Genomic DNA, 70465 nt, shown 5'->3' with positions numbered 1-70465 from the left:
TGCCAGGCAGGCGCTTTTGCCGCTGAGCTAAATCCCCAGCCCCTGTTGCAGGTATTAATGGTGGGACAGGAGGCCATAGGGGCAGGCTGGATACAGACACCATTTAGAGCCTGTTCCAAGAATCCAGGGCAAAGAGACAAGGAGAATCTGGCAGATTTGAATGACACCGAGGAAGTGGAAGCCAGTATTCAGTGACTGATTGAAGAGAGAAGGTGAGACTGTGCCAAAGTCTGTGTCTGTGTTTACTTAGCACCTTCATGTTGCGAACCTCTAGGGAGTGGCTCCCAGGCCCGGGCATAGTGCCCCTCTGGTGCTGGCTTGGGAGACATTCTGGCTCCAGCCAGAGAGATGAACCCCTGAGGAGTGAAACTTGGCTCTGGTGCCCCTTCTCCTAGCACAAACACGCGCTCCAAATGAGTTTTCTGCTTGGAACTTTAATATGTTAAAAATGACTGTGGAGCCAGACTCTGCCCCCAGCACCCAATTCTTCAGGAGCTGAAGCCTCCACAGGGTGCAGGGTAGAGATGATGAAGGGGACCGAACTTGACACTGACAGCATCCCCAGGGTTAGACTGTTCTGTTCTGGAGAGTCCTGGGATATAGAGTGGCACAGCAAGGACAGTTAACTGTGGTCTCATCCAACCTCCTTCCCATGACGAGGAAAGAGACTCTATAGGAAAGAAGTGAACTGCTCAAGGTCACAAAGAAGGATAGACGGAGACTCCTAGATTCTTGATAGTCATCTTATCCTAGTCTGATGCTATGGCCTGTGACCCCTGGGGTCCACTTACCCAGAGGAATTATTTGTTTGAGACAGGGTCTCTCTGTGTAGTCCAAGCTGTCCTTGAACTTGCTATATCACCCAAGCTGGCCTCAAACTTGAGATTCTCCACAGCCACAGCCTTCTGGGTGATGGCAGTACAGGTGTGTACCATCATGCTTGGCTAACCAGTGGATATGAGAAGCACACAGTGCAAGGTCACAGGATACCTCATGATGCTTTCAAATTTAAGGAACAGGAACTTGTCCCAAAAGAGTTAAGTTAGAAAAGAGTCATCAGAAAGTGCGTGTTTGCTGAAGCGAGCTTGGCTGTGTGCCTTTCTGCAGGAAGGCTGGCTACCTCCTGGGAAAGCAGTGTATAGAGATAACTACTGATACACAAATGACTGGTCTCTCCCAGACCTTAGCTAAGTCTGGGAATGGTCCCTTACAGTTACTCAGGCCTGTTGGCACCAAGCCACTTTTACCTGAACACAGTACTTAAGGAATTTAGAAACTGGGTGTGATGTGGCATTTTTTTTCTTGCCTGTTGAAGGCTCTGTCTCATGCAAGATCCTTCCCCCAAGGAGCCCCCTTCATCTTTGGTGCTGTCCCTTGCCTCATTATGTGGTAATGTATTATCTGATTATGCTCATATCTGCTGTACTTTTATTTCTTGGAGGCAGGATCTTTCTTTGCAGTTCAGATGGGCCTTGAACACCTGGCAATCTTCCTATCTTAGCTTATCAAGTGCTGGGATTACAAGCATGTGCCACCATGCCCGGATCTGTTGTACTTTTATAATAAACTTACTTTCATCTTTTTAGAAATCATTTTGTGGCTCTTCTCTGTTCATGCGGATCCAAGCTCAAATTTCTGTAGCCACTTATATGTGAATTCTTGCTGTCACAGCACCCTAACCCAAAATGCTTCAGACCCAGGAGTTCTCAGAGTGTGGTCCCCAGACTGGCCAGCAACAGCATCATGTGGGAACTTGGTAGAAATGCAAATTCTTGGCTTTGGTTATTCAATAAAAATCTGTGTCTGTGGAGCCTGGCCATTTGTGTTTAAACAGGTGATACTAATTCCCTCTCCTGTTAGATATCTCCTGCTTTATGCAGTAAAGATGCTTATGATCTCACTTAGCTAGAAGCCTAGGGTTGGCTCACTGGCTTTGCCTGCACGTGGACCTCTGTCTTCCAGCTCAGCCCCGACCAGTCACTGGGTGATTGCTCTGGGAATTCATTGTGACTTCTGGAAGTAAACCATATTTTCCTCATTGTGACTTCTGGAAGTAAACCATATTTTCCTCTAGATATACCTTTTGATCAATGAGAAAACCTTTCTCAGAAGTTCCCCAGTAGACATCCATCCCATCTCATTAGCTAGTGTTGAGTTGTATGCCCATCTCAAACCAGTCACTGGACAGGAAGGCTTAGGATCAGTTAGGAGTAATCTCCAGCTCCAGGGAGGAAACAGAGCCTAGTAATGAAAACCTCAGATTTTGTGTCCCTCCACCGTTAAATCCTGGCGCTGGCATTTGCTAGCAGCCTAACCTTAGTGGAGTTAATTAACCTATGTGCCTCAGTTTCTTCATCTATAAAGTGAATGAGGAATAATAATGCCTATTTCATATTGTTAGGAAGAGTCAGTGAATTCACATTTGTGAAGCACCCAAGACAGTACTTGGCTATGTAAGTGTTTATTAAATAAATATCATATATACTTCTTTAACTCATTTTTTAAAAACTTAAAATATAAAGCTTGGAGATCATCCAAAAGCTTCACAGGCAGCACTTTCTCATCCTTCTTTTTCATACTTGCTATTGTTGTTGTGGAATATTCTATTTTATGGGTGTACATAATTTATTTAACAATTAAGTTGTTTTAATTTCTTCACAATTATAAACAGTGCTGCAATGTACAAACTTATGACTATGTTGTTTTATGAGTGTGTGAATGAATATATCTGTGACTGTACCTGTAGCAATTTATAAATAAATAAATTGCTGGGCTGAAAGACTGTATAGTTTTAATTTTGATAGAAACTGCCACATTGCCTCCACAGAAATTATTCTAACTCAAACACCCACAAACAGAGTAGGGGGATTTCCACACTCCACAACCCCACTGCCAGGGAGGTCACCATGTCTCAGGGCCTGCCACCTTTGTGACAATCTGTGTGTATTGGTGAACTCATCCGGAAAGATATGGACCCAGGGAAGTGAGACGCCTGCCTGAGAGGGACCCACGTTCCAGGAAGTACTCAGATGAGGGCCTCCTTCTAGGCTCTTACCCTGCTAAATGCACTTGTCCAAGAGCTGAACCCAGTAGGGACTGAGCTGGATGGAAGTGTATATCTCTAAGGGTGACTTGCTCCCTGTAAGCACTGACTCTTACAGAACTACTCCAGCTCCTTCATCTCCCTTAAGTGAGACAACTTTAAGGTGAGACATACATTATCTGCCTCTGTTGATGCAAAGTAGGACTTGGAGATAACACGCCCTTGCTTAGCTTCCCTCACTTTCCAGGTCCACTTTCCTATCCTTCACCAGCTTCCCCTGGGAACGCTTCACAGTTCGGCACTTTTACAGGGATTCTAGCTCCAGGTCAGCTCCTGGGGAGCCCAACTCCATGGTCTCCATCCTTTCCTGTCACTGGGCCCATTGTGTAGACAGAAAACAGAATCAGAGAAGTGACCAGTTAAAATTTGTGCAGCTATCAAGTGGCCCAGGAGGGGATTGGTACCAGGAACACCTAACTCTTTTCTGTGTACCTTCAAAAGAAGGACTGAAATGTCAGTCTTTGCTGAGCATGAAATGCATCCTCATTTCAATGCCCAAATGCAGTGAATCTCTCGCAAACGCCTGCCTGTGTGCTCATCTCCCCATACGGTGTGTCAAGGTCCCTGCACCTCTGCTTCGTCTTGTCTCCAAGGTAATTATGCTGTCTGATACTAAAATCCGTTCAGTATTTCATGTTGGTCACATCCAAAATGCTTAGTTTGACTATAATTGCAGCAGGCAGACCATAATACATTTATTTAACATACCTTCAGTTAGGACCTCTTGCATATATTTGCATGCTATTTGCATTTATTTGATTGGGCCTGGGAAAATATCAACAGATGCAGCCTCTGAGCTGGTTGAATTGTCCTCTCATTATGAGGAAATGAGACTGAGGCCAATCAAGCTGGCCCCTGCCCTAGGATCCTACCTAAATCAGTGGCTGAGCTGACTCCCACCTCTGCTGTGCCTGCAGGGCTTATCTATTAGGATCTGTGTGTCTTTGGTGAGCCTTCTGTTACCCAAAGACTAACCTTGCCTAGGCCTGGGGTGATTCTCTCTCTGCCTCCCTCTCCTTTGGACTGTGAGCTCCATGAAGGTCAACAGCACCTCCATCTGGTTGCTGCTCCATTCCCAGAGCCAGGCAAAAGATGTTTAAGACATTATTTGAATGAATGAATGAATGAATGAATGAATGAATGAATGAATGTGCATGGTGTAGTTAATCTTTCCAAAGCTCAGTTCTGATCTTTCGGCTTCCCATGAACTAAGAAGAAAACCCAGGGCTTTGTTTTGTCATTCAAGGCCCTTATGAAAGGATATGAGCTTGTCCCAAACCTATGAGTGCACAATTACTGCACACAGACTGTGCCAGGCTTGTGACACTGATCCTGAACTGAGGTTCAGACAGGTAAAATGACCTTACCTGATAAGTCACAGAGTTTCCCACTTCTTCCCTTTTTCCTTTTCCATGTCTGATTAGAATATCTCGAGGTCTAGGCTGTAGACCAAATGCCAGCACAGAGAGAGAAAGCTCAGAAATGGTAAGGAGACGCTGCCTGGGAGAGTACCCCAGGCAGGAATCGCCTTGTATCTGCAAAGGCGAGCAGCGTTCACTGAGGCTCGCCACAGAGCCGCTTCCAGGCAAGATCCTGACTGCACTTGCCCAATCTTTCCAGAAGGGGGAGGCAGCGTACCTGGTTACAGTTACGGGAGCCTCTCCTTGGAGCTCGGCGGTGTATCTAAGCGTCTGAGAGCGCACACCAGGCCAGGCTGAATGTGTATCTGCCTGTGTGCAAGTCTGGAGGTGGGTGCTGAGCGTGTGATCGAGCGCTCGTGGGTGAGAGTGCTCAGATTTAGGAAGTGTCTATAGTATATTCACTACACTCTCTCAGTACGTTGTCTGCTGTGTGTCAACCTGGGGGAGATGGCGGGGGACACAGCTGTGCGCTGCACAAATGTGATTTCTTGCTCTCACAAGTCCCAGGCTGGTTAGAGGAGAGACAAAGAAAAAAGGCAAGAAAATAGAGAAATGAAACATCACGAAGTGGTGAAGAACTAAGGTAGGGGTAAGGCCAGAGCTTCTCTCCAAGGAGACAAGGGTGATCGTGAGATCAGGACAAAAAGGAACCAGCCAAGCAAAGGTGTGAGAGATTGTCCAGGCAGAGGGGGCACGGAGGGCAAAGGAGAGAGGCACTGATACAGGAGTTTGCATTTGAATTTAATTCTAAGGACAGAAAGCCCACAGACATTTTTAAACAGCCAAGATGTGTGTTTGATGTATGCGTTCAGAGCGCCTCTGGCTGAGGAGTGAGGAAGGTCTGGGCCCTGGGCGGGGACAGTGGGAGGGTGCTGCAGTGGTCCAGGCAAGAGCTGAAGTGGCCGGCCTAGGGTGTGACTCAAGCCGAGCAAGGGCCTGGACTCAGCCCCTTGGGCGGTGGCACTATGGGCTAGAGCGCTGGAAGCAGAGGAACTCCTGGTTCTCGGCGTGGAGAAGGCAGATCTCCAAGGCGACATCTGTGTCAGGAGCAGGTTGCCATTTTTAAGACTTGTTTCTGCCTGGCTTGGCTTCCTGGTCTGTCTGACCAGCTCACACCTCTGAGGGGCTCTTCTATGGGGAAAGGCTCTGGAAGAAGCTGCCTCCTCCCTGCCTCCCGGCTTACCCTGGGGCCTGTGCGGCTCCAGAGCAGAGCATTGCACTGGCTCCTCTCCGGAGGCTTCTATCCCAGGAAGCTCCCTGCTGGGTGCTTTACTCTTCCCTCAGCCTTGCTTCAGGGGAGGAACACGGGCCCTGGAGGCTGACTCTCAGGATTCTTGCTCTTGGAAGCCGGGTGCCATATTATGAGGGACCCAGACCCTATGGGGAGTCAGCTGAATTCTCAGCTGATGCCCAACATGTGGGTGGATGAAGCTTTGGAAGATTCCAGGCCCGACTCATGGCGCGGAAGCAGAAATGAGCCAGCTCTGCTGTACCCTGACACGCCGTGCTCCCGAGCACGTGGTAGGCACGTCTGTGCATAGCCACTGTGAGGTGGGCTGATTTGCTGTGAGCAGTAGGTAACTGGAATGAGTGATCTCGAATCTCAGCCCTACCTTTCTTAGCAGTGTGAGCTCAGGTAGGTTCATTAACCTCTCTAAGGACAGTGATAAAATTCCCCCTCATAACATCCAGCAAGGGGGTCTTATTTGTGAAGGTCTCTCAGATGACAAGCAAAGATGTGGACTCTTGGGCCTGAGCTGTGTGCAGTGCCCAGTCAAGGGCTCCGAGACTCGGAAGGCTTCCCTTGGGTCTGAGCTGAGTTGGCCAAGGAAGGGATGAGTGGGTATGGTGTGGACTGGTCTGGAAAAATGGGTCCAAATCCTGAGTCTTGGTGCTTCCTTGTGCATGATCCCGAGAGAGCCACTAAGGGGCTGCCCTGGAGCTATGCCCAGTCCTACCCCAGCTGCCCAGCACTTTGATGACTTCATATCTGGGGATGGTCACCCCTGGTGCAGTGGATCACTGGACTGGACATCCCCAAGACTGTGGTGTCAGGCCTCAAACCTCTTCTCAGCTTCCTCCTCTCCAACCAAACCCCTTGTGACACCCACTTAGGACTTACGGACCCCTACCCTCTGCCAGTCCATCAAGGGGCTGCACTGCAGATCCTGGGCATGAGACCTCTCCGGGATGGGTCTTAGCTTCTTCTCCTGTGTAGGGGGATGAGGTGGGCTATCTACAGAGCTCTGGTTGGGATTAGGATGCTGCTTACACAGCAGTGGGCCCTTCTGGTAGGTATCAGAAAGCTGGAAGTAGGAGGACCATATACAAATGCCCCTGATGACAGAAGCTTTGCTTTTAGGCCTCAAGGTTATCCTAGTAGCCTCTAACCCAGACAGGTATGGGCTGGGCTGGCTGTGTGGCCTCCAAGGGAGCCCTTGACCACCCCACAGTGTGTGATGGTGGCTGCCAGACAACAGGCCTCAGCTGAGGCCTGGGCTCCAAGGTCAGCTGCCCACCAACTGACCTATTTCTGTTTGTGGGAATTCCAGTTCCTCCTGGATTCCTCACCTTAATTAAGCATAGTGGGAGGACGAGGCAAGTTATGATTTGGGGACTCCACAAGTTGCTGTGTCCCAGATCAGCCCCAGCAGAGGCTGGCATGAGGAATCAGAATTGTCACTAGGTTTGGGACCCAGAAAAAGGGAAGAATCTTCTAAGATACAGAGCAAGTCAATGGTGGAGCATGGGTTAGAACCCAGATTTATCTCCTATGTCCCAACTCCATGTAGAGATGATACAGACAATTCAGAGAGGTCAAGTGACCAACCCAAGATCACATGGCAAGCAAAGCTAGGATTCTACCTACATCTGTTTATTCTAAGACAACCATAGCATCCTTATGGTTAGCAGGTGGAACCCCTTGGAGACTTGAATATCTGCAGAAGTGTCTCAGAGGCCTCAGAGCAGAGGTGAAAGAGTTGCTGAGCTCACAAGTGGGGTTCTGCTACTTCTCCACTTTCAGCCACTGTATTTGGGTCTCATCAAGGAACAAAAAAGGCTAAAATGCCTTTGGAGAGTTACTGATACATCCAGTGCCTTACATTGCACCAGGGCAAAGTTACAGAGGGAAGCCCAAGGCACACAGTGAGCACTGGAAGCTGGGACTCCTGCCCATTGCCCCACTGGGTCCCCAGTGTTCATGATCTGGGGGGGAGGGAAGGGTAATGTGCATGGAGCTCCTACCTGTTGCCAGTTCCTGAACAGTCTTTGCAATAGCTCGTAAAAGCTAGCTGCCTCCCTACAATAGCACCACCCAGCATTTACTGAGCTCTGAGTGTGAGGTGCCATTCCAAGTGCTGCACACACATCACTTTGTGTGGTCTGCATGTAAATCCAGAACACAGGTGCAGCTGCAGCCTAGTCACGGAGGGCTAGCATCAGGCTCAGAGAAAGAGGAATTTGCTAGCAAGCAGCAGACAAGCACTAGAACAGAGACAGGCTCTAGAGGCTCCGTGCTTTGTCACTGCCATGTGTGTGTCACTTCCTCGGGCCCTGCTCTGTCACTCATTGACCAAGTCTTCAACTCCAGGGTTCCCAGTAATCTCTCAAATTCTGTTTTTACCCAAGTACCTGAAAAACTAATCGGGACAAGAATGAGAGGTGATGTGTCAGGTAGCTACTGCTGTGTAATAAAACACCCTTAAATCTTAATGGGTTAAAACATCACACAGTTATTTCCAACAGTTCTAGGGTCCTGCTGGGAAGTTCTGGTCTGGACATGTTTTCCTGGGACTGGCTGGTCCAGGAGGGCCTCCTGTCTTTCTGGTCCACTGGGGAGGGCTGAATTCTGGCTCCTGTGACCTCTCACTGGCCCACAGGCAGTTATGGCTCTGTGTAAAAGTGCAGCCAAAGACTTCCAAGCCGCTGTTTGCACTATGTTCATTATTGTCACCACTGGTCAAAGCAAGGCTCAGGGGCATGACCAGAGTCAGGGAAGACACCATCACGGGCAATGATAGAGAAGAACACTGTGTGCTCTTTGGTACCATTCACCAGCAGCAGGGACTGTGAGAGGTGGGTGTTGTGATGATCATTATTGGTCAGGTGGGGAAACTAAAGCATGGAGAAGGATAGTGCCTCTCTGCACAGCACCTTGGAAGACAGAGGCAGAACAGGGAGTTTCCAAGACCTGTGGTATCTCTAACCTTAGTCCACTGTTTAGGGCAGGCCTTGGTTTTTCTTTCCTCTGATGTACAACAAGCGGATCCAATAATCTCTCTTGCAATAAGGAAAATGTAACAGTGAGACATTTGTTGTGCAGAATTAGTGAGTCCCATTTCCTGCACGGAGTGCTGACCTGGGATAATTGCCTTTATGCACAGAAAAATAAGAGAGGGACCTGAAAGCGCTTTCCTGAGCCCAGAAAGGTTGCCTTCTTTAAAAAATCAATTACCTATTCCCACTTCAGAGAAAACACTTCACAGATGCATTTTACATTCTAAGTAGAATCCAGCGCTCCCAGCTGAAATCTACCTGAAAATTCCTTTCAGGGACCAAGAGGCCAGACAGAAGCCCTCAATTACCCAGCTATCGACGTATCAGGTGGTGGACGAAGTGGCTGTCTGGATAATGAACTGCTTTGTGCATCCAGATGTAGATGGAAGTGTAAAATAAGCCTCAGATTTGGTTTCTCCTCCCTCTGCCTGGTCTGCTTTCGACCTGGATGTCCTGACCTCCCCGTGTCCAAAATACACACTTGTGGCTGCAGAGAAGAGGCACCAAAGACGCTCTCTTCCTCCAGGTCTGCCGCCCCTGCGCTCTGGCATCAGAAACCCAAGCCCGATCTTTGTTCTGCCACTTTCTCCTTGTGTGGGACTGGCTAATGATTCAGCTGCCCCGGCCTTGGCTTTCCATCTGTAGCATAAGAACAGGAACAACACATCACAGAGCTGGATGCTTGCGACAGTGTTGTGATACACGGTTCCAAGAACCAGGGAATTGTCTGGTACTTTCTCTGCCAAGTGGAGGGGCACCCCCACTCCACCACTCGCCGGCTGGTGGACTTCATGTCTTCCCACCCTGGTTTTCTCACCTGTACAGTGGGGTTGCTTTTCCCCACAATGCCCCCCTCAGCAGAGTCAGTGGCAGGAGTGATAAGTTAGTGGCTGCCAAGTGCACGGGGAGACACAGGGTCTTTGCCAGGGAGGAATAGGCAGGAGGGTGAGGCCAATAGGACGGTAGCTACACTCTCACCCTGCTGGGTCTGGAGTGGTCCAGGATGAGTGAGTGGAGAGATGGGCGTCCATGGGTGGGAAGTAAGGCACAGTTGGGTGAAAGCCCCAGAGGTGGCGTTGGCACTGGGGCGGGATGGAGAAGTGTTGGGCAGCCCTTGAGCTATGCCCCCAAGGGGGAAGAGCCAAGATGCTGCTGGGGGTGGAGGGGAACCTTGGTCTGGGCCACAATGTCCCCAGGAAGCAGGTCTCCCCCTGCCCCTGTAGAGATGGTCTCGACAGAGCTAGCTTCCCTGGTCCGCATCATCCTCCATCATTGAGCGTCAGTTCCTCTGTGTCTGGAACGAGGAAATGACATGCCTTCAGGGGCGCTGTACGGGTGTGAGGTGCTTAAGGAGGTGTGGCCCTGACCTAGAGGAGCTGAGAGTCAGTAAACCACTGCCCTCCGCCACAGCCCATCCCCCAGCCTGTCTGCTGACTCCTTCGGACTCCAGCCTCTGGCCACTTCTCTCACTGTGGCCCCTACCGGCTGGTCCAACAGCCACCACCTCTTCCAAGATTACACTGCTGGCCCCCCCAGCCCACCTCCCCACTTCTCCAATGGTCTTCACCTCAAATCTATTTCTACCCCAGAAGCTGAGGGACCCTTGGAAAATAGAAGCCAGACCTTATCACTCTGCTGAAAATCTTCCAGAGCCTACCCCAGGCACTTGGAGGAAGAGACAAAGATGTCACAGGGGCTTATAGCCCCCATGACCTGCTGTCTCCAATGTCATCTCCCCCCTTGCTTCCCCAGGCCCACCCAGACCTTCTTCTCAGGGCCTCAGACTTGCTGCTCCATTCCTCAGCCACCGCCGGGTTCACACCCGCTTTCCCTGGTCCCTGCTCAAAGGGCCCCTCTGCACAGAAGCCACCCTGACTTCAGACCACTTTTCCCTATAATCCTGACTTCTCCATCCTTAAAGTTCTCACTGCCTGATGTATACTTTTGTTTATTCATGTTTTTCTCCCTGCCCTGAATTTTAGGTGCCAATAGAATAGAAACCGAAGGGACAGCGACCCCAGGTCCTCAGCAATTGGCATGGGCATAGGCATGGGCGTGAGCGTGGCTCAGAGTGCACCCCCAGTGGCTGTGACTGTAGCAGCTGCTGAGCTTGCTGAAGGAGCTGGGCTCCTGCTGTGCACAGCTCCCTGATAACCCTGGGGCTGGTTACTGGCATGACTGCCCTGAGTCACCCTGTGTGCGAGGGAGCCTGAGATGGCCATGGTGTGAGTCTCAAGCAGGAAAGGCCAGAGGGCAGACAGGCAGTGCCCAAGGCAGCACCTGGGGCCACAGCGTGTGCAGACAGGTGGACAGGTCCCCAGTGCCTGGGTGGGGCTGAGGCCTTGGGGTCACAGTGTCAGAGACACACCAGGGACTGGCTCCTCCCAGGCCCCAAATGCCACCCATGCTTGCTCTTTCAGAGCCAGTGGGCCGGCTGAATGGGTAGTGGGCCCTGTCAGGGCAATCAGGAAGCACAAAGCTGAAGGGCTGGCAGCTGGGATGTGGCCTGGGCAAGTTTCTCAGGGCAAATGCAGAACGAAGGCCTGCTGGCCCCTCTCACCCACAGCGGCAAGTTATGTAACGTGTTGATGCTGTGAGTGGCATCCACCCAGCACTCTGCTTCTCCCCAGGAAATGAGTCTCAGGAGGATGACCCAGATGGCTGGATGCTTCTCAGCCTGCCCAGCATGTGAGCGGGCACACACACACACACACACATGCACACACACACCAGCACTGACACGCATGCATTCATACACGCCACTGTCCACAGGAAAGCAGAAATCTGGCCTTGGAGCCACTCACTCAAGAACTCTCTATTGAGCACCTACTATGTGGCTGGGAATGGCAGAAGAGGGCAACAGAAATGATCATTCTTGGGGCACTGGGAGCTCATGGGAGAGACAAGTGGTATAGGTGGTATATTAGATGGTGCTGTGTGCTCTGGAGGAAAGTAAAAACCAAGCAGTCAGGACAGAGAGCATGTGGGCTGGCAGACAGCAGGGCAAGGGCGGGGAAGCATTTTGGGAGCATGAACAGGTGCAAAGGCCGGAGGTGGGGTGTGTGGCCTCAGAATAACACAAAGCTGGCGGGGCTGGGATGGTGTGTGAGACCGGACCGCAGATGAGTAGGAAGGGGCAGTGGATGAGGCCTTTGTCTTCATGGTCATGACTTCCGTTTCACCCTCAATGCAAGGGATGCAAGGCAAGGTGTCAGCACAGATGGAAAGGCAAGTGTGGCCGGTCCATATACAGTGCATGGCTGTGTCCTTATGACACAGAGCTGGAGCCACAGCAGGGAGTTAGCTCATCTGCACCCTGCGGGCCGATGACTGCCCTGCTGTGCTCCTGCTCCCCACACCTCGCCTGTGTCTCCCTGCTGAGACTCACCAAAGTCAGCTCTAGGAGCAAGAGGCAGGAGGACAGCAGGCAGGAGATGCTCTGTGCCCTCAGTGGCCCAGGCCACACGGCCAGGCAGCCTGTGAGCAGGCAACTGCCTGGCAGGCAAAGGCCCTGGCCCCTCCAACTATTCATTGAAGCATTTGTTTTCGTTTTTGTTGTTATTGTTGTTTTGAGACAGGGTCTCCCTCTGTAGCCCAGGCTGGGCACGAACTCAAGGCAATTCTTCTACTTCAGCCTCCTGAGTGCTGGGATTAGTGGTGCACGCCATTACAATTGGCTTTATTTGAATATTTTCATATTGGCCAAGAAGTTAAAAAAAATCATACAATGAAGATCCACATGACTGCCACTGAGGCTCTCCAGTTGTTAGCATTTTGCCCCATTTGTGTTTCTTTCTCTTGCTCTCTAGAGAGACAGATGACAGACAGATGACAGACAGACAAGATGACAGACATCTGTCATCTGTAAGAGGTACAGGTGTATATGACACTTCACTCCAAAATACAACTGTGTACATCCAAGCAAGGACATTCTCCTATACAACAAAAATACTGAAAACATCAAATCATTGCGACAACACTATCATCAAGACTCTAAGTTCCCCCAAATGTCTCGATAATGCCTGGTATGGTTTTATTTTTACTGTATTCAGGCAAGGACTGATTGTTACCAAGGATGAGACTCCTTGATTGGCTCGCTCCTTCAGTATCTGATCCAGCATGGCGAGGTGCAGCCGCACCATCCTCCTGCCTATTTTTCTTCCATGACATTGACATTTTAAAGCGAGACAGCCCAGTTGTATTGTAAAATGCCGCCTCAATTTGGGCATACCTAATTGTTTCCTCATGATTAGTTTCTGGCTGACCATTCTGGGCAATAACCTCAAAGAGGTGACATTGCCCCCTCCTGACTGCCATTATGTAAGGAGGGCACCATGCCAATTCATCCTATCACCAGAGATGCTACATGTGATCATCTGATTAAAGTGAATCCATTATAACGTGGATGCCTTTTGTAAATAATAACTCATCTGTGTGATGTATTATGATAGTTGAGACACGAATATCTTGCTCCCTTGTAAGTTTTCACAGAGTGATTTTAGCAGCTGTTGATACCTTGTCTGAATCAATTATTGCACTGGTGGCTACAAAAGATATTTTCCTAATTTTATTGTTCTTCCTACACAATTCTGTAAAGTTTTTCCTTCTCTCCTTGCTCCCTCCCACCCCCCACTTTTTAGACTACCACCACATACTTATAGACTTTTAAATTATTATTACTCAGTGTGTAACAAACCCATTTGTCACTGTTCTTTTTGGATGTTCAAATTATTCCACACTGGCTTGGAGGAGTCCTTTCAAGCTGACTTATATGTCCCTCTTCCCTTAAATTTTTTTTGTATTGAGGCACAGCTGACATAAAACAAAGTGCCTGTATTTGAAATGTATAACTTAATAAAGTTTGACATATTACACACCCATGAAGGCACCACTGTATTTGAGAGGCATATCCATTACAACCAAGGTCTCCACCTGTGTCCTGGTAATCCTCCCTTCAGCCCTTCACTGCCCTCAAGTAAACACTGATCTTCCTTCAGTTCCCATAGATTAGTATGCATTCTCTAGTTTTACAGGAGTGGAATCATACAGTTAGCGCTTTTTGAATCTGGTCCTTTCACTCAGCACAACTGTTTCGATGTTACTCTGCTACTGTGTGTATCCTTTCTGCTGCTGAGTCGCAGCCCTCCATTGTATGGATATACCGCAGTGTGTTTATTCATGTTGATTGCTGAATGACATTTGGGTTGTTGTTAATTTGGGGCTATCACAAATAAAGCTGTTACGAACACTTATATAAATATTTGTAGGGACACAGGCTTCCTTCTCTCTTGGGTGAATACCTAGAGGTGGGATGTCTGGATTGAGTTTTAAGAAACTGACAATGTATTTCCAAAGTGGTAACACCATTTTCTTCCCTACCAGCAAGGTGTAAGTTCCAGTTCCTGCATATATTTTCCAGTAGTGGCATGGTTGGTCTTTTATATTTTAACCACTGTATTTGATGTGTTGCAGTATCTTACTGGGGCTTTAATTTTCAAATTTAAATTTTAAAAATGTTTAAATATAATTTTTCTTAAAGGCAAACAAATGGTGCAGGCATCTTTTTATGTGCTTTTTCATGTGTTTGTGTTCCTTGATAATATGCCTATTCAAATCTCTTGCCAGTTTGGGGGAGGGAGTGCTTATTGTTCAATATTTAGAGTTCTTTGTAGTCTGGATACAAATGTTCATTATCTACATTCTTTGCAAGAAATGTTTTCTGTCTATGTTTTATCTCTTCACTCCTGTAGCATCCCTTAAGGTACAGAAACTTAAGTTTTGATATGATTTAATATATCCATTTGTTCTTTTTATAAATTGTGCTTTTGATATCATATCTAAGAGATATTTGCTTAGTCTCATGCCATAAAAATTCCACCCCCCCCCCCGCATGTTTTCTCCTAGTTTTATCATTTGGGGCTTTACATTTGGGTCTACAATCTATTATTGATTTAACTTTTGCATATAGAGATAAATTTAAGTTTTTAAAAATATTATTATCTGGTTGTACTAGCACTGTTTGTTAAAAGGCTGTGCTTTTACCCTGCACTGGTTTTCTACCTTTGTTAAAATTCAGTCATCCATATATGTGTGGGTCTATTTTTGGATACTGTCTTCTGTTCTATTGATCTAGATACATATCTTTATGCCAGTACCATACTATTCTGGTTAATGCTGCTTCCCAGTACTTCTTGAAATCAGGTAGTGTTAGTCCTTTAAATCTGGTCTTTTCCAGAGTTGTTTTGGCCATTTTAAGTGGAGAGACTTGCCATACTAAAATACTGAATTTTCTCATTATTCATGGGAGTCATGTTTTATAGCTTCTCCGTGAACAATGAATTAGCAAATATTGAATCATTGCTCCTAAGAGAAATAGAGTGTTAGGTTCCTACAAGCCTCTGGGGACCACAGTCTCATGAACTGATCGACGTTACTTTGTTTTATATGTGCTTCTGTTTGAAGGACTTTATGTAATATCTATTGTGATTCACTCACATTGAATTCACAAGCAACAGCACTGTAACTCATGCGTGAACGAAGCTTATCTAACATGGGTATTTTCTCTGTAAGGTTTCCTGCAGCTGACTTGCAAATAGAAGCAGTAGGCAGCACTTCAGCACCATGCTTGGGGACTTGTTTATTTATTTAGCATCTAGACATAGCTCTGCTATGTAGTCCAGGCTGACCTTGAGCTCATTTTGTAGCCTAGGCTGGCCTTGAACTTGCAACAATCCTCGTACCTCAACCTTCCTAGTGCTGGGATTACAGGCATGTCACCAAGCGCAGCTTGGAGACCAGTTTAAAGCCACTGATAAAAAGCATAAATGTAAAAACTGTGGTTCTAAAGACTAAAAAGGACATTTACTTACGGTATGAGAGATAAAACAAAAAGGATAAGAGCTGCCTTGTTGGATATTAGCTGACAATGTGTGTATTAGGCCACTCAAATTTGTCTTCTGCCCTGCACATGTCCATGAATGACTGAAACAGTGCCAGTTGTTGACTTTGGGATTACAAGTAAATTTTCTTTCAGAAGTGTTTTCTCTAGTTCTGTAAGGTATGTGAGTGGTATTTTGATTGGGACTGCATTAAATCTGTTTTGGGAGTATGGCCATTTTCACTGCATTGGTTCATCCTATCCAAGAGCAAGGAATATCTTTCCATTTTTGATATCTTCTTTGATCTCCTTTTTTAGAGTACTGTAATTTTCATTGTACAGAAAATTTTCATACTTTCTTAGACTGATTCCTAAGTATTTCATTTTTTTAGATGCTATTTTGAAGGGTGTGTGTTCCCTAATTTAACTTTCTGTGAGTTTATTGCTTGTGTATGGAATGTTATTGATTTTTGGGGGGTGGTGGTTTATTATTAATTTTTTTGGTACTGGGAATCAAACTCAGGACCTTGTGCTTGCCAGGCAGGTGCTGTGCCACTGAGCTATATTCCCAGCCCTGCTATTTATTTTTGAGTGTTGACTTGTATCCCACTACAGTACTGAATTTGGATATTAAATCTACAAGTTTTTTGGTGGAGTTTTTGGGGTCTTCTATGTAGAGTATCATGTCATCTGCAAGTAATGATAATACTTTAACTTCTTCCTTTCCTATCTTTATTTCTTTTATTTTTTCTCTTGTCTAATTGCTCTGGGTAATATTTCCAGAACTATATTGAACAGGAGTGGTGATAATGGACATCCTTGTCTTGTTCCTGATTTTAGAGTGAAAGCTTTCAGTTTTTGACCGTTTAATATGATGTTAGCTGTTGGTTTGTTATAGATGTCTTTTATAAGATTGAGGTAAATACCATCTATTCCAATTTTTTGTACGGTTTTTATCATGAATGAGTGTTGGATTTTGTCAAGATTCCTTTAAAAACTAGGATTAGAGGTCCCGTTCAACCCTGCTATTCCCTTTCTGGTTATCTTCTCAGAAGAATTAAAAACACATCACACCACAGCAATATATGTGCACCCATGTTTATAGCAGCACAATTTATAATAGCTAAATCTTGGAAACAACCCAAATGTCCGTCAACTAAATGAATAAAAACGATGTGGGTTTTTAATATAATGGAGTACTGCTCAGCCATAAAAAGGACAAATGGGAGACTTTTATAGGTAAATGGATGCAACTCGAGACTATACTCATAAGTGAAATAAATCAGACCCATATGTGTAAATATTATATTATCTCACTAGTGTGAGAAACTGAACAAATAAATAAGATCCAAAATGTACAATAGATATTGTGAATTGGGAAGAAACTGTTCAAAAGAAAAGACAAACTGTGATAGGGGATGGAGAGAGGAAGGTAGAGAAAAAGAAAAAATATATTTATACACAAGATAGTTAAGATGGTTATAAAGCTAGTTCCTCTTTTATTTTAAAGAGAAAAAATAAAAATAGCAATATTTATTGGGCTGCTGTCACTTGATGCTTGCTGCTTTTGCTGCGTTCTACCTGTCATGAATTGTTTCTCTTCTGCGATGCCCTGCTGCCATGCTACTCTGCCTTAGAGCCAGCCAACCATGAAATGAAACTTCTACAAACTGTGAGTTCATTGAAAAGAAAGGCTTATAATAATGTTGTTTGGACAAGATATCATGGCTATCTTGTACTCTGGATAACTACTATGAAGACAACAATATGGAATGTATTAACTATTGTAATTCTCCTACTAACCTGTTTTGAAACTGTTTTATTGTTATTTTTATTTTTTCTCTTTAAAATAAAAAATTTTTAAGAGAAATGTTTTACAGTATTCCCTTTTCAAATCTTTCATGTCTTTTGCCAGATTCATCCATACATAGTTCATATTTTTTATGTGAGTGCTATTATTTTGTTTCCAGTATTTCAATTCACAATTAGTCCTTGCCAGCAGAGACATAACGATTGTTGTATATTGATCTTGTATCCAGCAACCTTGCTAAACTCAGTTCTAGTAGCTGCTTCTGTAATTCCATGGAATTTCTATATCAATGACTATGTCATCTGTAAATAAAGGCAATTTTACTTCTATCTCGTGACTTTTATTTCTCTAATTTTCTTTCTTGCCTGATTGTATTAGCTAGAAACCAGTACAGTGTTGAATGGTAACAGTGGACAGCCTATCTTTTCCCTGATGTTAGAGGTAAAGTACAGTCTTCCATCATTACATGTTATTCTGACCTGGTGTTGTGTTATGGCTTCTATCTAAATGTCCCCTCCAAAGCCTCATGCGGTCATAGGTGGGGCGTTTTGGAGGTGGCTGGATCCAGGGTATGAGATGCTGATATCGAGGATGTGATGCTGGGATTGATTCACGGTGCGATGTTAGGATTAAGGCTGCCCCAGCCTGGGTGTGGGTTCTACCTGCTCTATGGGTGGGTAGCCTGGATAGGTTGTAAGTGACAGAAAGAGGACTGCTGCTTGTCACTTGCTGCTTGCTGCCTTTGCTGCTTTCTGCCTGCCATGAACTGTTTCTCCTCTGTGATGCCCGTCTGGCATACTACTCTGCCTTAGAGCCAACCAATTATGAACTGAAACCTCTACAAAATGTGAGGGACAACAAACCTTTCCTCCTTTAATTTTGGGTGTTGAGTATTTTGTCTCAGCAATGAGAAATGTAATCAAGATTACAGTATGAGCCTGTAATCTCAGGTAGCTGGGAGGCTGAGTCAAGAGGATGGCAAATTCAAGGGCACCCTGGGATACTTAAGGAGACCCTGCCTTAAAATAAAAAGAGTTGGGGATGTATAACAGGGTAGAGCACCCCTGGATTTAAGCTTCTGTATCACACACACACACATAAAAGGAATGATATTGTAGTTTTTTCATAAATGCTTGAGGATGGACAAACTTGGAAGGGGTTCAAACCTCACTGGAAAAGGTGTAGGCTCAATCACTAGATAGTAGAGAAGTTGGATGTTTAGCCAGGTTAGGCGTGTTCTGAAGCTGCTTGCTGGCAAATAATAGGCAGCCCTCCAGAGTATGGGTGAGGAACCAGGCCTTCAGCAACCAGTGTCCCAGGCATATAGTGTCATGAGGTGCAGCAAAGCATGGGCACTGTGCAGACAGGAGGCCTTCAAACGGCCTAAACCACGTATGGGCTTGTGGAAGACTCACTATGGGTATGTGAGACTCCAGGTCATGGGCAGCTATGTGCAGGCTGCAGGCAGACACTGGTTTCAAGAGGAGTATGCACAGGATACTGCTGGGCTGAGCCTGCAAGGTTGGAGACATCATATTCTGGGACTATGAGCTGGGTAAGATCCACGCAGGGCGCCCCCCATCCCTGCAATGTCCTTCCAGCGTCCCTCAGTGAGAGCTTACAATCACGCTCAATTTCAAGGAGAAACATTTAAAGGAATTCTGTTGCTTATCACCAAGTACATATTGGAAATGCACTTGGAACTGGGATGAAATAAACGAGTAACTGACCCAGATGGGTAGGCTTGCTATTTTAGCTGCTCTCCAAAACTGGCTGGCAGGACTTGGGGTGGGGGTATGTCTGAGGGTCTCACTAGAACAGTCCTGGGAAGCAAGTTTGGGGCCCTGAAGCAGAGAATTGGCTAGGTTCTGGGATGCAGGCAACTGGCCCAACTCTGCAGGCATCCATGGCTAATGATCTTTTGTTCACAGATTAGTGTTCATTTGATGACCCAGAAAAATACAGCTCTACTTTTCCATGCTAGAATTGGGTAGCTTCTTCTCCCAGCACCCATCCCCGGGTCTGCCTGAGCTGCCTGTCCAGAATTATGAACACAGATACCTACAGGCTGCATCCCACCCACAAGAGGAGTTCAGACCCCATGTCTCCATGCCCTTTAGATCCATTTCTCCTGGGATGGAAGCTCTTAGGATCTCCCACACCTGACTCCATTGCCTGCCTCAACTCTTCCGAAGTTGGCGTCCCAGAGGATGGCACACAGTGGGGTCTCAGGGAACATTCATTCATACAATTAGGGAACAGAGGTTTGCATGTATTTTGTCCTTGAACCCCAATGCCCAGCAGAGGAACACTCAGTGGGCTCCTCAGTGTTCAGGAAGGAAGAAAGCAAAGTATATGTAAGAAGCTCTCTGGGCCCACTGAACGGATCAGAGACTTTCTCCCAATGTTCAAGGAACTTCAGATGTTTTAATTCATTTATCCTTGGATAATCCTGTAATGGTGTTCACATCATCTTCTCCAGAAAGGCTTGTTACTCAGGATCACATAAGAAGCGGCAGACCTAAGATTTTAACTCAGGCATTGTCCCATCCTTGATAAAGTTCCGTCCTTGATAAAGTCACACTGCTTCCTCTCCAGCTAGAAAGCAAATCTAATTTAGTTATTTTTCTTCTCCCTTAAAAAAAAACACCTAGGTCTCAGGGCCATTATTAATAATAGCAGTAGCTAACCTTTACCAGAATGAGCCAGGGGGACTTGATGTGACACAGTAGTTGTCCACCCTGATATCCAGTGTCCCTTCAATCTTAATACTGAGAGCTGATTGCCTCCTTTACTTCTAAGCTTCCTTGGCACCAGATGCAACCATGTAATTAAGTTCGAGCCAACAAGGTACAAGTGGAAATGTGGTGTGTGCCTTAAGAGAAGGTTCCTTAAAGAAGAAGGGTCAGGGTCTCTCCTCCTTCCCTTTCTGCAGCTGTTTGGGATGAAGATGAAATACTTAAAGCCCCAGCAGCCGACCTGCACCAGGAGGTGACCATCAAAATGGAAGATACTTGCTGAAGACAAGGAGGTGTTGTCCCTGCTGACTTTATGTAATCTATATGGTTGCCCTTCCCTCTCATCTTGTTTCAGGTGAAGGAGATTCTGCCTTGTTCCAGCGGGTGCCGTTTAGGGTCCCTGGTTTCTGCAGCAGGACCTAATCCTCACAGACACAGACTGAAGTTATTATCCCCATTTTATGTATAAGAAGACTGAGTCCTAAAATAGTATGGCAACTTGATTTGACCCTGGGGACCCTCACAGTTGAGCCCGTGTTGGGAACCAGTGAGCTGCAGGCGCCTCCCAGCACAAGGCTAATTGTATGTACTGGGCACTGGATAAACACTGGCTGGAGGCTGGCCGGACCCTGCATGAGGGAACCAGGAATGCACAGGTTTTGGCAGTGTCCTTGCGCTGCTGGCTGGGCAACTGCTCTCTGTTCTCACCACATTCAAGTTGTCTGGGCCTAGGCCCTACAGCGTTTTTGGCAGGAGACCCAGACCATGGTTATTAAATTCTTCATATTCTGGTCTATCCCTCAAGGAACCAGTAGACCAAGCAGGAGCAATTATTTAAGGCTTTTGCAAGAGGAAGTGATTCCAGCCCCATTTAAAAGAGGATGGGACAGCTAAGTCCCACAAAAGGGAATCAGCATCTTAGATTTGCAAAGATGACCTTGGTAGTGACTCCCAAAGTGACCTCTATTTTTCCCCAAACATTACTATTGGGAGCTGTTGGTAGGTGTTCAATGTGGAAGCATCAGGGACCCAAGGAGCTTGAGAAATAGGTCTCATCACAGGACTTTGCAGAGTTTTGATCATGGACTGGGACATTCTGGGAGGGAGATAAAAGACACGCATTCCTTATTATTTGAACTTAGAGCCCTTGTATTTGAGGAGAATCTCACTGGATGTCTTTCTCCTTTAAAAAGACTATCAACTGTAGCACTTATGGATAACTTACTGCAGGCCAAGTACTGTTTTATAATATATGTATTTATTATCTCATTAATTCTCAGAAAAATTCATTAAGTGGTATTGTTGCCATTTTGAAGATGAAGAAACTGAGGTTCACAGAGTAACATGCCCAAGTTCACAAGACTCTCAGAAGTAAAAACAGTAAGTAATCCAAATCGCTGCAATTCTAGCATCTACATTATTAGGCCCAGAGAGAGAGCATGTCATACCCCACAGCTGACAGGAGGCATGATGGATCTGGGTGTGGGTATTTTGACTCCTATTCCAGTTGCTTTTTCATACTTTGCTGTTTCTAGACTCATGACTGTCAGATGGTGGGTGGGTGGCATCCACCACCCTCTCATCCATATCTGGGGACCACCTGGAGAAGCAGCAGAACCTCTGAGCCTGATCCTGCCCATCACTAACACACATGGCCTCAGCTTCACCTGTATGGACCTAATGTGGAGCCAAGTCCCTGAGCCGGCCTTACTTATCACAGGCTGCATTGTCCACCGCAGGCTCTGCTTACAGAAGTGCTAGACCACTCCAGTGTGCAGTTTTACATTGCAGTAGAATACCATTCTGTGGCACTCTGGTGAAAACTAGATAAAATCCAAATGTCAGTGTCCGTAAATGAAGTTCTCTTGGGCACAGCCGCTCATTTGTTTGCATATTCTCTATGGCTGAATTCCAGCAGCAGAGCTGAGCAGCTACAATGGGCCCCAAGGCCTGCAAAGCCGGAAATATTTACTCTTTGGCCCATGACAGAAAAAGTTTGCCGATTCTTGGTTCAGATGAAAGAAATCAAACTCCAGTAATGTCATTATCCACATCTGATGATTTCCTTCTCCAGTAGCTTTCACCCCTGCTTAGGGGCTGTTGGGAATGAGCAGCCTGTGACTAAGCCTCCGGAGTGGAGGGAGCTGCAGGCCAGGCAGGAGCGGGGCCAGGGCTCCTGTCCCCGGCTGTCCTCTGCCCTGTGGGCCCCAGAGGAAGATCCCACCCCCGGGCCACGGGTTATGCTGACTGAACTGGCTCTCTTCCATCTACTTGGAGACCTATCTACATCTCCCTCTCCATAGGTTATGTATACACACGTATATGTTATGTGTGTGTGCATAATACAGAAAACGTTCTGCTAGTGATAGATGCTATAAAGAAAAGTGTGTGAAAGGATAGTGATGATGGATGGCATTCAAGGGCCAGGGAAGGTCTCTCGGGTGCTATGAGCAGAGACCTGCCTGAAGCAGGGCTAATGCCCCAATGCCCTGGACGGACCGTCTTCTGTGCAAGAAAGCCAAGATGGCTTGGGGCAGAGCCAGGGGCTGGGGGTGGGTGCTGGGTGGCAAGTGAGCCTGAAGAGTAAGAGGAGCAGATGAAGAACAAGCACAGGTGTCTGGATGATGCTTTAAGTGCAGAAGTCTGCAGAATGGCCTGTGTCACATGACCCGTTCTACAGATTTCAAAGAAAAGCTGTGGAAACTGGACCACTGGACCTCCTGTGTGTCCTCAGGCAGGGCTGCCCTGAAGCAAAGACTTCTGGGAGATTCAGAGGCAGCCATGCTCGTTTGTTTGCACATGGAAAAAGCTGAAGCCAAGCTGCTACCTCTGAACACTGGGCAGTAGGCAGGCTGCTGAAGGGGCTGCAGCCTGGTCAGGGAAGTAAGGCTCAGGTCAGGCAGAGCATGGACTCAGGGTGGTCCTCAGACCTCCTCTCCCATAGAAAGTCTCACCGTTCCTTCCCATTTCCTCATCTCCTCTGGGCACCACGGCCTCCAGTCCCTTCTCCTCAGGCCAGCCGCCATGCTGACGCATCTGTCTTTATGTTCCTCTTTAGCCAGGAGCTCCTCACTGACATGGAACAGGTAGCTGGGAGCAGGTATTTATCAAAATAACCAGGAGCTGGGGCTGGAAGGACACCGGGAGTGGGCTGTGTGGGAATTCCGAAGGGCCATTCCACTGGCACAAACACTGGTCTAGTTTTCTAGATCCTTCCCTTAAGAGTCTGGGTGACACCACTCGTCCTTTTGGAGCCGGGCACTCAACATTCAGCACTCAACAGCCACATCGCATGGTGGTTTCACATCACCCAGACCCAAACGCAGCACTGTGAGCTCCTTCAGGCCGCTCTACTTTGGAGCCCTGTCCGACCCCCACAGTGCCTGGGACACTGGGCTGCATGGAAATGCTCCCCGAAGAGGTGCCCACCATCCCATGGTCTGGAGTTACTACTGTGGACGGGAGAAGTTAGTCAAGAAGGCAATCTGCCTCAAGGTCAAGGTCCACAGTGGAGGCAGTCTGCATTAATGCTGTTAGGCATAGACTGTGTCCCTCATACTTGCTTGATTAATCAGTGACTGAACTGACAATCTAAAAAACTGATAAGCTTTTCTTCCCAATTCACCATTACTACTACAATGGAGCACACACCTACAAACTGACCACTTTACACCCACCAGGTTGACTGGCAAAAGCACTGTCGGTGGGAATGCACAATGGAGAAAATGTGACTAAAAAACAAAAGTGACCAGGGCTGGGGTATAGCTCAGTGGTACAGCGCCCGCTTGGCAAGTTCGATTCCTGGTACCAAAAACAACAACAAAAAAACCTGAAAAAAACAAGTGACCAATTAATTCAGCAGTTCCATTGGGTGGTATATACACCCAGAAATTGAAAATGTAAGTCCACAAAAACTTATGTTTGTACCAATGATTCATAACAGCCAAGAAGTGAACCGTTCAAATGACCAACTGATAGAAAAAATATGGTGTATTCATACAGTGGAGTAATATTTAGCAATAAAAAGAAATGAAAACTGGGTGTAGTAGCACATGCCTGCAATCTCAGCACTCAGGAGGCTGAGGCAGGAGGATCACAACTCTGCCTCCAGCCTGCTACACAGAGTCAAGGCTAGCCTGAACTACATAGCAAGACTGTCTCAAAGATATAACTAAATGAAAGAATCTAGCTATAGAAGGCTACATCTTGTATGATTCCATTTATAGGCAAAGTCTCAAACTGGCAAGTCTAGAGGCACAGAGATCAGTGGTTGGGGGGCTACAAGCATGAATGTGTAGGGTGGTGGGGTACATGTCAGAAGTATATGCTAATGGACACATTTAAGGTGATAAAAATGTTTTGTAATGGTTGCACAGCCGAATTGAAAATTCCTAGAGTGAATTATCTCAATGAACCTGTTAATCTGAAACCAAACTCGCCTTCTTCAAGCTCTAGGTTATTGTCCAGGGTAAGGGCAGAATTCTTTGCAGGAAGCTGCTTCTAGCAGCCACAGGACCCCAAACCTAGGCTAGGAATGTAGTTTGCAAACCACAGGATTAAGCAGGAAGCCGGCCTTATCTTTGCCTCAGGCTAACACATTCCTAAGTCCTGACTTCACTCTCTTGTGCTTTCATTTTCCTGGGCTCACAGGTCTCTCTGGAAAGACCTGAAATTAGGGGACAGGGCACCTCCATGTCAAACATCAACCCTTCCCAGTCAGGTGGGCTTCATTAAAGATGCACAGCGCCAAGACAGTCAGCCTTAACATTCCCTGGGCTCCAGGAAAATCCTACCCAACTCCTCAGGAACAGGAAACCTTAGTCATTTGCTGGGAGCCAATGAAGTGCCAGGCCAGTACGAGGTTTTCCTTTAGCCTTCAACTGCTCCAAGGGTAGCAATCACCACCTCCAAGATACGTGAGGAGGCAAGCTGTGGCAGTGTCGCCTGTCCCACCTGGCAAGTGACAGAAGTCTCTTCCTCCCAGTCCCCACGTACTCACCCAGTCTCCTCGGGGCACATAGTACAGCTACCAGGCAGGGTAGCAGAGGTGTCAGAGGCAGATGGTTCTTAAATTCCAGCCCCCTTTCTTCACAGAATGTGGCTTTTGTTGGCCCAGTGGGGGAAGACGGGCTGTTTGCTCCTTTCCCCATTCCCAACCCAACCGCTGTGGCCTGGATGGCTCAGACCCTTTGCTCCTGGGACATGGATGCTACCACCTCAGCCCCAAGTTGTTCTGCCCTTTGCAACGGAGCCCAAGCTTTCCCACAACTGAGCTCCTACCCTGCTGCTGTGGTGGTGACCTGTCTTATCTCTTGTTAAAAATTCCCCAGGGTTGGAACAGACAGACCTGGAGGGCTGGGGTTGAAAAGGCCTGGAGCCAACTGGAGGAGGGGCTGCCCGTGTTTGCACAGGCCCTGGAAGAGCGGATCTGGCTTGGTCAGGATCCTGGATGCCCCCAGGTACTAGTGGCTCACCTGCAGACAGGTGTCTCTTTCTCAGGTGCAGAGAGGGAAGACCGGTTGAGGGCCACAAGGCAGTTTTCTCAATCATACTGAGGCAAGAAGCAGCCTTTCTCCTCACGCAACCCACCAATGGTGACAGTAGAGACTAGCACCGTGGTCTGGGCTGGTTTCTCCGCCTTCTCAAACAGGAGGCAACAAAAATCACAAAGCACTCGGGTTTCAAATCATGTATGGCTTCTTCGATCCCATCAAATAACTTTATTCACACAAACGTCCCTTAATTTACAAAGCCTCAGTCATTCATACACATTAGGGGGATCCACAGTGTTCGAGGAACTTAAATATATGTATCATACCAACCCAAGTAAACCAAGTACAAAAAATATTCATATAAAGTTGTTCACACGTAGGTCCTAGATTACCAGCTTCTGTGCAAAAAAAAAAAAAAAAAAAAAAAGGAAAAAAGAGAAAAGAAAAAGAAAAAGAAAATAAAGAAAAATAGATTAACTAGTATTTGAAACTAACTTTGTGCCTGGCTTAAAACCTCCCTCACACCCAAGTCTGTCCCAATGAACGTTAGGAAGTCAGTAAACTATCCTCCCCTGCTCTGATGGAAAGAAGCCTCTGGGTCACAAGATTTCTTCAAAATGTCCCTTCCTAAAGAAGCTCCTTCTCCTGCGGGACCTCCTGATATCTTCTGCAATCCCAGCAGCCCTCAGGCAACCAATGGCAGTAGACTCATTGCGGTGATGGCTGTGGATGTCAATGTCCCTCCTACTGGTGACTTTGGGAACATTTTGCCAGGAAAGAGCCTCCTGCCCTCATGCCAAGGCAGGGAAGGGGATGGACTGTGCTGACCAGGCCACAACTCCGCACGAGAAGGCGCAGAAGAAATTGCTCTGGACCTTTGGGGGCCCCTGAAAAGCCGAGGGAAGCACAGCTGTTCTGAGGTTGCCAGGCTGTAGAGGGCCAGCTGTCTGGGGACTGCCAGGCTCCTCAGGAGGACAACTAGTCAAAGGGAAGGATAACCAATAGACCCACCTGGAGTGAGAGCCACCCGCGCCCCGTAGGTGTGGGAGCAGGGGTGTCTGCACAATGGGCAGCTGAATGAGCTTGGTGGGCAGGGCCGGAAGGGGCGGCACTGAGTGAGGCAAGGGCAATCAGGGGGTGGAAGCCTGTTTCCAAAAGATGCCCTGAGGCTAACACCTAGATATTCATCCTTTAAAGTTCTGTAAACAGCCAATAACTTAAAAATTTCCCACAATGCCAGCTTTTCTTTTTCTTAGAAAAAGATTCAAGCAAAAATAATCTTATTGCTCCAAACATTGGTTTTTTAGGATAGGAGACAAGTGATATGTTGAGCTAAGAATCTTGGAAGGGAATGACAGAGGTGGGGAATGTCCAGGGCAAGAGGGCTGGAAGGAGGTGAGCAGTGGTCTTAGCACCACAGGGTCCGGGAACAGAGGGAGTGAAGGGCTTTTGCCCCTGCCCCAGGCCTGTTTTTATTTGCTTTAGGGCCACCACTGGTAGTGCCCTAAAGGAAGCCAGGCCCTGCCCAGGGTAACCTCTCCATCCAGTGAGGGCACACTTTTCTCCAGCTGTAAACAGGGTATTTCTTAAGTAAACATTTAATACACTCCCTCAGAAAAGTAGCCATGGGGGCAAGCCCCATCAGGGTAGGAGGAAAGAGTTCCTACGACCTGTCCCAAGGGCCTGGAAAGAGACCAGGCCAAGGCCTGCATCCTTAGTCCCCAGTATCCAGAAGGGGTCAGATGGAGCCAGTCTGGAAGGAGCACACAGTGGCACCCTACTGGCTAGAGGTAAGAGGCAGGGAGGGGGTACTAAGGAACATGGGGCAGAGTGCACCTTTCTGCAGCAGCTTTTCTGTCCTGGGCTAAAGCTGCTAACTGGAGTGCCAAGTGGGTGAGGGGTGTGTGCCTGGCTGCAGCCCTTGGGAAGAACTGTAGTGGGAGGCTGTTATCCTTTTCCTGTGGCTGTGAGTGGAAAGGGAGCAAGAGTGCAAATGATAGATGGACAGACAGGGAGAAGGAAGCCCCACTTCCAGCTGCACCAGGAGGTGTGGTCGGGGGACAATGGAATAAGGCACTATGATCTGTCCCACTGATTCTCTTTGATGGGGTACCTGGGTCCACACTCACGAGGCCCAAGGACAAGACAGTTCCTCCAACAGGATATCCTTTTCACAGACATGAGAACTCTGTCAGAAGGTTTGCGAACTCCTAGAACTTAGGGAGGGCTAACAAACTTGGTGGTGCTGAGATGATGCCCCATAGAGCTGCTCGCAGGCCAGAAACTCAGGTGGGCAGAGGCAGGAAGAGGAAGCAACAGAGGGAGGAAGCTGATCCCATCGGGAGGGAGGAGAGTGGCTGACCCAGGGATGGCCCATTGACCATGGCAGAGCCAGCCTGCGCCTGGCTGGTTGGGTGCCTGCAGTGGACAGGGTAGAGAGCAGGGAGGACAGGCACTTGGGGCTAAAGAGCTGCCCTCACTTGAGCTAGGCAAGAAGTACTGCCGCCCAGCAGGAGCAGGCTGGGAGTGCCTGACGGTGAGAGTGCAGGGAAGACTCCCCCACCCCCAGACTGCCCACTGAGGTCTGCGGGATGAATTCTAATACCAACAAAAGTACCCCAGGGAAACACTACAGACTCAAGACCTTATTCAGACAGAGATCAGAGACTGGGCAAAGCAGGAGAAAGTGAGAGGCAAAAAGCAGGGGACTTGCTAGGTAACAGCCCTCACCAGAGAGTCTAGAGCCCGGTAGCCACCAGGGAGTGTTGGGATCACCAAGTTTGGGGACTGTCTGTCCCATATGCGCCGTATAGAGACAGCTACCCCCACAGAAGGGTGGGGGGTCGGGGGGACGCTGCTGCCTCAATGCTTCCAGCTGCAACTCTGGGTATACTCAGGGCCGTCTGAGAGTCAGAGAGGAGACAAGAAACAGGCCACCAGGTAGACCACAGCCCAGAAAGGGAAGGGCTGTTACCACCTGCAACCCTGGGGCCCTGCGGACAGTAGCCAGCCACCTGCCCAAGGGGAGGGAAGCCTTGGTGCCCAGGGCCTGAGAAGGCTAAAGGGCACGAGTGGCCAAATTGGGTGTGAAGTTGGGCTGGTCTCCCCCATAATCCCAGGGTTATAGGACTGCTGCTTCGGGGAACCCCCTTTTGGTCACACACTAACCAAAATACCCTCCAATTACTTCCCCATCAACCCTATGTTTGGTTAGGTAAAACAACGAACAAAAATGGACATAAACAATTCCTCTTTCCTTTGCCAGTGCCCCCATTCCACTTGGCCAGAACGGGGTGAAAAGCCTGGTGAAGGTCTGGGGCAGCTAGGTGCACATTCAGATGGAGGGTAACGCAGCAACCCAGCAGGAGGCTGCGAGAGCACTGGCAGTGGGAGAAGGGCTGGCTACGCATAAAGACTGGGTGGTGGGGTTGCCGGGTCGCAGCCCAGATGCTTTCAAGTGGCAAGGACCCACATAGGTCTTTCAACAGCCTCAGGGGCTCTGTCTGGCCTGGTCTATCCTGCTTGGGGCAGGTCCTTCTCTTCCCATTAGATACATTTACACTGTGGGTGGGCACCTAACATAAAGTCCCTGGGGTAAGGGAGATGGCGCTTAACAGTGTCTACTACTGGATGTGACACTGGACCCTGTACACAGGGCATATACCCTTTGCTGGGGAGACAATGGCAGCGGCCAGTTGAGAAAAAGCTGTTGTCTGTCATGGCAGGTCATCTGAGGGCACCCTGGGAAGGCGATGGTCCAGCAGACAGCAGGTGTGGGTACTGCCCTCACAGTGGTGCCGATGCCCACGAAGACCCTGTGTGAACTAGGCAGAGGTTTGGCACAACAGTCCTCACGGAAGGTAGGCCTGTGCAGCTGGGCTGGGGCATGGTCACTCTACCTCTTCCCTCGGGCACGCAGTTATACAGGGCGGAAGAGGGGACCCATTCCCATCACTGTGAGTCCTGCCGTGGCCTGGGGCTGCCAACAGCTTAAAAGAGAACCACACCGGCACTTCTGCCTCCTTGTGGAATCCTTCTGGCCAAACCCTGGTTATCTTCTTCCAGGTGGTTCTGTGCCTCTGATGCTGTCCAAGGCCCAAGGGGCAGCCAGGACCAGCCCACCAAGGAGTCCAGCAGCTCCCACATTCATGTCCCATTCCAGGAGAAACCCCAAAATTCTTTCTGGGGTAACAGGTCTTCTCTGGGAAGTGAGATGCTATAAGCAGAACTGAGAGATGTGTAAAGGCAAGAAGACAGAGGGAAAATGAAGGACAAATCCAAACTTGCCCCCTAACCCCTTATTAAAAAAATTGTGTGCTCAAAACATTCCCAGGTTATGACTCACTTTTGGTCTCCTACAAAATTTGCAAACTGGTTGTTCATGTACCATTGTACTGAATTTGGCAAAAAAAAAAAAAAAAAAAAATCAACAGAAAAATTTACACATATGCTTTGTCCACATTGAATTTCTTTCAGGAAATGGTGCCTGTCAACAGCATAGCTTTCTGCTCTTCAGAAGTCTGGATGGTTTAAATTAAAAAATGAAAATGAAAGAGGAGGGGGGCAAAACTAAAAGCAGGGATGGGGGTGGGGGTAAGGACCCAAACAAAAGCTTCACATTGCCGGAGATCCAGCTGTCGGGAGATCGCCAACCAGTCAAGCCACCACCTGTACCTCTGCCGTCCTTTGTGAGACATGATGAGACTGTGGGTCCCGAGGGATCAACCTGGAAGACAGAAGGCAGGCGAGGGGTGGACACTGATCAGCGGGTTAGGGGTGCAGCCCCCAACCCAAACTGACTCAGAAACACTGAAGTGTGCAGGGTGGGGTTTCCTAAATATGTACTTATACGGGGTAAATCAAATGCCACTAAAACTACCCTGCCAGACACTTGACTTCTCAGGCAAGGAAACTGAAGTGTCTAAGGTCACAGTGACTACAGGAAGAGGGGACCAGCCACCAATCTGACTGCAAATCTCATGCACACCTCATTCCCATGCCAGCTTCCCTGTGCCCTTAGCAGAAGGGCTCCATAAGATCCATTCTGGCCGGTCTGTGCCTGAGGATGATAGCCTTGCTAAGCTCAGCCTTTTCTTGCTGCTCTTCAACCTCCTCAAGTTTCCTTATCTTACTTTACAGGTGAGGAGACTGAGGACCAGGCTCCAAGAACTTCTAGCTGCCTGTCACGGTCCTAAGGAGACCAGGATCCCAGTCCCAAGCAGAGAAGTGGACTCAGCCAGGACTTCCTCGCTCTGCCCACTGCTGGGGTTACAGACAAGAGCTCTGGAGCCAGAACTGTGGTTCAGGAACAGCTTTTCCACTCGACACTGGGCAGATCTGAGCCCTCTGTTCGTTGGTCTCATCACTTGTACCTGTGTCACAGGTTAGTGGGAAGATTACACGAACTAATACAGTCATGCGTGGCTTAATGGCCAGGACATGATATGAAAAACACACTATCTGAACTTCATACAGTGCATTTACACAAGCTAAGATGGCTATGATGCCAATGAGCGATACGATCTCATGGGACTGCTGTTGACATTGTCATGCAGTGCACAACCATACTGAGAAAACTCAGAAGAGTGCCTGACTTTGTTGGCTGTTATTTGGCATTACTTTGGTGCCAGGAACCAGTAATACACAAGAGGTCACGGGTAGGGACTTACTTCAGCAGAAACCTAGAACCCAAAAGCCTACAAAGATTAGTCAAGGCAGCCCGGCAACTCAAGGCCCCACACCCAGAGGCCCCTAATCCGAGCTAAGTATAGCCCTGACCCAGGTAGGACTGTCCATTAGGGGAGCAGTGCCCCATCCTCCCTGTATACGCAACCACTGAAGAATGCCAAGTTTTAACCTGAATGTCTCTTTCCCGGTGAGCTTACAACCCTGGCCACTCTCTGAGAAGTGTGCCTCCTCCCAGCCCCATGCCATCTCCGCTCTAACTGCCTGTGCAGTCTCATGACACTGGCCTGTTGTGCTTATCTCTTGGAGAGCACCAGACTGGCCCTCAGAAGAAGCAGGGGGTTATGTGATACTGGACAATTCACCTCCCATCAGCTTCAGTCTCTCCCTCTGAAACCCAGGGGCCCTTTGTGGAGGCCTGAGTGGAATGAGGTTCTTGGCCTACAGGTCCTGACATTTGATGAAGCCACTCCTTCTCAGCCATTGTCACTAGCTGGACAATGACCACAGTGCCTTTAAATAGGGCACAGCCCTCAGTAATTTAGCCATCAAAACTGCTTGTGGTTGGGCATGGGCTCCATGGCAAAGATGCCCCCAACCTCAATGCCACTAGCCAGGTCTAGAAAAGCCTTCAGGAAAGCAGTCTGGCAACAGACTTAGAGGTGACTGGACCTGGAGCTCTCCAATTCCACTCCTGGAAGTCCAGCCCCACTGATAATACCAAAGTGGAAAAGACTTTGTGGATAAAGATCTTCACTGCTTTGAGTTGTGATGCAGTAACTTACAGGTCCCAAAATAAGGGATAAGCAAATGATCCAACTCAATATACCTTGCAGAGGAAGTGAGAGAGCTGCGTGGTGTTCTGAACACTGTATCACAAGTCTGTCTCTGGGCTAAATGGAAGCTTCAGATATAGGACAGCCATGGGTTCAGACAGCTGGCATTCAGCATTATCTCGGGGCAGGTGACATGGAAGGTTTGACGACAAACCCTTTCTTATTTTATCTCTTGGATTAGTTCCCACAGCCCACCCACCTTATTTCTCAGCTCTTGACACTGCAAACACATACTGAGGACTTCAAGGCTTTATAGGTAGCAGCTTCTGACTCAGCATTCTCATCATTGTGTCCCAAAAGGAACCGGGTGGTTTACATTTCCTGCCTCATTTTACCCAGCAACCCTAAGAGGCAGGGGCTATTGTTAGCCTAGTCCTAAAGAGCTGGGGAAAGTGGAGCTCAGAAAAGGGTCACACAGTGAGGAAGTGATAGAGAAAACGGTCCAAATCCAGATTGGGCTCACTCCCAAGATTCTGCCTTTAACATGTGACTTCGTAACAAAATCCCTTCCTAGAGAGACAAGGAGAGCTTAAAGCCCATTTAATCCTGGCATTTATAAATAGATGCCCTCAGAAAAGAGCTCATGGAAGGCTTAAGCTCTCGTGCCCCTGCACAGGTCTGGCACCCAAAGCACTAGGGGGCATGCAGTGCCAACCAGACAGTGAGCAGCCTTCCAGCATGTTCCTTTGCCAGCTGAGCATCTGTCTGGTCTACCCAGAGTCTGGGGAGTCAAACTACTGTTCCCATTCAGGTCACTGGCAGCTCGAGAGCTGGGGAGAGCTGAGGTGAGCAGTTGATAGGTGGGTGGGCTCATGCTGAGCCCCGTTCCTTCTCACCCTGCAGACTTGGAACATCTTGGTGAATAAGGAATTATCTGTTACTCTGAAAGTAGAGCCTCTCTATTTCGTTGACAAAAAGAGTCATCTCTTTGACTATAGGATAATGAAAAGTAAGGAATGGTAGCTCCCTCCCCAGGGTTTCGAAGGTATTGTCTTATGAAAAGTATGAGTCTGGTAACACAACCTCTGGGAGCCACAGCTATGCTTGAAACAGCATGCTCGTAACCAGCAGTGCTCCACTGAGGAAGGGCACAGGCTTACAGCAGACACTTGAGGGTTCAAGTTCAATCCCTGCCACTCACTGCCACTTCCATAACAAGTCTTCCACTAGAAAATGTGGTGCCACTTATCCCTGGAGTTTGCTGTAAGAACTTGAGTGAACTACCCACAACAGCACCATGTTTGGAGTGGAACACTCATTCCATCTCCTTTGTTGTTATTCACGTCAATGGTCATTTTGGTTCCCAGGGTGCCATAAACTGGATGATCTACTACCTATCCTGAGTCACGGTTTAATTCAGGAGATCCCTGTCTGGGATCCTCAGTGTGGGAGTGAGAACATGAAGGTAGTGGAGGTGGCAGTGGAAGGTAGCTCTCTGATCTCCATGTGGAGGGAATGTAAGCCTTAGCTATCCACTGCTGCTGTGGCCCTCAGGAGAACCAGATGATGGCAGGATTCTTAGAACTTTCTGCTCTCCTTATTTGTAGAGATGGAGTTAAGCCCTGGTGAAGGAGCTCAGAGTTCTAAAAATCTGAAATGCAACACCGCTGCTTTCAAGAACGTATTTGCTGGAAGTGTGACAGCTACCTGTAACAGGGTGGACTAAGCCCCCAGGTGACCAATGGCCTTTCAAAAGGTGGGCTTGCATGCCAGTCTGCAGGCTTGAGTGGCACAACATTTCAGTGAGTCCACCTGCTAGCATGGTAGGCAGGGACAACAGGCAACTGCGATGCCAGGTGAACTCCTGTGTACATTTCCTTTCTGCTCTGCACACGCCTATTTATCTGTGAAAAAGTTCTCTGCAGATGGGGAACTTCAGTGTTGGAGGTCTCTATCAAGTTATAAAAGGCTGGTAAGTAGTTAGCCAAGTAAATGTGAGTGGCTGACTGGGACTAAAGCTGTTTTTTTCTAGTCCACCCTGCCTCTCTTCTATGTAACAGAAGACAAAGTCACCTGGCTGGCGCACTGGTGGAGGAAGACGTAGTACGAACTCATGAGTGGATCACTGGGTGAGGGAGCCAGGGAACCAAGAATTCGCCTTACCTAAGTTATTCCACAGTTTTGTATGGTGGTTTTGTCAATACAGCTATCTGGGAGATCTTAGACACCATGTGTAGCTTAATCTGCAAAGCCTCCTTTTGGCTAGACAAACGTGTAGGCGATATCCCTGTTTTACAGATGAGCAAACTGAAATGTGGCTTATTAATTTTTAGTATATCATACTGTGGAACAAGCAGGTACCGGAGGCAAGGTCATCTGTCAAAGACACAGAGAGCAGCCTTCACGAAGTGAGGAGACTTGTGGAGTAGGGTTAAGCTTCTGGCTCACACTCACACATCAACACAGCAGTGCTGGGATGCAATGGCCAGGGAGCCAAGCTTTCGGATGCGCTGTTTCCAAGGGTGAGCTAGCTATCACCTGTGGTGCTGAGCTGGGCAGAACCAGTGATAACTGTGCTGCAAGCGACCCGCATGCAGCACAGCACCCCGGTGTCCTGTAGTCAGGGTTAAAGATGGAGGGCAGGGAGGGTGGAGGGAGAACGCTGTCTTAGGCTCCACATCTGCATGATGTCCTGTTGTCTGGGAGAAGGGGGACAAGAGGCTCATGCCTTATGGTCTCTGAGACCTGACCAGGAGGTCAAAGTAAGACAGCTCGTCCACAAGGGTGATACTAAGAAACAGGTCCCAACTGTGGGGAGGACTATGCAAAGAGTATACTTACAGCATGGCAAAGTGGTGCTCTGTCAAGGGTGTGGGCCCTGGAGCAGAAGGACCCCAAATTTATACCATCCCTCCCATTTACTAGCTCTGACCTTTATCAAATCAAGGCACCCAAGCCTCAGTATTCTCAGCTTAAAACACGGAAATGCTTTCTTTGCTGGTGAGTACCAGTGACAGCACATGTAACACGTATAATGTAGCAGGAGGTACTTAGTAAGTTATGATGGTATTATATCTAAAAACATAAAAACAAAACAAAACAAAGCAAAACAAAACAACCCCAGAAATCTTACAGTTGCTTGCTCAGGAAAAATTCCAGGCAAGATGACTTAGCTCAAGTCAGTTTTTTCTCAAGGTGACAGACTCCTTTCTGCTTTGGGCTTTAGCTCCTACTGGTTTGATTACTGCCTGTCCCCTACAGCTGTCCCTCAACAGGACTCACCCTTCCAGACCCCTCCATGCATGCCTCCCAGGAAGCAGGTCCACAGGACCCAGTCTCTCCTGGAATCCTGCTATCCACATACCTCAGACCTCAATAACCATGCTGTAGGGCCAATCCTACCACCCGAGACTCCAAGCTTCTGCAAGCACAGCCCTCTGCTTCTCCTACCCCTCCCCATTATCAAGCAGTTTTGGGTTTTTAGAAGGAGCTCAAAGGCTGAGTGACTGGTAGAAACTGAGTTGTATATGGCAGTATAAAATTAATTTATAAATTTCTCAGAATCATTTATTCAATATGACAGCATCTTAACACAAAACTATGGTCATAAAAATCACTGTCTTTGCTTGAGTTCCCACTTCTCTGCACACACTCCCACTGGACATCTGAGCAGCCAGGTGTGGAGAGGGATGCTTGTCTTCACCCAGACGGCTGGCTACTCCTCCATGCTTCATCAGCTGGGAAGAGACAGGGCCAAGACTGTGTCCCACCCTGACATCCTGCTACCTTCCCACCACGCGGGATCATGGATTTTCTTGACATTACAGAACCCATGGGTTATAGAATCAGGAAGTTCCTGCCTCTACTCCAGCTTTCTCCACTGCCCTTCCCTTATCAACTTTTTAGCAGGAAGTTCTCCGTCAAAGAGAAAGAATACCCAACTGTCTACAAATATTTTTCTGTTTATGTGAGAGGGCCCTTGAAATCCAGGTGTGGTTTCAGACCATGTCCTCTGAGTCTAAGTCAGCCATGGTAAGGGGTTTATGACCAGAGCAGAGTGAGGTGAGACTTAGGTTTGATATAAAGTTCTGGATTCCCCAAAACTTAAAATGCATGGTCTCTTCTCAGGCCTAACCATTCCCATTTACATGTAAAATGGGAAAAATACCTACTACCCCCACTTTGCCAGCAAGAAGCTCAGGGAGATGTGCTGGATCCTGGCTGCGTGCCCCTGGGGCAGTGGACGACTCTCAAACACGTGCGGTGTTGGAAGAGGCAGCAGGGAGGCCTCCATGAGGACTGAGTACCGGCTCTTGCACAGCTAGCGGTCTCCCTTTCACCTAAGAAACCCTAACCCCATCTTCTACATCCTGTGGACTTCTATGTGTGTGTCCAGAGGCTGCCCTATGGACCCTAAGAGGCACAGTCACCCAGACTATAACAGCACAAATACAATCTTATGTGTGGGTTCCCAGGTGGCAACCTATTCAGAGATGCTGAACTAAAATTCAGGAAAATATTGAAGCCAAGAGGACCTCTGTAGTTTCCTTATGTATGCAAGCAAGAACTCTTAACTAGGAAGCAGCACTGAATAATACTACAACCTGTGTGCTTGGGGTGGGGGGTGGAGGGGATCAGTGAATATTTGGAGTGAGGCAGATGTCAGCTCCTAACACCACAGCCTCTCTAATGGCAGGTGGTGAGGTTCCTCTCCCTAAAGGTTTTAAGCAGAGCCTGGGATCCTCCTGATAGGGATGAACACCATGGACAGGAGGCAGGCTCTATGTCCCATCAACTGATGCCCAGTCCACAACTCACTTTCTACAGTGAGAACAGAGCTGGCCGGCCCAATGTATGGCAGGGTGTGACTTGACAGAGGGTGTGAGCAGAGCTTAAAGCCAAGATGGTATGCTGCCACAAACACATGTCAGCTTTATCTCAAGTATACCAGGAAGTTCAGTCTGGGCATTGAGTGATTCTATGCCAACTCCAGCAAGCACTTACTGCAGAAGCTCTGAGGCATAGAGACCTAGTCTCATTATAGTAGTGATCATGTCGTCACCACTGCTAACTCAATATTATTTTAAGCCTTCTGATTCCCTTAGTATGCTGCCAAAAATGTTAGTTGAGTATGAAAAGAATCATTCCTGTGCAGACTGAAATTCTAGAGGTGGAGGTCTCTGGCGATCAGCAGCAGGCAGGGATGCACACTGAGTCATCTGTCTGGGTCTGAGAACCCAGACTCATTGAAACCTGGTCTCTCTGGGCAGTCAGACCCTGGGCACTGGGCTTGGTGGCTTCTCTTAAGCACCTCTGCTGGTAAACAGGTACTGGGTGGAACTCTCAACCAACTGAAAGGAACTTTTTGTCCCCAGAAACAGCACCAGTAATTGGCAGTTAGCTATGTGGATGCCCTAAAGAATTCCCTTCCTCTACTTATTAAGCATAGGGTTGAAATTAAAACTGCCAATTGCCTCAATTGGCCCCCACAGAGATAGTTCAGCTGTGGCTGCTGTGATTAGCTAAAAAAGGGCCTGGGGAAAAGGCTGGGATACTGGGATTACCCTAAAGGCCCTCTACCAGGAGGATAATGTCTAAATCCCTCTGCTAGCTAGAAGAGGTCACTCTTCCATATGGGGGCAGGACAATTTGTGGTTATAGAAGGAAAGATACCAACAAGGTGGTACCCCCAGAGCAGTCTAGGCAAAGGGAAACCAGCTGGTGTTCTGGCTGTTGCAACTGGTCCAAAGTTGTACACACCAGGAAACTAACGAGGGTACTTGCTAAAGGGTTTGGAACCCTAAGAGAAAGCGTACCACAAACTGTTAAGAAGAAGACAAATGAAAACACATGATTAGCCTGTGAGGTCTGCCAAAACCAAAACAGGGTGAGTACCACACTGAGACACCATTCCTGGATGCGCTATGTGCAGGCTACAACTTCAATGGGTACAGTGTGTGTGCGCCATCCTGCATCTGGGGTCTGGAAGAGGTAGCTGGACCATTTGCCCAAAGTCAGCCAGCCAGTAAGTGGCAGAGCATCACTTTAAACCTAGGCTTACCAGGTCATCAGGTTCAACAACGAGTCCCGTGATGCCTGGATATCATTATGGAAGCAAAAGCATCCAACCCTCTGCCAGCTGCTGCCCTGTCCTCCTTCACAGGCTCAGAAACGCGGCTGTACAGTCTCACACCTTCTGCAGCCACAGTGCCAGGTACAGCATCTCATTTTTCTCCCCTGGGAGAGCTGACAGCTCACTGCTCACTGTTCCTGACTCACCCTCCTAAAACACAGCCTTGCACAGTGTCGCCCACTCACCCAACCTGCCCCACCTACTCATAGGATGAAGTTCATCCTCCTCCTCAGGTTGGCATTCCAGGTTCGGGGCAACACAGTGCCACTTAAGCTTCCAACCCTGGAAGCTCTGTGAGACACAGCAGGGACACCCTTTCCTCACATTCCCCATGTTCTACCTGTGCTCTTGCCGACCCCTGCCTAGGAGACACTCGCCAGTTCTTTGCTCAAGGCCCATCTCAAGTCACACATCCACATGTTGCCATCACTTATCCGAAAGCCAGCATGCCTTCTTCCTGTAGCCCTGAGACAACAGAGTCACTTGACACTTACCCAGATGGACTTTCTTGGGAAGAGCCTGGCTCCAGCTGTAGCCTTTGAGCTAAAGACAATCAACTGAGTAACCAGGAGCAAATCACTTTCTCTCTGGAAGGGTGCAGGGGTGAGGGAGGTTGGGAGCATTGATACAGAGGACACAGGTAAAGATTTAACAAGACAAATAGAGCTGGGCATGGTAGTGCATACCTGTAATCCCAGCACAGAGGGAGAGACAGGAGCTTCAGAGCCAGCCTGAACTACACAGTGAGACCCTGTCTCTGCCCCTACAAAAAAACCCCAAACAAGATAAACAGTGGGGAGTGCTGAGTCTGGCAAGCAGCTCAAGCTCAGTAAGATCTCACAAGGCAGGGAGACAAATCCCCTACCCCGTCACATCCCACCTCCTGGGCTACAAAGTCAGCTGGGCTACAAAGTGAGCTAGAGGCCAGCCTGAACTGCATAGCAAGACCCTGTCTCAAAAAGACCAAAAAAAAAAAAAAAAAAAAAAAAAAAAAAAAAAAAAAAAAAAAACCCCCAAAACAATTTTATTATAGCTAGCAATCATACTCCTGGTGTTACATAACTATTAAAAATAAAAAAGAGTAAAATGCTATTGCTAGAAAGCTGCTCCACAGTAAAACCATCATGTTGCCCATATGACTAGACTGGTACAGGTTTTCAGTTCTAGAAAGTAAAACAAAATTCTGTTTTTGAGTCCTGATTACAGCAGAGTGCATACACAAGTAAAGACCTAAGAGCCAGACAAATCAGTCACCTATGAGAAACTGATTACAAGGTAAGAACAAAACAACGAAGTTGAGCTGAATATAAAGTCAAGAACAGGGGCCTGGGTCCCAGAGTCATTCTACTCCATGCTTGTGATACCTCCCCACCCCAAGTCCCTCTCCTTTTTGCAGTGGTTACTAACCTCTTAGTTCTGCCCCAAGGACAGTTACATGAGCCAGAGACCATGGAGTCACCCCTTCCTCATGGCCCTAATTCAGGTCATCTAAGAGCCCTTTGGAAAACCCCAAAACTTACCCTCTGCCATCTCTAGTGCCATGATCTCTAACCCTGGCAGCTAGGATGTCCTAACTGGGCTTCCTACTCCCACCATGCTTGTCTCTCTTCAAGTCTGCTGGCCACACAACAGCCAGAGCAGGCCTTTAAATGCGAACATCCAAGGTCAAAATCACAGTTCAGCCTTTTTGCCATGACCTTCAGAGTTGCCCTGATCAGGCTCCTGACTCCTCCTGGCCTTACCCTGCTGTGCCCACAGGGCTCCAGACACCCTTCCTCTTCTGGGCGAAGGCCAGTGTCACCCTCTGATCGTCTTAGATAGGTCTCACATTTTTCTGCTGTTTTCTGATCGTCTTAGATAGGTCTCACATTTTTCTGCTGTTTTCTTCACCCATTCCCAACTGATATTGTATCTGCAGTACTCCTTTATGACAGACATGTCTCTTAAACTGGGGTCTAAGTTTGCCTTAGACCAGGCCTATTTTTTCACCAGTGTATTACAAGCACCTCAATAAAAAACTAAAGGATCTGTCTGTCTGTCTACCTATCTATCTATCTATTTTGGATCTTTTTGAAACATGGTCTCACTACACAGTTCAGGCTGGTCTTGAACTTGCTTTGTAGCCCAGGCTGGCCTAGAACTTACAATGATTCTCCTGCCTCAGCCTGCCGAGTGCTGGGATTACAGGCGCGAGCTACCACGCCCAGCTCCTTTTCCTTTTTATTAGAAGGAAAAGGAGGGCAGCATAGGAACCAACACACTCTGAGATGCTACCAGTAGTTCTAGTTGTCTGACTAAGAAATGGCATGAAAAGAGCAGGATCCAGCATCTGTCAAGTGCCTGGGCATGCCTGGCATTCCCTTGTTACCTTCATATTTGTGGTAACCCCTACATAAGTCTTAGTGACCTCATTTTTACCAAGAAGGACTCCAAAACCCAGAAAAGTGCCCAGGGTTTAAATGCATCAATGTCAAGGACTATCCATTTCCACAACCCAGCACACAATATGTGTTCAGTCTATCCCTGGGGGATGAATGAAGTTTTCCAGTCAAGATTCAAAGCCCATGCATCCCACTATCACCATTCCATGTGCCCCACTCAGTCTTTGTCTTCCCTTTCTCTAGGGGTGATCTTCCTACCAGCAGACTTTGCTGTTACCCTGGGCTGCCCTCCTGGTACTCACAGGAGATTACCCAAGGCATTCTTCATTAGTAGGCTCTGAAGTCTACTTCCCTAGGACTAGGGAGGCAAATGGAGAAGCTAAATTACTTCTTCCTCCCAGGAAGGAGGAGGCCACAAGGCCTCACCTTGTCTTACATACGTATACACTGAGACTGAGCAAGAAAACACTGTCCCATCCTAGAACAATGGCCCACCACTGAATGAGGAACATGCTGAGGCTGAGGGATGGGGAAGGGAGCACAAGAATGGTCCTTCAGGGGCCCTGGTTCTCTGAATGAGGAAACCAGAACCCAGACAGGAGTTGCTTGGCCAAAGTAATAAGAATCAACAGTAGAATTATACTGGCCAGGATTAGAACCTTGTAGGCCCTCCTGGCTTTCAGGCCTAGCTCCAAGCTTTCAGGTGGTAAAATGATAAAACATGAGGGCCACACCCTATATATTTAGAAGATAGCAAGGTGACAGTTGTGACTCTGCCCTCCTTAGCAAGGATGGTTCTCCAGTTTGTGCGTGCCTTTGGCCTGGAAGAAAACTCCAAAACCCACCCTCCTTAACTTCCAACTCTGCAGGTTTGAGGTGGGGCAAGAAATGCGCCTTTTAACAAGTTCCCAGGTGATGCTGGTTTGCAGACCACGTTTTGAGAAGCACTGTGCTGTATGTATTTCTCACTGAGGCTGTGTGTGTTGGGAAGTGGGATCTAGTGAGGAGGGGCCAGAGGAGTGTGATGATGGCTTGAGGCTATCTTCCAGATCATGGGATAGTCTTGACTATTCTCTAGGAAACTCCTCATGATACACTCAGTTCCTGCCACCGAGGAAATGGAAGCAATCCTTCACCTTCCAACCACAGCTATACTTCGCCTAGGGCCAAGGGATAAAGACCACGGAGACTCCCCTATTTAGTCTGCTCATGGCATCACTCAAACCTAATTCTAGCATGTATTTTTTTTTTGGTACCAGGATGGGAACTCACGACCTCGAACTTGTCAGGCAGGCACAGTGCTGCTGAGCTACATCCCCCAGCCCCTCAAACCTAATTCTAGAAGCAGGTGGGAAACTAGAGTTCTCATGACAGCCACTGCACTGCTACAGGACATCTGTAACTGTGGGATGAAACTGTGTGCTCTCCAAAGGCTTTTGGTGCCACACTGGGCTGGCTGGTGCCCAGGCTGAGGAGGGCGGAGGATCTCTGGACAGTGTCAGTGGTGACATCTGGATTTCACGTCGGGGACTTGGCCTAAACCCCAGAATAAGTTTTACTGAAGATAAAAAGACACCCTGTTGTTTGTGTGGGGTGTGGTGTATTCACCTCCTTTCTGTTGCCCTATGCAAACCAAGGGTACCTTCCAAACATTTCACCAAATCCAAGCATGCAGTCTGGTTACTAACAACAAAGAAGTTTTCACTTGTGACTTCTAATTCTCTTTATGCTTGATAAAAGGGGCTGGGCTGTGCTGGCGATGCCCATACAATCTGCCAAACTCCAACAGCACTACTCTTACATTAAGCCTTAGATTTCAGCTTTCTGGTAGGGCATGTTTTAGACATGTCCAAAAAGAACAAAAAAGTGGTGACTGAGGAGAGGGTGTTGCATGTGGTTGCTAAGGGTGTCCCTTTCCCAAAAGAATGAAGTAGATGTCCAATGAGTCAACTGGCTAGCACTGTCTTGGTAATTTCCCCATTAAAAGAGATGACCAGTACACCAAAATCCAACATGATACACCAAAACCATCCTGCTTTTTCCATCACTGTCACAGTACCATGTCTCTGGATTCAGCAAAAAAAAAAAAAAAAAACTAGTCACCATTCCGAACACTGCTTCCTCTGACTCTATATCAATATCCTTTTTGATGCCTAGGAAAACAGGAGCATTTCCATTTTCCTCACTATGCACTATTAGGCACCTAGGTGGTTCCAAATCCATTCCTTCCGAGTCCCCAGACATCACTTTCTCTAACAAAGAAACAAAATACAGAATTTTTTCTGACCTGTGTATGATGCAGGCTGAGTTATAACTTTCCCCTGGCACCTCTCACTGAAAGTGAAATTCCTTTAAAGCTAGGAAACTCATTGCAGTGTTTTATGGTATTGATTTATTTTACACCTGGTTGGCAGTTTTAAGGCCCGCCATGCCAGAGTCCTAGAGATAAGTGCTGGTGGAGGTTCCATTTCTTTGATTTTGTAACACCATGGAGGACTCACTAGAGGAAATGAAAGGGGCTGGGAGTTTCACAGCTCTGCTATAACTATCAAGACAAAATCCTGGGTACTCTCTCTCCCCAGGCCTGGCTACACTTCTCTCTACTCTGGGATTCCACTATACGAACAGATGAGACTACTGTACTCTGAGACGTGACCTCACATTCCACCTGCCTGCTACAAGGCACCCCAAAAGCATCCTTTAAGAACAGACCCCAAACACCATCTCCTCCATGAAGTCTCTCCTTTGCTTTCCTGTCTCCCTGCATTTCGCTTGGGCCCAGGTCTTATCCCACTATTAAACAGTAAACTCCTAGGGGACACTCTAGGGCCTACTCTTAGTGATCAACAGCTTCACTGGACAAGAGTCTGCCAGGTGCTAGGACTCCTGCCCACCAAACCTGACTTCACCTTAGAACATTTCAATCAAGGGCTACAGCTCCACCAATCACAGCGAGTTTGCTGTGGGTGCTCACAAATTCCTTGAAACAGGCTTTTTTCTGGGGTGTGAGGGACCAGACAAGTAGAATACCTTCTGTTCCTATTGGAGAACTTTTCTCACCAACGGTCTCACAGACAGTTCTGTTGGTACTCCCTAAGGGCCTCATGCTTTCCTGGCTGCCCAGTTGTGTACTCTGAGCCTCTCACTCTCCAGCCATTTAGTAATTCTGACCTCAGCCTGCTCAGATGGCTTCTGCCTCTTGTGCTGCTGGACCCCTCATTATATGGGTGCCTTTCTATCACAGCTGCCACCTCTGCCAACGTTTGGGGCTGGCAGGGTAACCTCAGAGAAATCTGAATGAGGATGACTTCATCTGAAGTAGTGGCAGGTGACCTTGCTGTGGTGTGCCTAAGATCAGATGTCAGACTGGAGAAACCCATGACACCCTGTCCTCTGAGATCTGTGGGGTCATTGGTGTAGTGCCACTGGAGTGGAACCCACCATCTGCCAAAAAATATAAATCAGGAGGCAAAATGAATAGTGAACTCTCCAATAAGATGCACCCTGTAACAAAATCCTGGCTCTCAAAACCTGAGAACTTCTGGCTCCCTTATCTGTAGAACTGGGGCAAACAACGGAATAGTTAGGAAGGTGATTTATAACAAGAGTAGTGCTTACTTTAGGGCCAGAGATGAAAAATGCAGGGTCACTGCCTCTTTACAAGTCAGGGGCCCCTCAAACCAGGTTTTGGTAACCCACAGCTATTAGTGTCAGTGAGTGTGTCTCCCTGGGGTTAAAGGAAATGGAACCTGGAAGGAGTCCCTAGCTGCTGCTCATAGCTGGCTGATTACGAGAGCCCCTGAGTTGCCCAGAGGGATGCTGTCTGTCTGTCTGGAGCCAAGGATACCAGGGAGGGAGAGAATGTGAGCAGCATCTGGGCCTTGGCTGTCAACAGCCCCAGGGCCTGCCTGAGCCCTCCCAGATGCTTTCAAGTCCTGCAGCTTCAAGGGACAGCTGATCCTTGGGGCCAGAAGCCTCATTACATAATTGACAGCTCAGCTTTGTCCCGCCAAGCAAGGGGAACAATCAAGAGATGGCAACATCAGCCTTCCCCACTACAGGAGGAAAACTTCCAAAAACAACCAGTACAGACAAGGGCCCAAGAGATGTGTCTCTGTATACTGGTACCTAGAAGCCACCAGGGTCTTCAGAATTGAAGGCTGAGCTTCAATTTCTTAGAGGAAAAGCAACTAAACACTGAACAATTTGCTCAGTCCTTTCCCTCTGGCCCAGCTCTGCAAAGTGCTCATGAGACCAGGTAAGGCAAAACTACCACCCCCAGTGTACAGTGTACAGTGTACAGGAGATCAGGGAAAAAAGCTGGTTCTACCTGTGTCAAAGAACAGATAATCCATGGCGACAATGCCCTGCCCCAAAAAGATTTCTCCACTTTAAGTAAAACTCCTATTCTTAAGGACCTAATTATTGGGGGCTGGGGATTTAGCTCAGCGGCACAGCGCCTGCCTGGCAAGCGCGACATCGTGAGTTCAATTCCCGGTACCGGGCGGGGGGAAAAAAAAAAAAAAAAGAAAGGACCTAATTATCTACTTCAGGGCATAGGCATCTCCTGCCCCCACTGCCCTGCTACAATTCAAGAATCCAGCAAAGACTAAACTGGGATCAGTCAGCTTCTAAGGCACATCAACCACTGCTGTAGGCCTCTTGCCAGCTACCTAGGTGCTCATCGCATACTCTGAACTTTCTCAGAGCAGAAAGAACTACCTCTTGTCATGGGAAACCTAAGTACTACATGTCTCACGTCCATGTCAACCTTCTCAGGATGCTCAGGCAAAGGTGGAAAGGAAATTCACTATGGTTAATGTCCAACTGTTGGTTGAATTCAATCATGAAAACATAAGCACAGACAATTTAAATGATTCAATGAGCCAATCATAGTGGTTAAAGCCATGGACTAAGGCTTACATTGAAATTTAGATTTGAAGCCGGGCATGGTGGTGCACACCTGTAACCCCAGCACTCAGGAGGCTGAGGCAGGAGGATCATTGAGAGTTCGAGACTAGCCAGGGCTACAAAGTGAGCTCAAGGCCAGCCTGAACTGCATAGGGAGACCCTGCCTAAAAAAAAAAAAAAAAAAAATTTAGATTTGACCTCCTACTATCTCTTAACTTTTACCAAGAAATTAGGCGTGACTTCTGTGATGGGAAGCAGCTAACAAGATTTCATCTGGAGCAAAGAATACTTTCTATGACCTCTTGGGTCACATCAACATCTGATTTCCTTCAGTAGGCCTTAGCTACCCGCTCCAAATAGACGTCATCCAAGGGCTTGGCCTCAGAAGGCCCTAGTAACAGAGGTTTGTGTACTGTACAGCAGACTTGGCCTGCATACAGATTCCCTCATCCCACAACGCCCTCCCTGCTAACATGTGGGTGGCGGCACCTGGAACATCAGTTTGGCCGACTTCCTGCTGGGGTAAGCTTGTGGCTGGCTGGGAGGATCCATAGGAATTATTAAATGTCTTCCAAAAGTGACAAATCAAGGAAAGATAGGACTCATCAGTAAATAATTATTAAGAACAGATACATCTTCCTGGAACATTTAATTGCACAAGGTAGTTCTCTGTATTACAAATGGGACTCCATCTGTGCAATGTCCCTAGCCAACAGTCCTTTCAAGGGAATCCCAACTTCCCAACATGAAGTCCATTTCATTTTGGCAAAAAAACTGAAACCATTTAGCCTTGATTTAAAAGTTACCCTGAAATCCACAATCTTGGACTATTGAGGTGTGTCTTCATGTTGGTACTGGACTAGGGTCAGATGTGCTTATTGTAAGCAGGCTAGTCTGAACCATGACAGGAAAGCTGAATGGAACCAGGACATGTAAGTTCTGTCCCTTCACCTGGGACCTCAATCAAGCCCCTTTTCTCTGGTTTCTAGCTACCACCCACTTCCGTTAGTCTTCACAGCATCTGTACTACTGGTTCTCAAAGTGCAGTCTGGTTTGGAGTCTGTGAAACCAAACATTTTCATACTGAAAACAGTACTATTTGCCTTTTTCACTTTCTTTGTTTTGTTTTTTTGTTTTTTTGTTTTTCTCTGGTACCAGGAACCGAACTCACGACCTTGCGCTTGCCAGGCAGGCGCTTTTGCCGCTGAGCTAAATCCCCAGCCCCTTCACTTTCTTTCTCTGCTATATACAGAAGAGCTTTCCCGAAGTTACACGATGGTGACCTGGCCCAGATTATAATGCAGAAGCAAATAAGCAACCGGCTGACTACTAAGGGAGGCATTAAAGAGGTCCACAAATACATAAAGCAACGCTGCTTTACTTACAGTGCTTACTCTTAATTTGAGCTATTTTTCATGAAATATATTTATTTAGCTGATGGGGCTTTCACACCTAAAATGGGGAATCACGATCTGTGCTCTCACTGTCTCCAAACCCTTTCCCCTTGCTCCTGCTAAAATCTCCTCTGGCCAGGTTACTCTGTGACTCTCAGAGTCTGCCAAGCCCAATGGTCAGGACTCAGCCTTCATCTCACTCAACTTACCCAAGGCAGATGCTAGCTGGTTACTTCTTCCTCTTGAAGTCTTTGCCTGTAAGCTTCCTACTTTCTCCCCAATCTTAGTGTGAGACAACCCAGAGTTCAGTCACTTCCAGAAGACTAAACCCAACTTTCTTCAGCCCAATTTATTCCTCCTCTGATGTCTTCCCCATCTCACTTGATAGCAACTCCACCCTTTCAATAGCTCAGGGCAAAACTTTGCAGTCATACTTAATCCTGTTTCATACCTCATGTCCAGCCCACAGGAAATCTTAATGGCTCTGACTTTGAAAGACAAAGTTTTGCGGTCAAAGGGCTTACATTCTATTTAGAAAACACAGGTCACCCCAAATCCAACTGTGCCCCCCTGCTCCACAGTCTCAAGCCATCACCACCTTGGAACTGGATTACCAGTGACCTCCCACTTTATTCTCTCACTTTTCCCCTACAGCCTGGCACAGCTGATCCTTTCAAAGGGCCAAATGTCACAAAGTTCAAAACACATTTCACATAAAAACAAAAGCCAAAATCTCTGTCATGGCTTACAAAGCCTACTCTACTTGACTTTTAGTTACCTTTCTTTTCCTATGCTCTTATACATGACCTGTGTTTCCTGTGTCTTCTAAATAGGGAGTAAGCCCTATGACTGCAAACCTTTGCCTTTTCTGCTCACAAATGTATCATCATGTCTACAATGGTACCTGGCAAATAAGTTTTCTGGTAAGCACACTGAACAAGTAAATGGATTTCAGCTTTGTTGTCTACAAAGCTTGGCAGGGGAGTGGGGTGGTGCTCAGTGTTCTTCCCAGCTCAAGCCTGATTCTCTAACCAGTCAGATATGGCTCTCTACACGCCAGAACTATAGCTTGTAACAGTACAAGGTTCAGCTCTGGGCACTCAGACCTGGGCCCAGGGCCACAATTCTAAGTGTTCCTACCCTCTGACAGGGCAAGAAGATAGGTTATGATCAAATTGGTACCACTTTAGGGCAGGCATGGAGGCACATGCCCATAATCCTAGCAGTTAGGAGGCTGAGGCAGGAGGATTGATTTGAGTTCTAGGCCAGCCTAGACTACACAGTGAATTCAAGGCCAACCTGAACCTACATAGTGAAACCCTGTTTCAAAGAGACGAAAACCAAAACAAATTGGTACTACTTTGTGAAATAGGAAGAAATTGTTCAAAAGGAAAGGGGAACTAGGGAGGGTGAACAGAAGGGAAAAGAAAAAAATGAGAAAAGGAGGATAAAATGGAAACAAAGTTTTGCAAATAAGGAAGGGAAGAGTTGAAGAAAGGGGTGGAATGGGGAAAAAAGGAACCAAGATATACTATAAAGGTACAAATTTCCAATGATGAATGTGATCAGTATGTATATCTAAATTGTCCCAATAAGCTTAATTTACGTAAATTTCCCCTTAAGTAAGTCAATGTTAGAGCGAGTGAGATTTCCACAGTACATACAACCCAAACCTTGCCAAAGTTATTTGAAGCACCCAAACCTAGAACCCCACACTCAGCATGTATCCCACATAAACTACACCTATTTTCATTCATTTCACCACCACTCAAAATGCACACCTTGACAAGAGTTAGCCAAATTACAGCAAGGTAACTTAACAGAATGTCCTTTTAATGGTACAGGCTCAGGATCCCACAGACTGGGGCAAACAGAAAACACAGGGGCTTCTATGTACCTCCTCCCTTGAGGATCTCTCCCTTCTCACATAGAAAGTCACTGCTGGCGATGTCATAAACTGTTTGAGCACTGGGGTGGAAGTGTTGGGACAGGTGAACAGAACACTTTCCTTCCCTGCCCCAGGTGGAGATTTCCTCTGGTACCTATGACCCCACTCTTAACTCCTAAGAGCACTTCTGCCTCTGACTTAGCGTCTCTCCTCTGAGATACACCATCTTCTCCTGTTCCCACCTTCACAGCCTCAGCCATCCCACCATGCATCCTCCTTAGATCACCTACCTTGAGGGATGTGCAGTTTGTTTTAGACACCACACTACCTTGGTCAGGAAATTCACACTTAACTGCTCTCATTTCAAACAACTTCCCTCCCTTTTTGGAGCATGTCAATTTTGGGTTAAAGGACCATCTGGGGGGGAGGTTTCCATAACACCCACATATACTTTTTAGAAGTATTTCTATTGATGAATTATTAATTTTAAGAGAATTATTAATTTTAAGAATTTTATTATATTAAACAATGTGAGCTGGGTGTGGTGGCGCATGTCTATAATCCCAGCACTTGGGAGGCTGAGGGAGGAGGACTGTTGCGAGTTCAAGGCCAGCCTAAGCTACAAAGTGAGTTCAAGACCAGCCTGAACTGCAAGGCTGTGACCCTGTCTCAAAACGACCAAAAAAAAAAAAAAAAAAAAATTGGCACCACTAGTAATGTAGTAATTAGCTGTCACTATCACAAACCAAACTGCCCAACTCTCCTGAGACACTTAAGGTAAACAAACGTCTAACCTTTTCTCTTCATTTCATGATCACCTATTTCTCCTAGGTGAAAGAAGCACTTGTATTTAACTAAAACTTTGCCCTATAAAGCAACACAAATCCCAAGTGTGGATGTTGAAACAGGAGCCTTGATCTCAATTAGTTGTGACAACTCCATAATCCTAACCCAAATTCTAGTCCTCCAAATGCCAACCTTCCTCTTATACTAGGACAAATTTGAATTATATGAGGTCTTTCAAAAATAGAAAAGATGAGATGGAAATAGGAAACGACAGCATAAAATACTATTCAAACACTGGCAAGGCAAACCTTTAATCTCTGACACAGCACTATCCTAGCCTCGTTTTGGGGAGAAACTACCCTCCTAGTCACTGGCTGGCAGATGAATTGGCCTGGCACATGGAAGAGACTCAAAGTATCTGTGAAACGGGAGAATCAAATCTAGTGATGTACTTGCAAGAACATACAGACCCAGCTCCACCTACAATTCTGAGGGTGACAAAGGGTTAAGAACTGACCATCACAACATCTAGAGCTTCTAACAGCACAAGATTCAGCTCCAGGCACACAAACCTGGGCCCATGGCCACAATTCTAAGTGCCCCCACCCCCTGAGACAGAGCAAGAAGATAGGTTATGGTCACATTGTTACCACTTTAGGTCAGGCATGGAGGCACAAGCCTATAATCCCAGCACTTGGGAGGCTGAGGCAGGAGAACTGCTGTGAGTTCGAGGCCAGCCTGGGCTGCACAGTGAGACTCTCAAAAACAAAAAACAAAACAACAACAGAAAAAACCTGACCTTGTACTTGACAATTCCTGACAAGCAGCACGCCCCCTGCCCCATCTCAAGGTTTTAGTAAAATCTAAGAGTAGCTTATTTCTACCTTTCCTTGTTGACATTAAGAGAAAAGAGGGAGAGGCTTGTTCAAGTAAGATACACTTACCCTCAAATTTAGTCAGCTCCTGGATAAATTACTTTACCCCTGGCAGGGTTGTAAAGGTGAAATCAAACAGCTCATGTGAAAATACAGTACCAAGCATATATGGTGGTCAGTTTCTGATCTACTGATCTACGGCCCTAGCATACACTTTTGGATTTTCTACCTCAACATCTACCCACACCGTTCCCTTTCCTGGCAGGTTCTTGTCCTCTCTAATCTCCACGTCTGCACTCTCACAAAACTAAGTTGATCTAGGCCAGTGATGGCAAACCTTTTAGAGCTTCCAATGATACAAAGAGCCCGTTACGGCATGCATGCCATAGGTTCGCCACCACTCATTTAGGGTCCCTCTGGTGACAGGCCCTTTATAGAGGCTGATCCTTCTACCTGAGATACTCCCCTCTAACCTGTATTTCCTACTCTTGTCTCTGGGCACCAACCCCTGATAGGTCAACTGCCTTCAACACCCTTCTCCTTCACTGTAAAGCAACTTTGATAAAATTTGATGACTGCTTCTCTCCTTAATTAAGCTGCAAAATTCAAGAGGAAGGAGAATGTTTGATTGTTGTCTATCAAGTTACCCCACAATCTAGCAGAGCATCTGACCAATGAAACCCCACAATAATTCTACAAAACAAGCAAAACTTCAATATTCACTATTGTTTTCTTTATAGCATCTAAAATGAAGATAAGTATGCTACCTAAAGCAGAATGGTTAAGTAATGGTACATGAAGTGGGATGACAAACAATCACCGAAAAGATGACACTTGACGGATGACAGGAGGGAGGAATGTTCAGACCTGTACTTGAGTGAAAAGAGCAGAAAATAACACTCCCTAGCTACAGCGAGACTGAAACTATGTAGAGGTGAATGTGTGAACAAAAAGGATTATGGATAGTGTTTATTCCTGAAAACATGTACTAATTTTGTAGCACATTTTTTACTGTGACTATTTATTATTTGATAAGAAGTATTTCTAAAAACTACAAGGTATTAGCCCAAATGCAACCCTCCTCAAAAGACTTCTATACTATACTTCCCACCTTGGGCTCAAATAATCCATCTACCTCCTTACTGAGATTTGGGGGGCAGCGGAGAAATCTTTGATAATAAGGACTTGTCATCCACCCTGCATTTCTCCCCAGCTCCCTGGGACTCAAAACACAGAACCCAGTCTGGTAAGTGTGCATGCAGAACAAAAAGAGATCACTCACCTAGTTTAAAAACACCCAAGATGTTCAGCCCTGAATTTTAAGCAGCACATGTGACCCGGTCCATTCTGGTTTCAAGTTCAAAGGCATCAGGCCGGTCCTGTGGGTTAGCAGCTAACATATCTTTCAAGAGCTGCTTGATCCCCTCAGACATGGAAGTCCTACGTTTCTGGGGGATGTGCAACTCCATCTTTGGGTTTTCTAGCAGTGCCTCACCAACAGGTACGATCTCAGTTCCCTGTTTAATGTAGGTCCCCAGGAGCTCTTTCTTGGTCTCAGAGTCAATGAAAGTGATTCTCTCTATCATTGCCCAGATGATAATACCCAGGGCAAAGATGTCCGCCTTGGCTGTGTAGTGTCCCTCCCAGACCTCAGGGGCCATGTAGAAGTCTGAACCACAGGCTGAGGACAGCCAGTACTTATTCACATTCACATTTTTGTTGTCTTGATTGCCCTCTTTGCCTCGAGGTGCCAGCCCAGCACAGACTTTGCTCAGTCCAAAGTCTGCCACTTTGAGGATGGGGGTGCCAGACCGCTCTGTGATGAGGATGTTGTCTGGCTTTAGGTCCCTGTGCACGATGTGGTTTTTGTGCAGAAAGGCAATGGCGCTCGTGAGCTGTAGCATGAAGCTTTTGTTGGTGGCTGGGTCTGGCCTCCGGGACAGGACGTACTGATTCAGGTCTCCACCTTCACAGAATTCCATGACAAACCAGAGATAGCAGGGCTCTTCAGCGTAGCCCAGGATCCTTTCTCCTAAATCAAAGGAGGACAGGAAAGAGCCTGAGTGAGATGGACACATTCACATCACTTTTGTACTTTGTACTTTTTTTTAATGTAATGCAAAGAAAGGTACTTATACTAAGGAATGACAGTAGTGACAAATAATTGCTCCAAAACAACTTGTAAAACTGACAACGAGCCAATTCCATAGATGCAGGTACATTTCTACCAACACAGGACAAGTGAAGGTATAACACAGTCATTGTGACTGGTGTCAATCACCTGGGGGTTGGAATTAAAAGGCCTGGGTATGAACTCAGGTTTACTGCCATCTGGTTGGCCATCAGATCATTTTGTTTCTTTACACTTGCCTGCCATCAGGGAGCATCATTCCACCCATACTTCCCAAGGCTGCTGGGAAGATGAACAGGTACAGTATGAGAGAAGGCTGTCAAATGTCTCGTGCTTCTATTAGGACTGTTACTTCCTGCCAGACAAATGACCTTCTCTCTTCTTTCCTGACCTGTTTAAAAATTCTTATTAATACACGTGGAATGGCATTTTAACATCATTTCAGCATACCCCCTGCTAGCACACGGCATGCCTAACACAAGTCAGGAAAGTAGCATGCCCTCAGCATTATGAGGCTTAGTTTGGAGGAGGTGGCAGGTATCTGCCAAAGCAACCCTCATAAGCCAAACACAGGCAGCAAGAAGGTGGGCAGGAGTCTCCAGGTCTGAAGCGGTCATAAGGGGCAGGATCTGACTTACTTTAAAGAACAGGCAAATCAGGAGTGGGGAGCAACAAGGGAACACCAGACTGAAAGGGAATAGATAATGGGGTACTCGGACAAATGGACCAGGAAGGTGTAAATAAGAAGTCCAATGGGAACAGTAGCATTTGAAGTAGATACATAAAGTGAATTGAGTTATGTGGACTCAAAACCAGGAAAACTGGTGCCTGGCCTCTCTGAGCAAATCCCAATATTCCCTTCAAAGCAACTGCTGCCACACTGAGCCCTTAGTTGGAAGTTATTGATGACAGCTGACCCTAGAGCTAAGTCTAAGCAGGCAGACGCCTTATCCTCTAATGAAAAGGACAACATGCAAGTGAAGGAACTTGCCTTGAGTGATCATACTGGACATGTGTAACTGGGCCAGGGTCTGAAAACAAGTTCTCTGCTTCCCAGCAAGGTATATTCATTCTTCCAAAGACAAGGGCCTTATCTGCTCAGAGAGCCTCTGGTGCCATCATTTACTCTGCAGTACCTTCTTGTAAAGAAAATCAGGGCCTCCAGGTAACTCCCTGCTACCACAAATGGCCCAGAAATGACCAACGCACACTGTCGCAAAGCTAGAGGCTTGGGAGTTTCAGGTTCAGCCAACAAAAGCTGAACAAAAGCTTCAGGTTTTTTTTAAAAATCACAATCTGATAGACTTACTTCCCCTACAATTATATAAGTTACTTGTTCATAGTACTCATAATCAAAGTGACACAGGTAGAACCAGTTTTAGATGGCTTTTTTTAAAGATCAGTTGTCTCCCCTCTTCTGATCCTCTTTCTAGGTCACTGGCAGGCGGGCTGAGGCTCTTTACCTAAAAACACTGCAAAAGGAAGCAGTAATCCAAAGACCAAACCCACCTAGGTTCTAGTTAAAGACAGAAGAAAAAACAGCAATCTTGTTTCCTGGTGGTACAGCCAGGAAAGAAAAGATTTAAAAACCATCGATTCCTTCTGCAAAAGGCACATTAGAAAATAATGAAACTTCTAGTGGGAGAATAAAGGGTGGGGACTGATGATTATTTTATATACAAAGTTGGTATGGAAACTGAAAGAAAAAAGAAAAGTCCTCCGAGTAGACTATCATGCAGACCTATAAAAAGTAGGAAAAAAATGCCCCAAGTTAGTGCTGGGGGTGGGGGAGAGATGGGACCCTTGAACCGAGAAGCCTGCTCTGAGGAAGTGAGCTGAGCGTGAGCGGTGGAGGAGAATACCAGGTAGGAAGAAGCATTCTGGGGATCTGATGTGTCAAATTCTTGGTTCAGAGGAAAACATGACGGAAGATGCCTAGAACCCTGGGCAAGTCCCTTAACCTGAGTGGCTCAGTCCCATCTACCAAATTTGAGGTTGACATCTATGCAACAAGATCACTGTGAATTAAGTATAGGTACTTTGGGAATTGGGTACTGGTCATCACTAGTATCTTCATTGCCACAAGACCCCAACCAGATCCTCAGAGGTCAGATTTCAGTAATCCCAGTGCTGAGAATAAAGTCTTCACATGTTATGCAAAAGACAAAATTTACCTCAGAAAAAGACCATAGATGATTCCACAGAAAACATCAAACTTAGGTGATAATGGTAAAATCCTATAGGTTACAAAGCCCCATCTCTTGAAAAATTTGTAGTAGCCAAATCTTGGAAACAACCCAAGTACCCATCAACTCGTAAATGGATAAAGATGTGTTTTTTTATACAGAAGAGTACTACTCTGCCATAAAGAAGGATACGCTTCAGGCATTTTTAGGAAATGGATGCACCTTGAATCCATACTCCTAAGTGAAATAAATTGGATACAAACGTGTGAATACTGCATTGTTTCTCTGGTGTGAGAAACCGAAAGTGTAAATAAAGAAGGACCAAAATGTATTTTGAAATAGGAGGAAAATGTTCAGATGGGGAGGAGAACAAGAGAGGGGAAGGAGAAAGAAGAGAAGAATAGAAACAAGAAGGAAAACATGGAAACAAAGCTTTGTAAATGGGGAGAAGAGGGGTTGAAGGGAGGGTAGGGGAATGGGAAAAAACCAAGTTATATCATGTATATAAATTCTCTATGATGAATGTGATCGTTATGTATAACTAAAATGTACCAATAAAATCTAATGTTAAAAAAAAAAAAAAAAAAGGAAAAAATGTGTGCCAAAGTTGGTAACTATGGCCCCCAAATTAGCCTTCACAGGCAAATTCTTAATGTACGCCATTTTCATCCCAGCTTGAGAGCTACCCTACTTCATACCTGCCCTATGTCCCAGGTAACTTCTCTGTTCTAACCGGCCAAGGTCCCAGTCTTAAATTTCTATTTTAGTTTGTATTAAGTTATACCAACTATTCTGGCTTGTAACCCATAGCATGACTCATGCATTTCACCATGAGGAAGGCCAGCACATTTTGCAAAAGTTGCGGGAGGGATAGATTTCTCAGTACTCCAGCCCTGCTGGAGGGACCTGCAGACATTAGAAAGTATGCTAGCTCTAGGAAGTTGGAAAGGGGAACAGTTAACCACTGGTCATCACTGAACATTAGCTCATAAATGACCCTAATCTATGCAGACTCAAATGCTACAGCAGTCTCTCAGTCAGAGCAGGGCTGATGGAGGGCCAGCGATTGACAGGGTTTAGGCTCAGGCCCATTTCACACACAGTCCAGTGTGTCCCTGCTCCAGCCCTGTAGTTATTTCCCTGCTTGCTGCATGTGCAGTGGCACCTCAGTTCACAAACTCAACTCTCTCCATGACTGTGGTTGTAAACCAAACTGGGTAAGAACTAAATCAAATTGCCCCATAGAGTTAACACTGAACCTCACCATTGAATTTTTTTGCTTGTTTATTTTTTGAGAGAAGGTCTCCTATGCAGCCCAGGCTGGCCTTGAACTTGAGGAGATCCTTCTGCCTTGGTCTCTTGGGTGCTGAGATTACAGGTGTGCACCACCATGTCCAGATATAATCATCGAATTTGCTTTGGTTCTCGTCCAACTCTGTTTAGGACCAGAATCATGGAAAGACTCAAGTTTGTGAACCCAGGTACCGCTGTACAAGTGGAACAGAGACATGTAACAATTACAAGAACCCCACATGAAATTTAGCATTGTGAAGTGAACATAGGCTTTCATAATTCCTTTTTATGGAATAATCGGACGGTTTTACAAGATTATTGCATTATAAGAGTAAAAAATTCAGTTTCCTTTGGAGAAAACACTGGCAGTGTTACTTGGTAGTGACAAGAACTTGAGGAGATGAACCTGACAGCTCAGTGGATGCTGTTTCACAGATGGGAAGCTTCAAGTGAGAAAGGCCTAGTAATCTGCCTAAGAACACAGCCCTAGTGGGTGGGAAGGACCTGGGCCTCCACAGCCAAGTCCTGCTGCTCCCAGTCTACACACACTGCTGATTAAAGGGAGGAGGGCACACGCTGGGATAGTCCTACTACTTCCCCTCAAGTCTGACCACAAGATAAATTCTGTACTTTAAAACATCCTATTCCATCATTCATAGGGAGACAGAGAAAACGCTAAAACAAACACCCTCTGTAACAAACCAAGTAGGTATCTCCCATCATCAGTATTGATGGTTAAATAAGGAGTGAAATCCAATAAAATGTGGCCTGCTTTACTGACAAAGTGTGGCCAGTAGGCTCTGCATGCAGGCAGAGGTATGAACTTGGCAAAGACAGTCACCTCCTGGAAAGGGACACAAAATACCCTAGATTTCTTAAGCCTTTCTTAAGTTAGAGTCTAGCTTCTAGCTTATTCCATTCATTTCCTGAGCACATGTTGCTTATCCCAGGTCCCAGAGGTGAGATGAGCTAAGAAGCAAAAGCTTCTGGTTACGAGAAACAGAATAACTGTAGCCACAGGTCTGGGGTGAGGGCCCAGTTCTACCTGAGTAGGGGACAGGAGAGGAGAGAAAGGCAGGGTAGGGATTGCAAGAGGCCATTCAGTTGCGCCTCCAAGATGAGGACATACAGTGAACCAGGGTCCCAAGGAGCCTAGGGGATCACAGAGCAGATGCAGGGGATGGGCAGAGTGAGGCTGGAGAAGGTCTAGGGCAGACTAAGAAATAGCAAGTAATTCAAAGTTCTTCATCTCTTTCAGAAAGCTGTACTGCTTATTGAATCTAACAAAATAATTTATTTTAGATATGCCACTGAAATAAACCTTTCAGACTGCTGATGATACTATGACCTACAATAAGTCAACTTCTGACTTCAGTGATGTTAATATGTGGAAGAGTGAGTCTCAGACAACCAGTGCAACAAGTTCCCTCTGGAGGCACCAGGAGCTGTAGATAAGACAGACGAGCAGACCACAGCCTCAGCAGATCTCAAACCAGAGTGCAGATGGGCAAGGGAGGAGGCAAGATGGGGACTAGCAATGATATGGAGGTTTAGGATCAACAGAACTTACAACTTGTGTGTGGGAAAGGAAGAATCCTGTGAGTACCTAGTCCTCTCTTCTTACTCCAAACTCTTCACTATTCTGACAAGTGAGAAGCCTGACGCTCAAAAGATTACCTTGCTTAGGGGCAGGACCCTGAGTCTTAGCGGCTCGGAGCCTCTTGATAACTTCTTGGTCCCAGCTGCAGGATGTCACACCTGGATGCTCTGCTTCCCCTCTAGGCAGAAGCGCCTTCTCAGCAGATCTTTATACCCCAGGGAGTTTAACGTTCGAATCCCTGGGTGCTGGTTGTCTAATAACACAATGTGCAGATTCTTTTTTTAGTGAAAGACTAATTATAATTTTGATTGAAATGTGTTGGGATGTTAGCAATTCAGTAGTATGTACCAAGTCTTAAAAATGTTCTGTCCATTTGACATAAAAATTCCACTCCAGGGGTCAGGGTGTAGCTTAGTGGCACAGCACATGCCTGGAAAGTGCAAGGTCCTGAGTTTGATTCCAGGTATGCTCTCCCTTCTCAAAATTCCACTCCAGTAATATACTCTACAAGTAACAAAAAATCTAACAACAAAAATAAAAACCCTCACCACCAACAAAAGACACACTAAAGCCGGGTGTTGTGGCGCACATCTATAATTCCAGCACTCAGGGGGCTGAGGCAGGGGGATCTTTGCGAGTTCGAGACCAGCCTGGGCTATAGAGTGAACTCAAGGCCAGTCTAAACTGTATAGCAAGACAGTCTCAAAGACGAAAGATAGATAGACTAAACACCCAAATACCTAGAACTAATATTCTATATAGCATACACTGAACACAACTTAATTATCTAAGAATGGCAACAATTAATTATGATATTGCCACTTGGTTATACTTCAACAAAATCTTGAAAGAAGGTCACATATCATATGGGGGGGGGGACAGAATACAGCAGGCATGATGGCACATAATTCTAATTCCAGCTACATGGGAGGCTGAGGCAGAAGGATCCCAAGTTCAAGCTTAGGCAATTCAGTGAGACCTCTCAAAAAGGCTGGGTGCCATGTCTGTCCAATGTACTTCCTAAGGAAGCCAAGCAGACCTGTTACAATGGCTGCCAGGCAAGATACAGTGTCCCAAGAGGCAACGAGGATAGGTAACAACATTCCCTCTCTACCCACTGTGATCCAAGACCCCAAGAATCTATTTCATTTTCCATAACTTGGGAAGAAACAACTATATCACCAGGTTGTTGGAAGGCATCTGACACGTGGGTACCAAAGCAGACACCTATTGGATATTAATTATGTTAATGTCTCCGATATCCAGATAGGCAGCCACCCAATATGACCACTGGTTATAAGACAGAATGTCAAGAATGTGGAAATTGGATGTAAATCTCGAGCTCAATATTCACTAGTGTCACACTGAAGAAATTACTTGCCCTTGATGGAGATTATCTGTGACATCAGGTTACAAAAACACCAGCAGAAGAGGATTAAATAGAGTAAGTACAAAAATACTATGAGACGTTAAGTACTGCTACAACGAACATTACCGGGGACCTTGAAAAGTTGACTCTTCCACCCAGGCAGACCTGCACCACAGGCAACAGGCCTTGCCACAAACCCAAGCCTCAGCTGTGCCAGGGCCATTTCTCACTTTTCCATTCTTCCCCCAATTTAGTCCTTGTTCCTGGCAGCTGATTTCCTACAACACCTCTTACAGGCTGCAGTGAAGTCACACCTACCGTCAGTCTCCTCCATTAGACTGGGTACACATGGTGGAATGAAATCAAGTCTGGGGTTCCCACATGAACCACTGCATGCACACAGGAGGTGTTCAATAAACCAGTAACAATCATGAGCTCAGACATTTAAAAAAACACAGCGGAGAAACAGTTCCAGGCACTGAGGGAGCACTGAGACTAGATCTTGTGCCTGCCTTTTTATTTAACCCCACCTATCCTTATCTCCCACAACAATCCAGTAAAATGTTTCCTTTCATTACCATGAGTCTGGCCATCGGCAAGAGGGCCTCCCCAGGTAGGTAGTTCATCCACACAGTAAAGAAACTGCCTGGGGGCAAGCTAATCTGTGACAAGAATGCCTGAAGAAATAAGAATCTTTGTTCGAGAGTGAGTCCCATGACCAGGCAATTAGAATCAGATGTTATATGGCCATAAACCTCCACCTAGGGCAAGAGCTTACCAGTTTGCAATCACCAACCTCCTACATAAACCACTTGGATCAGCTTCCTATGCAATAGGGCTCTTCAGAATGTGGTCTCCCATCTCCTGACCAGCTCACTCACTGATACATTTCTTTCTCCACCCCACCTTGCCTCTGGACTAGCAGTGAGCAGACTGGGTCTGCATGTGGCAGAGATTTGCAAATTAAAGACAAGTAGGTTGGGTCCACAATCTGAGTCACTCAGGAGGATTTCTAGCCCTAAGGATAACCATCAAGGGCCAAATTCAAGGTGAATTGATGTTCTACTAGGAACCTAAGCTCTCCTTGAGAGGGTACACTATAAAGAGCCTTACCCAATGCAACCCCAATTAACCAAAGTTCTCAATTAGGTAAGGGCTGTTTCTATCTCCTGGGGCTGGTACCTAAGATCCCCAAAGCACACAGAAGGAAAGCAGTCATTGGCAAGCGGAATCTACACGGTTGCCTCAAGACATTCAAGAGCAGACCAGAAAGCAAGTGCAGACTCCAGCAGCTAAGATATATGAACCAAATCAATAGTGCCACAAGCATTGATTAATATACAATTAAACATTAATAGCCATTAATTTCTAAGCGAAGTATGACTGTGTCATTTTACAACCAAGAAAACAGAACTCAAAACTTAAGCCACCTGTTTCCACTGTGCCCCACAGTGGTCAAGAAAGCTGACTCAAGCTGCAATGTCTGTGGTCCAAGCCTGGCTTGGTTACTTGCTTTGCTGTTAGGCAATTTCATTAACCTCTGTGCCTCAACTGCAAAAAACAATCATAGTACTGACTTCAAAAGGTGGTTGTGAGGGCTTAAGGGACTCTTACTGCCATTTTTATCTATGTCAAGGTAACCTCGACCACTTTCCAGCTCTGCCTAGCTGGGGGCTCTCTAAACTGAAGCCCAAGGTACAAAAGACAATTCAGTTACTTTCTAGAAGCCTAGGCATGGGGTGGCCCTGCCCTGCTGAGCCCGTTTCCTATGGCACTCAAGTAGGAGGAGCTCGCAGGGTGATAAGCAATTCTAGCCAAGACCCTAGTCTCCCCCAGGCTAGTTTTTCCCTCACTACCTCTGTTCCCTGTCTCCCTGTGCCTCCCACTGAAGTCTGAGAAAATGTTTTCTAGGATGCCACCACTTCTGATCTCCCATTAGTTCATTTGGGCATGTACAGGCCACATGGTGGAAATCCTGTGCTGCCCCCTCCATAGAGCCCCTCCCCGTGGCTATGTGGCCTTAGTGCAGGCAAGGTAACTTAAACTTCCCAAGGGCTGCACCACCCACCTCAAGCAACCAAAAGACTCCTTGAAACTGGGTGTGGTGGTGCATGCTTACAACTCCAGCCCTCTGGAGGGCTGAGGCAGGAAAACAGCAAGTTTGAGCCCAGCCTGGACAACTCTGCAAGACCTTGTCTAGGAAGGTAAAAAGTCCTGGGATGCAGTTGATGTAGTTCCATTCAAAGGCCCTAGATTCAATCCCCATTACCACCACCGCCAAAAAGGAAAAGAAAAAGAAAAACAAAAGCCCACCCTGTGTAACATTGAACAATTGGCAAACAGAACTAGTTATCTTTTTACCAAATTGGAGACAAACGAGATAAACTAGGCTCCATGCTCTCAGCTCTACTAAACCACTAGTTTTATGATCCTTCAATTTATCCCAAGTTTTTTGGAGGGAAAGAGAAGAGAGGATCCTCACTGCTGTTTGTCTGAAGGAGCTAGAAACAACAAAATTTCTGAGTCTGACATGGAAGCCTGTCTGTCTTCTAAGTGGCAGCTCTAACTTCACTTTAGGTGCATTTAGAACAGGGTCTTTTAGAAATGGAAAACAAAGAGAATAAAAGCATCTGGGTGTGGCAGGGCATGCCTGGAATCCCAGCACTTGGGAGGCTGAGGCAGAACTGAGAGTTCAGGCCAGGACGGGCTATAAGACCCTACCTCAAAAAAAAAAAAAGTTTTAAAAAGCAAACTGTTGCCAAGCATGTCAGTGCATGCCCAAAATCCCAGTGCTAGGAGGCGGAGGCAGGAGGATCACAGAGTTGAGGCCAGCCTGGGGTACGTGAGGGAGTTCAAGGCCAGCCTGAACTACATGGTGAGGCCCTGTCTCAAAAGCACGCCTCCCCCCGCCCATAAAAAAACCCTCTCCCCTTCAAAGAGCAAACTGTTGATGCCTTAATTCTTTTTCTGTGAAAGATACTTCAAAAACACTAAACATTCAACCAAATAATTTACAGTATTGTTAAAAACCTGGGAGGCTGGTTTGAATTTTGCCACTCCCTCATTTTGGACAAATCTTGTCCCTTTTCTGGCATCCGGTTTCCTACCTGGTGAGACAGGCTAGATCAGATACCTAGGACTTCTGAGTGTTCTTTACACTGTGTTTTGGGGAGGGCTGTTTGGTTTATGCTTGAAAGGGAAAGACGTGACACACAAGTTCATCAAATTGGGTAAAACCAAGAACACTGTAGTAAGTTTCTTTAATACTGGATTAATAACATCAAGTGATTTCTTGAGGCTACAGAAATGCTTTCTGTGTATTCACTAGGGAATTGAGATGGAAAAAGGAAAATAACTGTTTTACTGGCTCAACAATGAAAAGCATTGCAGTTTATCTCTCTATCTACCGTGCTTCTGGCATCCTTGTTTCAAACACACCTTGTCCTTTAACTCTCGATTCTCTTAATTCTGTACAACACCCTCCCCAAAGCCCTTGTTAATGAGCTAACATTTGTGCCATTTCCTCCAGTGCCCTTGATTACCATTTAAATCTTTCAGAGTCCTTAAACTTTTCAAATGTAAGTAAGTGCCTTTGGGAGAAGGGGTTTTTCCTCCTTTCTTTCAAATACCACTGTAGGGACTCAGAAAATGTATGCATTTGTTTCAATTGGGACTTCAAGGCTGGTTATCATTTTGGTCTATTTCAAAATCACTCCAAATTGTAGGAGATGGGGAAGGGTAATCCCAAAGTGCTCCACTCCAGTGAACCGAACCAGGTTATCTCTAGGATTCCTTCAGCTCTGACATTACTGGACCACTTGAGTATGCTGTAAGCATAGGGCCTTAGGATACAGCATGACAGATAAATCTTTGAAGCTGCAGTCAGGAAAACTTAACCTGGAGAAATTTGGGTCTCTGTACTCCACTTAATAATAACAAGTGAAAATGGCTGTATTTACTACTTACTGAATTAACCTGATATCAAAGCTTGACCTATTTTCCTAAGCAGAGAAAATACACGTTTTCTTCACTGTGCTGTCTCTCAGCCCAAAACACTGTAGAGGCTCAAATAGTCTGATGATTCCAACAGCTGAAAGGGATCACAGTAAGTGAACTAAAGCAAACTTTCATTTCTGTAGGTCTCAGCTGCAGTTCTCAAAGGAAGGATGAAAATATAGTGCTGCTGCTGCCGATACAAGGAAACAGGACATGTTCCACAGTCAAAGAAGTTCAGCAAACTTAGCCAAGAGTGTGACTCTCCAAGGAGGTGAGGAAGACTCAGTGTGCAGCCTGAACTTACAGAAGCAGAGGGTTTTTCTTTATCCAGAGCATTTCTGAGATTCCCATTGTGCACAGCACCCTGACAAAGGTACCCCGATCTGCAAATAAAGGCAGACCCCTCACAGGTTTTGAACCGCTTATCCCATGCCCCAGTTCATCAGTTTAGGACAAGCTAAGATGCAGAGTGAGCCTAACCTCAAAGTCCTCAGAATTAACTACTATGCTATGCCAGCCTTTGTTTACTGTGAAATTCTTAAAAATTCTACCTGGGAGGAAAGTTTCAATGTGTCTATATTTTGGAGGAGTAAGCAAAGACTGCAAGCTATGGTTCCAACTGCAAGACTGGGGTCAATGAACTGATGGTAGAAAAGTGTTCGGGAAAGCAACTTCTAACACCCGTGTAGTGTTAAAATATTAAAGTCCAGACCATTTTTAACTACAGAGAATTATGAGAACAAGGAAGGGCCTATAAGTGACGAGCTCTTAGAACATAAGCAAGATAAAAGAGTCTCCTAGGGGAGACTTTTCAAAACAAGAGCTTCACCCCGGGGGGAATCATGGTTTTCAGAATCAGTGAGGTGGGGGATGGGTATAAAGGCAGCATCTCTGGAGAAAGGACCCCAGTGACAGAACTGTGCCATCCCATCCATTGTCAAACTGACTCAAAATGGACAAGGAATTCTCTTGGGATACTAGATAGTGGGATCTTAAAGGGAAGCTGGACAAAAGCTCCAAAAAGATTTTAGGAAACTGCCTCATGGTTTTTAAAAGGTCATCCTTAGGGACAGCAGGAGTACCCATGTGAGAGGCTCCAGGCCTTGAATAAGGACAGACCCAGTTCACATCACTCCAGCTATGAGAAGTACATAACATGGAAAGCAGCAGTTAAGAGTTCCCTTTCAAGCTGATTAACCTTACTCAAGTTATCCCCTCTAAGGCTTAGTTTCTCTACTCAAAGAAAAAGGATAGAATTTGCTTTTAACATGTATCTTAAATCACTTCAGCAAAGGGTGGTGGTGCTTTGTAATCTCAGTGGGTGAGGCAGGAGGATCTGAGGTTCAAGACTAGCACAGGCAATACAGTGAGTTCAAGGCCAACCTACACTTAGTGACAGCCCCAGGAGCGGGGGCACAGGCCCTTCGTGGGCAGTGCTGCCCTACCTTTGAGCGAGGTCTCCACCATGCACAGGAAAAGCTGTGAGCTCTTGTCTCAAAAAAATCTAAATACATACATACATCACTTCAGTGCTTAGACCATACCTGGACCTCAGATTAATTCGTCCCTTGGGTTCTCTGCCTCCAGACGCCTTCCTCACTTTTCTAGGTCACTGCCCCTTCTCTCTGAACAGATCCTTAGCTACTTTTAGTCCTCCCAGTTCGCTTTCCAGGCTCCCTGGCCTCAAGAAACTTGGCTTTCTTTTTAAGTAAAACTACTTTCTTTATAAGTAAAGTCACTTCCCAGCCAGCATCACAGGAAAAAGATTAAGAAGGTCAAATGGCGGGAAAAGATGTTGGATGTTGTTATGTGACAGGTCCAAGCCCACCTGTCAGGGTTATTATTATGCAAACCCCAAAGGACTGAGCCAGAAAACCGAGGCTTTGCTTGACTGCCCTAGGATGGAAGCCTGGGGATCTCAGAGGAAAGAGTTTTAGGGGTGGGACTGGCGAATGTCAGGAAATTTAGAACCAGAAAGGACGAAAGAGAAGTTTTTTGTGTGTTTGAGGAGGGAAAAAGAAGAAGCCCTAGACAGTGGGAAAGCTCCGCAATTCTGCCAGTTACTGAATACATACTAAGGTAATAGCACTTTAAATGAGCTCTTCTCACGGAAACTCCCCTAACTTTTTGGGCAGGACTGGGTCCCAAGAAGGTGGCCCCAAAGCCAGGGCAGGGGAAAGAGGGCGTGTCAGGGCCATGGTGTCAGGAGCAGCACCCGGGTCTAGGGGTCCGACGGCCCCAGGAGCGGGGTCGCAGGCCCTTCGTGGGCAGCGCGGCCCTACCTTTGAGCGAGGTCTCCACCAGGCGCAGGTAAAGCTGCGAGCTCTTGTTGCCGTGGCTCATGCGCTGGGCGAGCCCGTTGCGCTGCAGGACGCACTCCTCAAACTGTACGACATTCTGGTGGCGCCGCTTGAGGCTGGTCAGGGCCCAAAATTCGGCCAACGCCAGCTCCACGTTCTCGGGGGCATCGCAGCGGATCTTCTTGACCGCCACCCGGGCCCCGCTGCGCCCGGCCACTGCCTCGTAAACCACGCCGTAACTGCCGCGCCCGATCTCCGCCAACAGGCTGTAGCGGGGAGGCGTAGACCCGCTGCCACCCTCGGGCCGCCGCCCCTCCAGGTAGGCCTCGCCCGGGGCCTCGGCCACCACTGGATCCATTGCCTGGGCCGCAGCCGCCGGCCTCAGCTTCGCGCTGGGCGCCCTGCGCGCTGGGCTTCGCCTTTTCCGCTCCGGGCTTTGTGTACCTCGACGGGCGCCGTCGTCCTCCCCCGTTTCCATGGCTGCGGGCGGCGGGGGGAGCAGCAACGGTGCTGCCCGGGTCCCCACTGCCTCATCCCTTCGTCCGGCCCCGGCACGCGGAGGAGCGGGACCTTGGATTGTGACCTGTGGACGAAAAAAGCGGTTAAACAACCAGGCCGAGACGGGTAGGCAAGGAGCACAAGCAGCGTAGAGCCCCACCTCCTTCTACTCCTCCTCCGACCGCCGCGGCCCCTTTAAGACGGAAGCTACCGCCGCTGACTGAACAGAGAGGGGAGGGGAAAGCGGGAAAGACGGAACCACTGAATGGGGGTTCAAACAGAGAACCGGAAAGAAAAGCAAGGGCCACTGGCCTTCTCCGTTTATTTATCAGGAGGGAACAGGAAAAACAAAAAACGAGAGGCCTTCGGTATTTAGGAAAATCACCCAAAGGCGCTATTCTGATTGTTTAAGTCCTTTTCCCTGCTAGATCGGCTCTGACAGCCCCCTCCCGACGCCCTGCCTTACGTCCTCCGGGTGTAAACAGTCCATTGAATTAAGCCACTGCGGAGCCCGACGGGCCGACCCAAGTCCCCCAGGGTAGCGGGTAGAGGAGATTGGCTGAAAGTTCCACCTCGCGCAGCGCGACGCACCGAGGACCCCGGTGCCCGCCCCGGCGCCGCGGGAGCGGCGGGTAGCTTGGGCTTCGCGGCTAGCCCTTACCTGGCCGGCGCCGCTCCACTTCCGGGCGGCGCGTTTGCCTCCGGGAGCCCTCGCCGGGAAATGGTCCGCTCCGAGCCGGGGCCGCCCCCGGGACCGAGCGGCGCGGGAGGAGGTGGCCCGGGCCGGGCGGGCGACAGGCTGTGGGCCCGCGGCGGCGGCGGCGGCGGCCCTCGCGGAGGAGGCCCGGGCTCCCAGGTTCCCGTGGCCTTCCACGTGTTCGCGCCAGCTGAGCCCTTTACATAACCGCTTTACATAAGCCGCGCCGCCAGCCGCCGCCCGGGTCAGCGGGGACTCCTGGTGGCCCATCCCCAGGGAGGCCAGCCGCGCTCGGCGCCGCCCAGGCCCAGCCAGGGTCGACGGAGCCGCCGCAACCCGCGCACCCGGACGCCGCGCCGCGGCCCAATCACGGGCGAGAACACCCGAGCAACAAAAAATAGGCGCCAAACTCCCGCGACCTGCCGAGGCCTGCGACCCGCCGAGGCCTGCGTCCCCGCAGCCTCCGCGCACCGCAACCTTCTCTCCTGACCTGCGCGAGGATCAACCGCCCACACTGGGGGGGCCTAATAAATACTGATTGGGTGATTGGATTTGCTGGCGTGATTGATTGAGGGCTTGGGCCTGGGAACCTCAGGGACTGGTTTAGAATCCCTATCTTCACTCCTAGGAAAAATCCTATTCGCCGGGTGTGGTGGCGCACGCCCTTAATCCCAGCATTTGAGAGGCTGAAGCAGGAAGATCCCTCCAGGGTTGATAGGACCAAATGAAATAAAATAAACTGGGCATCGTAGTAAATGCCTGTAAATCCAGCCGCCTGGGAGGCTGATGCAGAACGATCGTAAATTTGAGCCCAACTCGGGCAACCTAGCAATTTAGAGGCCCAGTCTCCAAATTTAAAAAGGTGGGGTGGAAGCCGGGCGTGGTGGCGCAACCCTGTAATCCCAGCATTTGGGAGGCAGAGGCAGGAGGATCATTGCGAATTCGAGACAAACCTGGGCTACAAAGTGAGCTCAAGGCCAGCCTGAACTGCATAGTGAGACCCTGTCTCAAAAAGACAAAAAAAAGGGGAGGAGGTGGAGTGGGGATGTAGCTCAGTGCAAAGGCTTTGGATTTAATCCCCACTACCACACACTAATTAAGTAGTAAGGCTGTTGAGTGTGCACTGATGATGCTCAATGTAAACTCCATAGAGGCATGAATTGTGCATATTTTGTTTTGTGCTTTATACTCCAAAGCTTAGTAGGGTGCCCAATATTTAATTGAATTTACAGATATTTGTTGAATGTCTACAATGGACTGGGGACCATTCTAAGTCTAGGGAAAATCAGTCCCTGCCTTACTTGAGCTTCCGACACTTTAGCAAATAAATCATGGGTGATTGGGGACAAGGTAATCAACCTTGTATCTTTTCGTAGAGGTTATGTAGTTAAAGCGCTTAGAAGAGGACAGGATTTTGCATACAATAAACATCAAGTAAATGCACAAAATTTTTTTTTGTAACTGATGTAGAAAAAAGGAACTAGATAGAGCTCTTGCCTTGCAGTGCACAAGGCCCTGGGTTTGATCCCCAGCACCATCACCAAAGTTTCAGTGTTTTGAAAACTAACCCCCCCCCCTTGGTTTTTTTGAGACTCAACAATCTTCCTGCCTCAGCCTCTCAGAGAGCACTGGGATTACAGGTGTGTGCCACCATGCCCGGCTTTACCCAGGATTTAATTCAGGATTGCTTGCTGGATTTACTTTTTATCTCTGTAGTTTCCTTTAATCTGGGAAGGCAGTTAGTTACTGCCTTTGTCTTTTGTGACCTCGGCATTTATGGAGTGTATTGGCAGATTGTTTTGTAAAATGTCACTAAATTTGGAATTGTTTGATATTTTCTTCTGATTAGATTTAGAGTATTCACTTTTGACAAAAATGCTACTGAAAGAAAGTTCTGTCCTTGATGCCCCACATAAAGTAGCACATATGACGTCGACTTATACCAGCCTTGCTGATGTTGACCTTGATCCTTTGTTAAAGTGATGTCTGCAAAAGTACTCCACTTGCCAGGGATATCGCTCAGTGGCACAGCGCCTGCCTGACAAGCACAAGGTCCTGAGTTTGATTCCCAGTACAAAAAAAAAAAAAGTACTCCACTAAAAAGTTATTTCCCCCATTTGTAACTACTAAATATCTTGAAAGAAAACATTTTGAGACTAAATACTGTGTTCTTCATTAGTTTCTGGTTTTAGTATTCATTGATGATTCTTGAAATAATTGTTACTTAGTGGTTGCAAAATGGGAATTGGAAGACCTTTACATTTGGTTTGCTAGGACTTCCATAACAACATACCACAAACTTGGTGGCATAAAAAGCAGAAATTTATTTTCTACTAGTTCTAGATCCTAGGCATCTGAGATAAGGGTAGGTTTGGTTTCTGCTGAGGCTTCCCTCTTTGACTTGCAGACATCTGCTTTCTTGTGTCTTTACATGGTCTTTCCTCGTGAGAATCCTTGGTGTCTCTTCCTCTTCTGGTTCAGTATGATGCCAGTCACACTGGATTAGAGTCCTCATTTTAGTTAATCACCTCTTTAGAGATCTGATCTCCAAATTGGGTCACATGATAAGTTACTAGGATGTGTTCTTCCATGTTTGAACTTGGGTGGCTGGAGGGGCGCAATTCAGTTCCTAACAATCTCTTTAGAATATGACGATGAGCTGAGATTTGACTGTCAGAGGCCAGCCATGCCACCAGTATGGAAGATCATTCCAGAAAGAGGGAACAGCAACTACAGATGCCATGAAATACGTAAACTCCAGCAACTGGTGAAGCTATAAAATGGTTCCACTGCTTTGGAAAAAACAATGCGGTAGTTTCTTTCAAAATTAAATATACAGCCAGGATTGGTGGTACATGCATGTAATCTCAGTATCTAAAAAGATGAGGTAGGAAGATTGTAAATTTAGTGGGACCCTGCCTCAAAATAAAAAGGACTGGGGATGCTCAGTGTGAAGACCCTGGGTTTATTTATTTATTTTTATTTTTATTTTTTGTCTTTTTTGAGACAGGGTCTTACTATGCAGTTCAGGCTGGGCTTGAGCGCACTTTGTAGCCCAGGCTGGTCTTGAACTCCCAATGATCCTCCTGCCTTAGCCTCCTAAGTGCTGGGATTACAGGTGTGCACCACCACACTGGGCTGAATTTTGAAGAATTGTGTATGGAATCATCCAGTATGTATTCTTTAGTGCTTGGCTTCTTCCATTCAGTTGCTTTTAAGTATTAGTATTTTAGCTGGGTGTGGTGGTACACATCTGTAATCCCAGTACTTGGGAGGCTAAGGCAGGAGAATCATTTTGAGTTTGAGGCTAGCCTAGGCTACAAAGTGAGTTCAAGGCCAGCCTCAACTGCATAGCAAAACCTTATCTCAAAAAGACACACAACAAAGTGTTAATATTTTATTCCTTTTTCTGACTGTATGGAAACAGTACAATTTGTTTGTACATTCATTTATTGATGAACATGGCAATATCTTCCAGTTTGGGGCCCTAATGAGAAAAGCCACTAATGAACATTTCTATATAAATTTATTTGTGAATATAATTTTTCATTTATTTAGGGTAAATACCTAGACATGGAATTGCTAGCCTAGAGGCAGATATACTGTATATTTAACTTTTTTTTTTTTTCAGTACTGGGTGTTAAACCCAGGGTCTTAGCTGGGCTTGGTGGTGCATGCCTGTAATCCTAACACTTGGGAGGCTGAGGCAGGAGGATCATTGGGAGTTCAAGACCAGCCTGGGCTACAAAGTGAGCTCAAGGCCAGCCTGAACTGCATAGCCCTGTCTCAGAAGAAAAAAAAAAAATCCATTTCTTCCAATCAAGCTTTGGGGAGGGGCAGTACTGGA

The 70465-nt window shown here is 47.0% G+C and overlaps 1 protein-coding gene across 3 annotated transcripts; it reads right to left on the bottom strand.

Moving 5' to 3' along the window:
• Positions 1 to 30167: 30167 nt before the first annotated feature.
• On the bottom strand, positions 30168 to 67113 carry Stk35 (serine/threonine kinase 35). Of its 3 annotated transcripts, none has more exons than XM_005380745.2 (4): positions 66388 to 67113; positions 65406 to 66006; positions 51831 to 52580; positions 30168 to 30445 (listed from the first exon to the last, which is right to left on the bottom strand). In XM_005380745.2, exons 1-3 carry the CDS (start codon positions 66886 to 66888, stop codon positions 51868 to 51870), a joined length of 1815 nt encoding a protein of 604 aa, XP_005380802.1. In that variant the 5' UTR covers positions 66889 to 67113; the 3' UTR covers positions 30168 to 30445; positions 51831 to 51867. The 3 variants fall into 3 exon arrangements, with proteins under 3 accessions (XP_005380802.1, XP_005380803.1, XP_013367848.1); XM_005380746.2 differs by having other exon boundaries at positions 66583 to 67113; XM_013512394.1 differs by having other exon boundaries at positions 66082 to 66481.
• Between the last annotated feature and the right edge of the window lie 3352 nt (positions 67114 to 70465).

Source organism: Chinchilla lanigera, unplaced genomic scaffold (assembly GCF_000276665.1).
Source record: "Chinchilla lanigera isolate Chin_1 unplaced genomic scaffold, ChiLan1.0 scaffold00014, whole genome shotgun sequence".
Classification (NCBI taxonomy): domain Eukaryota; kingdom Metazoa; phylum Chordata; class Mammalia; order Rodentia; family Chinchillidae; genus Chinchilla; species Chinchilla lanigera.
Note: the sequence above shows the minus strand (reverse complement) of the source record. Positions and strands in the feature narration are given on the sequence as shown.

Bases quoted from the DNA above. Each gene is read 5' to 3' on its own strand.
- Stk35 (XM_005380745.2), bottom strand. From the start codon at position 66,888: ATGGGCCACCAGGAGTCCCCGCTGACCCGGGCGGCGGCTGGCGGCGCG. The intron at 66,007-66,387 runs GTAAGGCAGGGC...TTTCGTCCACAG, and splicing joins ACTGTTTACACCCGGAGGAC to GTCACAATCCAAGGTCCCGC. The intron at 52,581-65,405 runs GTAGGGCCGCGC...CCTTTGATTTAG, and splicing joins GGTGGAGACCTCGCTCAAAG to GAGAAAGGATCCTGGGCTAC.